The sequence below is a fragment of the Centroberyx gerrardi genome, chromosome 5 (assembly GCF_048128805.1).
Source record: "Centroberyx gerrardi isolate f3 chromosome 5, fCenGer3.hap1.cur.20231027, whole genome shotgun sequence".
NCBI lineage: Eukaryota > Metazoa > Chordata > Actinopteri > Beryciformes > Berycidae > Centroberyx > Centroberyx gerrardi.
The window spans coordinates 8,182,634-8,254,722 of NC_136001.1; the positions used below are offsets into that span (position 1 = coordinate 8,182,634).

General features: G+C 41.1%; 1 protein-coding gene across 1 annotated transcript; it reads right to left on the bottom strand.

Annotated features, from left to right (window-relative positions):
• Window positions 1–12,747: 12,747 nt before the first annotated feature.
• Window positions 12,748–34,496, bottom strand: fam83c (family with sequence similarity 83 member C). The gene is made up of 5 exons (XM_078283664.1): window positions 33,305–34,496; window positions 29,694–29,861; window positions 26,695–26,819; window positions 19,413–19,655; window positions 12,748–17,773 (listed from the first exon to the last, which is right to left on the bottom strand). Exons 1-5 carry the CDS (start codon window positions 33,812–33,814, stop codon window positions 16,954–16,956), a joined length of 1,866 nt encoding a protein of 621 aa, XP_078139790.1. The 5' UTR covers window positions 33,815–34,496; the 3' UTR covers window positions 12,748–16,953.
• Window positions 34,497–72,089: the final 37,593 nt, after the last annotated feature.

The following is a 72,089-nucleotide window of genomic DNA, read 5'->3' on the forward strand; positions in this document are numbered from 1 at the left end:
TGAAACATTAGTATTGTTATTGAGAACAAATAAGACCATCGCTGAGAAGACTGGCAGTCTCTACTGGCCTCCGCACTGCATTGTGGGCCACCGGTTCGGAGTTTGTGGGAAATGTGCTGGATTGCTTTATAGAACAAATAGGAAGCTGTTCTTTCAGCTTAAACAGAACTGAAGTTTTCAGAGTTTCATGCAATAGGGAGCTGAAGTGTAAGTGTAGGCCGAAGCCTTCCCGTGGTTGGCGAGTGGCTAAGTGGCTAACGGATTTTCCATTGACCTCAAAGTAGTCTGTCGTCTGCAACTAAACAAAGCGACAAATGGTGTTGAGATTCACCTCGTCAAACTAGCATAAGCTTTTAGACGATTTGCACATTTCTGTTATTTTAGGGTGTAGAAACTTACAGAAAAGGACTTTGTAAGGTATGTTTGTAGGTTTTCTCCTCTTGAGATACAATTTGGGACTTCACTAAAGTCTGAGTTCAGGCTCATGAGTTTTCTTCACTGTAGCCTGTGAAGCTGCAGCTAGCTAGCTACTGTAGCTTGTTCCCTTTGCAGCAGATGGAACATTCCAACTAACTAAAAGCCTGCTGGGTAGTGTAGTTCGGTAACTAATTTTGTCGCTCATGTAAATAATACTGAATGGATTTTTGTGAAATTAAGCCAAGTCAGATGTGTTGATGCATACATTGACAGAGGGTAAAGTCAACACTAGGACCCTACAGCAGATGGTGGAAGGAGTGAAAGACCAATAGAAAAAAACACTTCCAACAATTTAGTAAAGTGAAAGAGGAATCAATGTGGAGCGACGCTGGAGATAGGGGACGAGTCCTCTTTGGAAAAGGAAGCAATGAGGTTTATGGGAAATGTAGTCTTTTGAGAAACACTACTGGCACCAATTGACCTCATGGTCTCATTTGTTTACGGCAATTAAGGTATCACATTTGACAATATTGATGTTTAAAAAAATGCTAAACATAACACCTTAACGATGTAGAGCCTTACGATTTTGAATTTAGACTTATTCAACTGTCTCCTTAGACCAAGCCCCTGTATTTAACATTAATTGAAATCCTCACAATATGGCGAATGTCAGCCTTTCGCTGATGAGCTAGCCTTTCGCCTGACCTCCCTGTATTTGGTTGTGTGGAGAGGAGTGATGGGTTTCTGAAGTCGAACTACCCCTGATGCTTGTAATTGACATCAGCAGCATGGCCTCGTGGGTAGAGAAACTGTCATGCAATTGAAAGGTCTCAAGTTTGATAACAGTAAACACCAATGCGTGGGAGTTTTTCAACATGATCTCACACAAATACGTGAAATGAAGTTGAACTCTAAAACGGCGATTTCCGTGCTGTGAACACGTATTATGGGAAAATAATGTTTCTCCACCACGAACTGAATTACGTTCCCCCGCAACAAATTTAAATACGTCCCAAAGGTTGGTTAACGGTTACGTTTAGGCACGTAAAACAAGTTTGGTTAAGGTTAGGGTTAGCCTAAGTTTCGGCAAGTAAAACAACTTAGGTTTGGGTTAAGGTTATGGTTAGGCAACTAAAACAACTTGGTTGTGGTTAGGGAAATGGTTTGGTCATGGTTAAATAAGAAAAACATTTGTTAAAAATTAAAATGTGACTTACAGTTGAAATGTCCTTTGTAAACGCTGGGAATCGAACCCCGGTCGCCGCCATCCGCCCATCCACCATGCTACTTCAATGTGACACTACGTCCTGTTTATAGTCGTCTCTCCTTCATGTAGCCGTTTGGTGCTGGGGAAACGTAAATTTATCACTTTACGTCCTACCAACATGTAATTTGCTGTTAACATGTCGTGTTCATTTCACGTTTTTCTGTGAGATCAGTCTTTAGTTTTTCCGTTCTCATTGAGGGTCTAAAGGATGGAGGGTCTTGTTTTCATTTATTGTTTCATTGTTTTGTTTTTTTATTGTTTGGGCATTGTGCAGCCCTTTGAGACTATAACTGTGGAAGGCTACACAAAGAAAGTTGACTTGCCTTTGGCGCTTTGAAATAAAAATGGCAAATACGGTAACTCTTGCAAAACAGCGGTGACTCCTTGTAGGAAGAGCAACTGGAGAAGAAATTTTCACAGCCTCCTGAACTCCGAGCTGTTATTTATAATATACAGTATACTGTATGTATATTAAAAACATACATTTATCATTAAATCTGCATGCAAAGTTTATTGTTGAAGCTCCTCAGTGTGACACCATACTGCTGAGTGTGGCTTTAAGTGACAAGGAACTGAAATCACCATCAGTGAGTCATACACACATTATCGCTGATCAGGAAACACACACACACACACACACACACACAAGGAAAGAGAGAGACAGACTGATGGAGACCACAAAAACCACAAAGAGTAAGACAAGGACAAAGAAAAGGAGAACAGAAAGACAGATATAAACACAGACAGGCAGAAAGAGAAAGACAGACATAGAGATGCGAAGAGGAAGATGAAAAAAAAATACAGACAGAGATATGGGTGGACAGAGACAGCGAGAGACTGCATGTGTCATTGTTATTCACAGCTCTGTAGAACTAAATGTTGTGACATCATGAGTCATATGTTTTTAATGCATAATAATCTAATCTAAGGACACACACACACAACACACAGATGCGTGCAGACGTCCGCAAATTGCATGTTTGTATGCATTTCTCTCCACATGCGTGCAGGCGGTACACATGCTTGGTGAGTGACACATCCTTCGGCAATGTCGCGGTTTAAGACTCTGAAAAGGAGGGGGAGACGAAGAGAAGAAGAAAAGGATTGAAGCAGCAGGACCAGACAGAGGGAGAGAGGCGAACAGAGTTGGTTTTGTGCCGCTACTGAAAGGAGCTGGACTCCATCTGACTCTGTGGTTTGGCCATCTCCTACTTTCTGACAGTTTCAGACACTGAGCTTTATTCACAAATATTTCCCTTAAGTGTTCTTACTTTTACTCTTGAGAACAGTGCTGGTAGGATTCACGAAACATGCGCCAGGACTGGATTTTGTTCTTACTCCAGGTGCGTCCAACAATGAATGCCAGTCTAATTCTTACGCTGGATGTGCATGCCCGCTGTTTCCATAAAACTTGTATAGAAAAAAAGATACTGATGTACAAATGCCACCAAAGAAAGGGTTTAAACGAGTTTTCAATTTCACAAATAGAAGTTTTATTAAAGTTGTATAAATTAGGGATGACAGTATATAGAAATTCAATATATCGCAATACAAAAATGTGACAATACGTATCGTGGGACAGAAAAATTAATCACGATATTAGCTCCATTTTATTCTGTTGTAGTAATCACAAGCTCCCCTTCGAAATTATATTATTTGCATTTTGTAATGACATTTTCAAATTGTTGTTTACATTCTAGCAGCCAAAGCCACCACTAGAAAGATTTGTGGCTCTGAAATAAACATAATTCTGCACAGTCAGACTTTGTTGTTATTGAACTTTTATTTATTACATCGTATCGTGAACCCCATATCCTGTATCGAATCGTATTGTGAGATAAGCATATCGACCCGTCCCTTTACAAACAGGGGCTGCAGCGGAGAAGAGCGTCCCATCCCCATCCGCCTGGCGAAAGCTGAACTCACCAACAGTGTCTGATCCTCTTCACCACCTCCACTCTCACCAGCTACTGAGGGGAAGAAACTTACCTCCAAGGACAGCTTACTGACGTCACAACACATTATTTGTGGTTAACTTTTAAAAGTTAAAATTCAAACATCTATCTTCTGCTGTCACTAGTGCAGCTTTAACTGAGGCTACTGCAAAGAGAAGCACCAAGAAAAGAAGAGCATGGCAAGAAATTACAGACGTGTCACCTGAGCTCCGCACACTGGAAGAAACAAGACAGAAATGGTTTGACATTGGATTTGATTTGACCATTTAGACTCTCTTTCAAGTTGTTGCTTCATTGCAAAGATTCATGTTATTATTATTTCCTCTAGCTGGAAGTCTCACTGAGATCAAGATCTCTTTTTCAAGAGAGACCTGCCAACAACAGTACAGATATAAAAAGACATAGAAGTTGATTCACACGTTGCCACACAACAAACAATCAGTAAACAAAGACAAATGGAAGCAGTTACAGTCAACGCTAAGAAAATCACAATTTAGGAATTTGAACTTTTCTAAAGAAATAAGGAATTCTAATTTCAAAGACTTTTGCGAAACAGGAATGTAGTATCGAAAACCATTTTTGCCAAGCTCTGTATTTACATGTGGAATATCTAAAATTTTGTAATCCTGAGACCTGGTTCCATAGTTACTGGATTTAAATGTGATTAGAGAAGATAGATAATGGGGTAATTTCCCTAGCAGAGCCTTATAAATGAACAAAATACAATGCATGTCTCTTCTTATCCATTCTTATCCATCCAAGGGTGATCTGGATCACCCTTGGTAACCATGAGCCATTCATCACTCTCCATAAACACATGCGCTCTCTTTAAAAACCAAGATCAATCAACACTGTTATAATTACACATGTTCACAATTAGCATAATGTACATTCTGTTAGTAATTGTGTTCAGATAGCCTATACATTTTAACATTCATAATTATATCAATGGCAGTTGGTAATTTTAGGTTTTTAACCATACATAACTTTTTTTTATCTCCAGCATAAAGCCTACAATATGTATCTCGAGCGAGGTTGACCATAAGAATGTAAGAATGTACTTGTAACTTTTGTTTGTACCAAAGAAAAAAAGTCAAACGAGAAGAAAATGATGAAAGCTGAATTTTTTGTGTAATTGTTAGTAAACACAATTTAAGATGAAATCTGTATGTATAATTCACGAATGCGGGTTACTATCTCCCTCTCTGACTCATTGTGTTTCTCTGTTCTCTCTCATTTATGCCTCACTATTTCTCTCTCTCTCTCTCTCTCTCTCTCTCTCTCTCTCTCTCGCTCTCTCTCTCTTGGCCTCTTCTTCTGTTTCTCTCTCTCCTTCTCTCTCCCCATAACTGACTGACACACTCTCTATGTGTCCATTTCAAAACATGCATAGATCCCCCTGCTGCCACAACAGGTGTGTACAGATGATCCCCTGCATCAATAGTTCCAGTAAGACGCATAAAGGAAACCACTGTCTGGCGCACGCCGAATCAACCTCACCCAGTGGTATTTCACATTTCACATATCTGCCTAATCCAGGAATGAAACTCTACTTCTGCCCTGAGTGACACCCCAGGGATAAACCCTCGGTATGAAAGAATGTATTCTATAGGGCGAGAGAGGCAGTTTATCAGCTTTAATTCAAGACATTGTGATTGTACACCGTATGTTGACTGTAAATATATATGACACTGTAAACTACATTTATTTTACTATTTTGTTGTTAATTTATGATATTGCACCTTTAGTTTTCATTTTTCTGAGTCCACATTGCTTTGGCAACATTGTATCCTAACAGTCATGCCAATAAAACATATTTGAATTGATCTGAATTGTCAAGTCAAGTTGGTTTTTTTTGGGGTAGGAGGTTTCTGCAGGACACTGGTTTGTATTTGAAGCTCTTTGTATTTGTATCTTTTGTATCTATTATACGAAAGAGAGAGAGAATGTCATCAACACCAGTAAACACCTTTTGGCAGAAAACATTTCTGTCTGCGCCACATATGGCAACCTGCCATAACCAGTGGTGAGACAAGTTAACCACATCAAATCCAGAATATACTGATCAAGCACAGTTGAGAATTGCTATTTATAGTCGTCATTGTTATTACTGGTTTTGTTGCTGTTGCGTGTCTGCTTTGGCAGTGCATGAAAAAGCTCTTTGAATTAAAAATGGAAAAAAGAGAGAGAAAGATGTCACATGTCACTTCATGCATTTCTGTCACTACATCTCTTACTGTTTACGTCCTTTAAAATTGTCGGTAAACTCGGCTCACTTGTTCCTCATCTACATCCTGACAATCACGTTTTTGATAAGTGTGTTACATTTCTTGGTTGGATCCGAAATGTGAATTGGAGATGCATTGCGTTTACATTTTGTGGAAAAATGCGTGCAGAGGTGCTTTAGATGATCGAGTCTTCACTGCATTTTGTTTGCATTTACACCTGGATTTTCTGCATTCTGTGCTGTCCAGTTACAATCCGATCACCCGTGGCACATGCTAATGCCAAGTGTAAATGGGCTCATAGAGGCAGAAACAGTACCACAGAGAGTAAAAGACAAACAGAAAGGTTGTGATGATCTGTACCAGTAAAAGGAACTACTGTCATTAACCAGGCAGGTATGAGGAAAACCACAGTTGGCATCTGGCTTCAAGGAACCAGGGATTTACCAGTCATGTCTGCTGAGGACAAACACACTGTCTTTTCTTGTAGGACAGAGATTTTGTTAAGTGATTAATGGTTAAAAAAAATGCATTATCTACAGTGCTTAATTTGTGCCGGATCCTGCTGGAACAGGATCCGGCACCTCGCGGTTTTGGACTACCTGCATTCCGGTACCAATTTGCGTGGACCCGGCACCTGGTGGCATGAAAGGTTGTTTTTTTTTGTCTGCCATGTAATACCCACAATAGTTGACTCTTCTTTAATTTCCCCTCCCTTCCAAAAACCTAACTGTCTCATTTCCATATGAAGACAGGTGATTACTCTATTAGAAAGTAACAACAAGCGTTGTTGCTTTTCTCTATGTATAAATGTTGCATTTTTGTATTGGTGGATATTTGCCTTGTGATGATGAGGTGATACTGTAGTTTATTCGCCTTTTTATTTCCTGTGTTTACCGGTTTTGAGTCTGTCTCTGGTGGATTCCACACAAGCCAAACACATTCCAACCTTTCTTCATCTGCTCTAAGGTTTGCAAGCCAAAAAAAAAAGACTATCAGGTATTTCCTTAATAAAAATGACTAAAACCAAATATCCTGGAGAACTTCACTGTGCTTTTGCTGTGGAACGCATTATCTAAAACAAGTGTTTGTTAAACTACAGTTGTTCAATAACCAAACAGTATTGCTGTGTTGTATATTGCTGCTGTATTCTGTATTCCATTGTAAGAGGAAAGCTCTGATTAGCTCCGCTGGCCGACAAACACGCTGAGCGCCTGCAGCTAAATCCAGATTAGACCTTTTAAACCTGCACCACAATACTGGGAGGACAATACACCAGGTTTCCTGCTGTATACACACACACGCACATGCATACAGCGCGCACACACACACACACACACACACACACACATACAGTACAGACATACAGTAGAGTGCAAACACAGTAAACACACATATACAGACTGTACATACACACACACACATTCAAGGACTCGCATAGCACACACACACAAGCAAACAGACACTCAATGATATACACACACTTTCACATGCAGTTGCACATGCATGCATCCACACACTGCAAAAACGGACAACCGTAAGATATTTTATCTTGTATCCAGACTTATCAAGCTTATATTAGGATTTTTTTAGTGAGATCATTTTACTGCACTGACAGATCGTTTTACCGGTTTCAACATATTTGACTTTTTCCAGGATAATGTAACTTGTTTCAGGACTTTTACTTGGTAAAAGTGAAAGTGTCTTGTTTCAAGATTTTCTTCATTGTTGATGATTTCTTGAAAGAAGTCATATTATCTTAGGGTTAGGGTGAAATGTATTGAAACTCCGCCAAATGCGAGCACAACTCGGTCAAGAAAATCCTCCTTAGGTGCACGGCCAAAGATTAATACATGAAGAAAGAAAAGCCAGCACTCTTAATGTCCTTTTATCATATATTTGAATGGGCAGCTATAGAGCAGGAGTTATCCGTACTGAGTGGGGGAACCTGGTACGTTGATTTATCTTTGTTAGTGACTCTTTGATCAGGTATTTTTCACATTGATTGTATAATTAATTGAACTGTATGCATGTATGTATTTAAGTGTCACTTCCGCTTGGAGCAACACAACGCTGATGATGGCTTATTGCTGAAACGCGTCCGTCGTTTGTGCTCTATAGCTGCCCAGTCAAATATATGATATAAGGACATTAAGAGTGCTGGCTTTTCTTTCTTCATGAAATGTATTGAAACGAGCAAGATTATCTGCCAGTGCAGTGAGATAATTTGACTAAAAATATCATGAAATAAACTTGATAGGTCTGGAAACAAGTTATAATAACTGTACAGCTTGTCATTTTTTGCAGTACATTCAAGGACTCAAACAAGCACAGACACACTCAAGGTCTTGTACTGTATGTGCACACATACACACACACACACACACTCAGCAGAAAATAGCTATAAGAGAGAGGCAGGAAGAGCACTGCATCCTGAAGATAACATCAAGGTGAACAACAGTCAGATTCCCAGAGCGACGGCTGCAGGAAATGCTGGTGCATCGAAGGCAGAGGCTCGTAAACATTTTCATGCAGGGACAGAATATACATCACTTTAATATGAAATCCTTCAGTTCTCTCTCAGGGATGCAGAGTCATGGGAGCATGCTAGTCCTCTTGTCATTTACAGACCCAAAACAAATAGGCCTCTGACTCACTTTGGGTCCTGACCCAGAATTTAAGAAACAAACATCACTGGCAGAGTGAAACAGACCAAATCCTGAAATGTGTTTTAAACCCTCTTCTCCAGTAGGGAGATTACTTTGATTTCTCTTAATTAAAAATTAATAAATGTATCCTGATTACAACGGTGTAGTTGTTGTTTATCAATGATTAATTTATCTTTTTTTAAAAATTATAATTACATCATCATTAACTAACCCTAACCCTAACTAATCAAGGTGCCATGGTTATCAATTATGGCTGACAATTAATTGAAGGTTGTGTTATGTTTAAATACTACATACTGGAGAGGGTTGACATGAAATAAATGCCACTAAAAGAAGCTCATCAGACTGTGTGGATGGCGAAGGAATGAGAGTTCACCTCTTTCCAGCTGATTGTCAGAATAGCCAGTGACAGCGGTCAAGGCTGAAACATGAGCAGGGAGGCTCAGGTTACCTCGTCTGCCCTACAAACCACCTGCAGACACACACCTAACCACCGCCCACTAGGCTTCACGCTTTGTGTTTCACTGCGATATCGTTCCCAGTTCCCACCATGACTCAAGCACTCTGCTAGACCATCAGAGTAAGTGTTACATCTGCCTGGACAAACATATGAAGGGTTTCACACCAAAACCGAACAACATATCCACCATGTATTTGGGGAAAAAAATGTTATATAATATCAAAGATAAATTGGACAGGAGCTCTTGATGTAAACAATGAACAAGTTACAAACATACATAATAAGCCATACATTTATCACCGATGACTCCAAAATGAACCTACATGAAGCCCAGTGAGCAGAGCATTAAAACCTCTTTACCCTGCCGGTCCCATTGGTGGGTCCATCATTACTTACACATGTTTCGTGGCCCAGCTTTGTTCAAACCCACAGAACTTTATTTTAAATTCTACTCAAGATGCCAAGGTTTCCAAAGATACCAAGTATGTCAGGCTGAATTACAGGGAAATGTGTATCAGCCATAAAAAATGTTGTCTTGGGTTTGAAAATTTCACTCAATATAAGTGTGCTATAGCTTCAATGAAGCATTGGAACAGTATGGAGAATTATTTTTAGTCAGGTTGCGAGGGATTAATTTACGCTATATAGTGGATCATTTTATCCTCAGCACCTAACAGTAGCATGGGTGGCCCCTAACATCGGCAGCGTTAGAGCGCTGTTCTGCTTAGAGCTATGCAGTTTATGAGCAATGGTGCTAAAAACCTAACTGGGTCCAAACCTGTTTGAGCTGAGCTAAATCCACTGACTGTCAAACCTGATATTTGACAAAACAGTGTGGGCTGCAGTCTAGAGCAAAGTGGAATGCAGCACATACAGTACAGCCAGCCAACCTGCTAGGCCTCAGCCTTATAAACAACCAAGAGACAACCAGTAAATCTGTAACCATGACTACCAGACAAAAACAACAGGCCAAGCCGTAACTAAGGCTACTTTTCAAACAACGTGGGTGCCTGGCAAACCAGTAACCAGCTTTTACAGGAGCTCCTTGGCTTGTCATGGGAATGTTTTGGGAGATTCCCAGTCAGAGTAAACCTATTGGCTATACTCAGGTTAAGGTCTTATTCTGGTTTAAGCTGTTATGAATAAACCAGTTAACAGAATATTCTTGTCTACCTGAGGTGTCCTGCACACAGACGGCCTGAAAAAAAGTATGAAAATGTGCGGCCACCATCTGCTTTGACTAAGGAATAGTAGTTTACTTCTAATACAGAATGATGATTTTTTCCATAAATTAGAAGAGAATGCACAACCCAGAAAAATACTTTTCAATCGGTGTTGGTATGAAGGAAATCAACTTGAGGAAAAAAGGAAAAATGTATACCGCACACGATATAATGCTTGAATTGTCTTTAATTGAAATGTTTGACTAACTTGTTATCTTTGTATATACATATATTCTTGGAGCAGGAAGGAGATACCATGTGATGCAGATAACCTGTCTCCTATTGGAGGATATCATATGTGGATGGGCAAACACTCTGAAGCCTGTAGACCTGATGAAGCCTCCTGCGTGAGGCGGAACATTGTTTTTTCTGGTGTGGGATAATCAATAAAACACGATAGCTGCATTATATCGTGTGCGGTATACATTTTCCCTTTTTTCCTCAAAGAAATGATGATCCCAATAGAAATAGTAAGCACATTTTTGTTGCCGTCAAGATGTACCCATAATGCTGTGCAAGTTTGCGTTTGCGCAGACAGCGAGAACCAGAAATGAAAGGAGTAAGATGTTCCCAAGCCACAGTAACGAGTTTGGAAATGGGAGTAAACCAGGCATCTTAACTGGGTTTCGCCTAATTAGAGTACCAGGTTAACCGGGTTACTGTAACCGAGGTGTGATGTTTACATTCGTCGACCCAAAACTGGGTTGCTTGAGTAACTGGGTGAAGAACAGAATCCTCCATGATGTAAACGTAGCCAGTGATGGTCCAAGGTGATCATTTCAATTCATATATCTTCCAATTCGTGCCTGTTTCCTTAACATTTCAGAAATAGATCCATTGTCCCGGGGCTCGACGGGTCATGAATGATGAATTTCTTGCATGTGGTGACATCATTGTCTAGTCTTTTTATTGGTCCTAGGACAAATCCAGGAAATGCAAGGTTTTTGGACAGTTTGAACACTGTACTGTATTGCATTGTTCATGTGTCTCTCCTTGGAGTTTCTAGTGTTTTGCATTGTTCATGTTCCTGCCCTGCTTGCCCCTAATGTTTCTCAGTCTACAAATAGCTGCAACCCAGCCCCTGGGCTCAATTTCCTGACAGGAAAACATGCATGTGCTGGAGGGCCGGGGCTCAGCGGTGAAAGGTGATCCCACTCGCCCCACTGGCCCGCGCACGGCCCGCACTGACCCACTACTGACCACAGGCTGACAGACTCTGTCCTCTGCAAGACCACTGCTCTTATAGCCACAGAACCAAATTATTGGCATCTCCTTTTCATTTTTAATAAGGGGTACATCAGTTAGTCCTTAGGTCAATCAGGAAAGACTAGGTTTACGAATTCAAAAAGCTTTATTGAATCAGAACATAGAACAAAACTTTGGTGTAGACTCCATTTGACGCTATTGCCCAATAATGGGGATACTTTGGGTTTCTCGTAATGTTAGTGATCTAGAAAACCTATTCTACTGTGGCACTGTGTATGCCACTCTGAAGAAAAGTCAGCTGAATGCCTAAAACATAAATGTAAAATGAGACCAGCAGCCGGTTTCAGCTGAAGAACCTCTTCTGTTGAGGTTAGATCACAAAAAGCAAAATAAATGACAGTTGCAACTCATCAACGCCAGACTCTCCAGGGTTTCTCTTTCACGGTGTCAGGTTCATTGTCCGGGACACAAGCATAATGCCAAATAATCAAACCTTTTGCCTCTTCTTCCAAAGTCACATGACTTCCTAATCAACCCACAAGGTCTGCCGCTACCTGTGAGCTCTAGAGAAAGGAAAAGATATGGCTCGCTGGTTGGAGGAACTGCCTGCCAATCAAATCTCATGCTGGCTGCCAGTGGATTGCCTGCCGAGACTGAAAACTGAGTCTTTGTATTAGATTAGAAACTTATATGCACATGGCAATTACAATTCAATTAGAAATCTGTATAGAATTGGGGCAAATGAGCTTAGTCTGTATGTTATGTGTTGTTTTGTATGTATTTAGGGCTTGTTTATTGTGTAGAGTGAGTTTTATGTATTATGTGCTGTTTTGTACTGTGAACTAATTTGAGTGGTTATGATGGGTGTTAATTTTATTTTTTCTCTCCCTATTTTTTTTCTCTTTTCCTAGGTTATACTATTATTATTTTATGTAGATTCATTAAAACTGTGACATGTATTTTAACTGTGACATCAACCTGCCAAGGGACAACAGATGAAAATTAGCCCGGTGGCTAAATCTGGCATATTTACATCTGGTTTTAAAGGTTCATTAATATCCACTGCCCCTATTAATAAATAAATCATAATTCATAAATAAATAAGTCTTGCTTGGTTGAGTTATTCACAGGACAGGTTGTTAGAAATAAGAATAAATCAGTCCTAAAGATTTCAGGCTGTGTGTAAACATAGTAACAGTTGCAATTATATCCATTTGTGGATATAATTATTCTGCCCTTCATCATCACCATCATCACCATCGTCACTACACTCATTACCCACCATTATCATCATCATCATCATCATCATCATCATATCAAGCAGGTTCCCAATCAAAAAGCATCTTTATTGCATCATTGTGTAAAGTTTTGTAACACTGTTAACAATTCATAGTAGCCCTTGTAACAGTTACCGCTAGCTCACACACTTTCAACAATCAAACAAACAAACAAACAAACAAACAAACAAACAAAACAACAATAGGAATATCTATCTATTGTGTCTCATCTTGATATTTACAGTACGATGCCACAGATGGAGCATCGTAGAAGTCCCACGTTTCACTGTATGTGCTGCTTGCAACGGCAATATTGCTCTGCCACAGAGAGGAGTTGTTTGGAAAATGTCAAATTTGTTCTCTTTTCAGCAGTCAGAAGGCACAAACAATATCTTGTAAACCAGTTGACTGAGATGCATGCGTTACAAAAGGCCTTTTGAGTTCTACTTAAAAAATGAAGAAACCTTCTAGACTGTAGTGGCCTCTGCAGTACTACTCAAGGATAGATGGAGGATAGATAGATGGTGATATCTTTGTCCCAACTTTATATCCCTTTCACTCTGAAGGGATTTCAAGACCAAAAAACCTCTGATGGGTCCCATTATTACAAAAGATGTGATATATTCGCATGCTACAAGGCTCACACAGGGTCAGAAATTAACAAGTCTTGGGCCAAAAATTCCCTTGAAAATTCATAAAATGCCCATGCAATTAAAATGAGATGGCAAAAAATGCTCCCAATAATTCACCCTGTTCTTATTTTTTTTCTTTGAGTTGTCATATATTCATGGGTCAATGTGACTACTGTCCCCTGTGGGCCACCATAGGGAGCCAATGACCCGGTGATTCTTTCCGGTGCGTTCTGGGCGACAAAATAAATTACATTAATAAAGTGCTATCTTATCTTATCTTATCTTAAAAATGGAGCGGTTTGTGATCTGAAAACAACCAGGCTTGCAATCCTCAGTTGAAACTATTTGTTAATCTGTTTATGTGATGGTATAGAATTTAAAATATAACAAATGTTAGTGGTACAAATTAAGTGTTTATTTGCCAATATGCAAATGTATAATTTCGTAGTTTAATAAAATTGTCCCCGATAAGGATGAAAATGCCCCTAAAACTCAGATCAAAAGTCAGATCAAAGGCCATAAAATGCCTTGTGAAAAAAAGTTAATTTCTTACCCTGGTAAGACTAAAACTTGGTCACATTTAAGAAACCTTGCAGCAATGCATACTACTACAAATTAGTTTGAAAGATGGATTGGAATCAGGATTCGGGCCAATTCACTTTCAATTTAACCAAATTGATACATGAATTTTCTGGTGAAGGCAATAATGCCTGTCTCTGTTAATGTTACCTATCTATAACAACTCTAACATCAATTATTTGTTTTTAATAAATCCACGTATATTGTCACATAAGAGCTCATCTCACTGACTCAGACCAACTGGGACACAACGACATTTTCTAAAACAGTCTCAGTAGTTAAAGCTTAAGTTCACATTCTGCAGAAAATAACATCATGTAAAAATAAAATAAAATAAAAACAAATTAAGCAGTTCAATAGCCAAGCATTTCTTTAACAATGACCCAAATTCCTGACATTGAGTCCATGGTTGATGTATATACTATATACAATACATGTACATTACCCAGACAAACATAAAGTAGTGACTTGATGTCTGCAAATTGTCCAGTATCAGACAAACTGACTTAGTCTCTTTGTAAAACATTCATTATCATACGCTAAATCAACTAGTACTAATATAACAATGTCAACGAACCAAAATGATTCTGAAAGGAGTGGTAAACAAAACCACTCAAAAAACGCATATTCAAATAGTTGGTCATTTTCAACCATTATTGCATCAACAGTAAACATCTGTTCTGTATATGAAGATAAAGATTGTACTGGAGGACTAGAATTATTTAGAGTTAACTATGTACAGTGGCTAGAAAAGTATTCACCACCTTGACTTATTTCAAATTTTCTTTCTTCTGCTTCTTTCTTTATTTGGGATTTTTTTGGTCTGAGCTCTTTGCACAGCGCTCTGTTTGAAAACATCAAGGGTGTTCATCAATATGTTTTCTAGCCGAGTCAGACATTATGCAAATCCAACATTTTACATGCTTGCTGCACTGCTGCTCCATCCTGAGGAGGAACTGTTTGGAAAGTAGCACTAATGCAGAATGGATGGCAGGGTGGGAACTACAGCGGTTGCCACTGTTGGTCTACAGCAAGAATGTAATACCAAAGATTATGCAAATGAAAATAATATAATGTAAATAAAATAATTTTGGTCTATATAATACTATCTATTTTGCTTTATTCAGTACTGGAAGTCAGTTTGGTCTATATACAAATCTGTACAGCTGTTTCAAACTGTTTATTGTAAAATCTGGTACAGTATGAAGAAACCTTCCTCCAGAAATTAATTTAAAGGCCATGAACTTAGACAACTTGGGCAACATTTTGAGGCAATGCAGAATATAAATGCACAATTCAACCAACAGTACATTTTCAAAAGTCACTGCCGCGATCACAGTGATTGTCCACATTGATTTATCTCATCTGCAATCATCATTTCTGCTGAGGGCAACATTGCCCATTGCCTAGAAAACGCTGCCTGTGCAGCTTGGCCTTACGAAGCCCTTCAGTTTCTACATTTACAGTTAATTCATGAAAATGTTAATAAGCCGCAGCAGCAGGAAAATGGTAGCACTGGTTCTGCTACTGTACTGTCACTACTTACTACAAGGTTTGCTCACTGTAGTGACAGTGGTTTATAACATGAATGCACATCTTAATAAACACTTATTTTAAGTCACTGTGGATAAGGGAGTTTGTTTACGGACTAAAATGCGATCAAGGCACATGCTGTTTTATACTATAATGTAGGAGTGTTAAAAGAATATCCTAATGCTAGCTAAACGGGAAATAAATAAAAGCAGGTAAGTAGGGGGTAAAAACAACAGAGAAAGAAAGAAAGAAAGAAGGATGTATTGCACATCAATATACTCCTAATGCTCTATGTTGTTTTATTATTCTGAAGATGCTGCACATTGACTATGCAGTGTACTGGGGTCTGGGGAAAAGAAAGTTCTCTGACTTTATTCTAGATCACACTGTACGATCATTTCAAATAATGTGAAAAAATAAAACAATTAAAATTACATCTATCAAAAATCTATTTTAGCTTTTGATATATCTCAAACAATTGGAGAAAATCAATGTTAATTGCTGATTGTGACATCAAGATTATTTTTTAAATAAATTACAGCTTTGGCTTGGACTTGTTTCCACAAATACAATGTGTGTATAAAAATTGATTAATGAAGACCGTGGAGTGTAATGGCAGTGAAAAAATCTACCCACAGTGATGTATTTTCACTTCAGTTGAACGTATTTTCCAGAGTCATCTTAAAATAAGACAGATCACAATTTCTCTTTTTATTCCAGAGGTGAAGAAAGTGAAGAACCCTGGGTGTCAACAGTGCAGCAATGGACCTTATTCCCACAGCGGCCATTTTGAACAGCCATTTTTGTACTTGAATCATACTCAAAAATCAAACTCTATCTGGAAGAGCAAGTATCTCAGCTCTGTCCTACTGTTGTGCACCAATCGGACATTTATCATTTCACAGATTCCCCATTAAAAAATATATGAGAAACCAATGGATCTGAAAAATCCATTGGAATAGTTTGGCCCACTATAACTAGCTACTGGGATGTAGCCTAGGAGCTAACTAGCTAGTAAGATAGCTAACTTCCATAGTAAATTCAGGCAGTCATTGTGGTTGTTGTTCCTGAGATTGTTAGCTCATTTTGTAACCGTTAGATCTAGCTGAAGTCCTCACTTATGTAAGTGAGTAGAAGTAATGGTAGTTTTATATTTATAATCTTGAGCGTTGAGTAAGTTCAAAATGGCCGCATGTTAATAAGGTCAACTCAGGTTTGATTTTATTCAGGTATCACCGGAACTGCAAGGCAAGGGGGGATGCTGTGGATGATGTCAGCTGAGAAAGCAGATATATAATCTAGATTTGGTTTTAGGAAATCCAACCATAGTCCTTAAAGACTTTTCAGTGGTGGTTCGTTGGTATATCAATATGTATCAATAATGTAATAACAGAAACAATAGGAATAGTCACCTGCCCCTCAGATGCTGTTCTTGAGTTTGGATGAGCGAGTTTGCGTATATTTACTCCACAGCAGGTGCAAGCGGACCCAACTTGCTCGCTTCCTCGGTTTAATTAGTGTTCTTGAGCTCAAAGCGGCTGTACACCTGCTTGGATTTCATCTTGTTGTATTGGTTGACCAGGTCCAGCTTGCTGTGGCCCAGCGTCATTCGCTTCTGGTCCTGTCTGTTTATCAACTGGCCCGGAGAAGGGGGCGGCGGCGGGCTCTGCTGGCTCTCCGGCTCTGTCTGAGAGAGGTCTGGCCCGCCCCAGGGCGAGGTGCCGAGGGGAGAGGGCGAGTTTCTAAAGGCGTATGAGTCTTTCTCTTTGCTGGAGGGGGGCAGGAAGAAGTCCGTGAGCTTGTTGAGGAACGGGGTGGAGGGAGTCCTCTGCTTGGGGGTGAGTTTGTTGTCGGGGGCGGGGGAGGGGGACTGGGTCTTGGGGTTTAGGTTTGCGTTGGGCGTGCCGGGGGTGAGCCCGGCGCTGTGGAACATGTTCGGTTTGTGGTCGTACAACCCCAGCGCTTGGAACTTTGAGGTGGTGCCGGCCAGATTCGGCCGCAGGAAGTCCGCCGGGTTGGACTTGGTCCACTCGATGCCTATCGATTGGCCAAACGTCTGAACCGGGCTGTGATTGGTCGCTCCGTTGGGGATGACGCGGGTTCCCGGTGAGGTGTGATTCTGATGAGTGGGGGTTTGTCCTCCTCCTCTCTCTCTCTCTCCGCCTCCCCCTCTCCTCTCGGGGCTGAGGTGACTGTTGTTGTTTGGCTCCTTCTTGTCGTGGCTTTGGGTGACCTTGTAGACTGTGTTAGAGGTCATCCCAGGTGCGGCCTTCACGCTGGACATGCTGCTGCTTGATTGGCTGCTGGAGTTCTCCGAACACACCCTCTGCCTGCAGGAGAAGAGAGAGAAATACTGAATTAGCATACAATTTTTTTTTTTTTTAAATAAAGGTCAAGGTAATCTAAGTCCACATGCTGGGTAAGAAAATTGACATAAAATAAGGTTTCTCTGGTGCATCGATTTCAAATATGCTCAAAAAGATATCTTGATTGATTTATTTTACAAAAATTCAAATAAAAATTTGCAGCTTGGCATATTTTTTATTATTAAGATGTCTTTTTGCGAGTGCAGATTTCCCTTTCTTTGGTTCTTGAATCTTTGTTATGTCAAAAAATTGTGCAATCAGACATAAACAGAGTCACCCAAAAAGATAACACATACATACATTTATACAGAATACAAAGCATATAAATAGGAAGGGAAAACAGAACAGGATAAGTGTTTCTATAAAGTGCAAAGTGAATACATAAAAACACTATAGCTGATATAAAAATATTAAAAGCTGACTATTCAAGGCCACTCACAGAGAAATTAATGTTAATGTGCAAGAATGTGGATGCAAAACCATAACAGTCTTCAAATGCTGACATGCTGCTGCGAGTGTGGATGCTAATGCCTTTTGTTGCAAATGATTTCTGATAGGATAGACTGGTAGGAGTGTATGTGGGGTCCCGCTATGCCATCTCTGGACCAATTTCACAAAGACATGTCACGACCGAAAGCTTCAGGTGTCGTCCATGCTAGCGAAAAGCATAGTTACCTGTTGGAGTGAATCCTGTGACAGAGGGCCGAGCTATACTGATGGAGCCAAATCAAAAGCATGCTCTTGATTTGAACAAAGGAAAGTAATTCTACCAGAGGAGTGACTTAAACAGACTTCTCCAGCTGTGTTATGCCTGAACTACACAGCATGCGTAATATTTGCGTATCTGCACTTGTTGCAGCACTTGAGGCATTTTAAGCTGCTGCACCAGGTCCGTTCTTGTTCCTTGTTCCGGTGTTTCTGGTTGTGTTGTGCCTATCTACATTTTACCCATGGGTAAGTGAACTCAATTAGCGAGTTCTTTTCTTATTGTTCCATAAACAACTCAAGTTGTACCGTGAGGAACATTAATGTACCATATAGGAGTACTTATGCCACCTTATTTTTGAGAGTGTAAGCGTACTGTAGCCAAATAGAAGGCGCTGCAGCAGCTATCCATAGGTAAACTCATCTCCAACATTTATTTATTTGATGTACACTGCAAAAACTGACAAACTTTGAAATCATCTTACTGCACTGGCTGATTATTGGGATAATGTAGGATAATGGATAAAGGATAATGTAACTTGTTTCAGGACATTTACTTGGTTAAAGTGACATTATCTTGGAGAATGTTTCTTGTTTCAAGATTTTCTTGTTGTTTTATGATGATTTCTTGATATTGTCATGCATCAAGTGAAATGTATTGAAACCAGCAAGATTATCTGCCAGTGCAGTGAGATAATTTGACTAAAAATATCATGAAATAAGCTTGATAAGTCTGGAAACGAGGTAAAATCACTTGACAACTTGTATTTTGTTAACCCTAACCCTAACCCTACTGACATGGTGATGGAAGACTATAATAAGCAAAATCTTGCCATTTATACACATTTAGTATACGTCTCAAATATCTGTAATCAAGTATCTGATTCCAGTTCCTTACCTGTCAGAGAGTAAATCGAGCCCCAGGCCCGGGCCGAGCCCCATGCCCATGCCCATGCCGGGTGCCATCATGGCCGGGTACGACGGGTAGTAGGGCAGCCCCTCCTCCTCCGGGTTGTAGAAGCAGTCGATGATCTGGGAGTCGGCGTACAGACAGCGGAACTCCCGGTCGAAGCTGTCGGTGATGCGGCCCGAGAAATGCATCACCATGTTGCTGTGTACCTGAGCCGACAGCCAGGTGAAACTAGAGGAGAGGCGGGAGATGGGGGAAAGCAAGGAAAAGACATATTTAAGTGTTAAGTTGGTGAGCTACGCACATGTCATTCAGTGGTGAGCCAAGGTGAAAACACAGGTAACACATTTAATACAGTGAGGTTCATGTTGATGCTCCTGGGGATATTTATTTGCTTTGTTTCTTTGCCAGGTCAAATATTTTAGCTGTCCTACTTCATTAATTCTAATAATATTCAAGTGTGCAACATACATTTTAGGCATTTAACTGACATTCATACTCCAGAGCGACTTACAATAAGCGCGAACGGAATACGCTTAAATTAATAAGTTACCATCTTTACAAGCAACAAATAATAAGGTGTTCAATGGTCAGAGCCATAATGTTCCGCCCACATTTCTGTGAGAGAAATGCTTAGAAAATATATAAAAATAAAGGCTAATGTTCTAGTTATGTTCTTAAAATTCCCACATGATACCCATCTTGAGCATTCAAATTCGTTAATTAGGTACAACTAAATAGGAAACTGACAGGCAGAAAATGAAACAACAGGAAATGACATCAGTAATACTGGGGAAGGTGGTCGTCCTGGAACAATGCTGAAGTGTGCAAATACACATATAGAAATAATGTGTGTCACATGTTTCAGAAGTGTGCTGGCAGTTATGACTATCAAATTTCCACACTGTGCCGTCATGTGAATGCAAATGTGTAAACAAAGGAGACCGAAACACACAAAATGTGACTTGATACCTATTAGCTGCCGTTGTGTAAATATGATAAGGTGATCAGATTGCAAATCATCCTGGATTTAGTGTTAACAACTTCCTGGTCAAACACAGTCACTGAGCTGACTCATCAGCTGACTCATCAGCTTATCTGCCAGGAGCGACGAAAGGTGCAGTCATGACAGCTGGGGACACTTTAGAGATCAGGCCGAGCAGCAGAACTGGGCTTGGAGGAGGGAGACTGCAAAGTTGAGTTGTACTGAATGCAACATATTACCCAGCAGGCCTGGGACACATGAGCCGAAAATGGAGTCACCCATGGAATGAACCAAACATCTCATAATTAGACAAATATTTAAGCGTACAAGGTGTCAGAGAGAGTTACTTTGCTGCATCAAGACTCCCTGAAAATCGGTTCCACATAGAGAGACTGATTTGAATTGAATAAATAGCTTTTAACGTGGCCGTATTATGAGAATTCAAATTTTCCTCTATTTATACATTTCTAATCAAAGATGATGAATAAAGACCTTATTCAAGGCTAACTCCAGGAAATTGCATCACAACTGGACTTGGTCCTGATTGGCTCCCTCACTGAAGAGTTACTCAATCCATCCAATTAGAACAGTTTGTTTGCAGCATTTGAACTGGAAAGCGTCCACTCAGCAGGTTCACCTCATTTGAATTAAATGAGCTGCAGTTGTCGGCCAATCAGGGTCGTACAAATTGAGTTGTTGATGGAAACTACATTATTCTTATCCTCAGCCATCGTTTATTTGAAAACAAAATCCCGAAAACTGAATATTATGGGGGCTTTGATAATCTCAACAGAGAACATACCACAGACAATCAGGCAATTTTTTAAAAACCATTTTGAGAAACCTGCAGGACAACTTTCCTCACTGCTAAAGAAAGATCCATTGGAGCACACCTTGATTACATAAACCATAAATCATGAAGTTGGTCTTAGTTTTTGTCATAAGGGCAGGTCTGAGTGTTGTTACAAGGCAAGGTAATAGCTTAAAGGCCTGCAATAAGGTTGACAGTCAAAACCACCTTCGCTTTACCGCGGAAGTCATGTAACACTGAGCCAGACCAGCACTGTTATGTAAATGGGTCGCCTTTTCTATAGGAGGCCAAGCCTGTTTTCTGAAAGATAAGCTGAGCAGACTGATGTTAAAGTGGGTGGAAGATTTGGAGTAATAGCCAATATCCAGTGCAGGACCTTGAATTTGAGATGTAACTGCTACTTATTTGGATAATGGAAGACATTTGTGGATTGTGCAAAAAGAGCAACAGGGTTCAAGTTAATCTGAGTCGAGTCAGTAACAATCACAACACAGTTAAGATTTTATTACGTTTTTTTGAAAAGGTACATCTTATACATCTTATATATCACCTATCAGCTTATTACTTGTTACTCATATATTTTATATCTTCTATTTTCTCAGCTGCAATGACTATATCTATTTGAGCAAGCCCACTATCTCTGTGATTTATTATCTCTGTAAATAATTAAGGTATTTCATTTAATTGGATTTCCAGATAAAAGATAACAGATCTATTAAACAGCAACACAGAGATAAAAAAATATTATTTTCAGATAAACTAAGCACGGATTAAGCACGGATTTCAAATTTACTGGAACAGGCGCTTCCCAGTTATCGGTGTATAAACCTAGTATATCACATTTTTGGGGGTTTCAATTTTAGCTTTACAAGGAGTTTTTCACGATAACATACAAGGGAGTTAGAGCCGCGGTGATAAGACAGCTGCAGTAACATTTGGCTGGACGGAGCGGCCTGGCAGCGCGACAGAAACCTCGCCCATGCATTCCACAGTTCGCATGGTTCGACCTGTCAGCTCGACCTGCATACCTGTCCCAACCCATTAAATTGCCACACACCGATACCGCCGCACGTAATCCACAAATAGAAACGCTCCGCCACTACCATCGCTGACATGTTTCAGATGCTTCCGAGTGATAAGGTAAAGAGGAAAAGGAACGAAGAGAAGTTAAGTGAAGCCCATCGCATCGCGGATCAAAGCTGCGCCGAAAACATCTCGACTGTCATCAATCATCATTACTTTTGATACAAAGTCACTTGTTCAGTAAGAAGTCACGACAATCAGCTTAAAGGCAATGTGTAGAAACACGGCACACTGAAACCACGCCCCCTCCACAGTCACAGAACGCTGACGTCACTGATGTCCTGGAAAAACCTCATATTTTCAACTTCATGACACTGGAAACATGATATGTGAGTGTCAGTTAGAAAGATCAACCACTTCTTATCTCAGTTCCTGACAAGCTGATATTTGGGATATACAGTGAAAGGTCACTATAAGACAATAAGAGGATGAATTGCTATACAGTAACACACACAGCATAGTAGGGCTGAAAGATATTGACAACAAATCTAACTGTATTCATATCATCACAAGTTCTTCTTGAAAATTGTTCAAAGAAAAGTGATTTTGTTAAAATCACTTTTAGATAGTGTAATAATAATAGATGTCAGTGTGCAGGATTCACTGAGTTTGAGTATGATGAAAGGTTTTGATTCATGGACCAATGATTACCTGCAGCTCTAAAACACCTTGTTCAGAAATCCAGTTTGGACGCTCCTCTCTCTCTTAGGCAATTAATTGCAGCCTCTGCGACTTGGAAATTGCAGAAGATCATATTGCAATTTCAATTTTTTTCTGATTAATGTTCAGCTCTACAGCATAGATACACATGAAGAGGCAGGACCAAGCGCTACGCAGGAACAACAATAGGCTGCACTCGCAGAATCCCATTCAATCCACATATTCAGTTGTGAACCATACAGTTTCTAAACATTGGTTTCGTATGTTTACTAGACTTTCATGATGTTAGTGACGTCAACTTTTAGATATGTCTGTCTCCAATGTCAAAATAATGTGAGAGATTGGCACAAAGCAAGCATTTTGATGCTGAATAGATGTTGATCCGACGGCCTGCACCACCTTTAAAAAACTAGAATCTAGTGGTAAAATGAAAGTTGAGACGATGTCCGTAGTCGTCCGTAGTTTAGTGAAATCAGGACCTAAATATCTTTCTGATATCAATCCAAGACAATGTTTCCAAAGCTGTTTTAATATGATTCTTTACCATGTGATAATAGCATATTGTGAAAATGTTGTGTTTGTTTGGGTTGACGTGCTTGCTGGGCCAGTTAGATGTACCCAGCAAGCATCTGGATGGGCTGTGTGTGTCTCCAGCATGCAGAAGGTTACAGGACACAATGACCAACCGAAGAGTCGGCCTTAAAATGTCAAATAGTAAATGGGATTTATGTGGTGCACAAAAAGCTACAGATTCCCCTTTAAATGAGAATGGCTTATGGTTTTGGCTAACTCTCTCTCTCTCTGTTATTTGTCACTTTTTCCCTCCTTTCCTTTCCCCCTCTTTCTCCCTCTTTCCATCTCTCTGTTTTTCTGCTTTCCTACCTCCTCTCTTTCTCTCGCAGCCAGTCTCTCTTTCTATACATCTTCCTCTCTCTCTCTCTCTCCCTTTCTGTGACACTAAGCTGTTAAAATCCCTAGAGTTCCACAACACTATTTGTCTAGCAGTTGCACTATTAACTATTCCACTTGCACACACACACACACACACACACACACACACACACACACACTGACACATGCACACTGGCACACATGCATACATGCACATAAACATAAGCGTACATGTGCACACTAGCGCACACACACACATGCATATTACCCACAATCACACACATGCATGCACACACACTTCTCCCTGTGGGAATGAAATGCAAACACAGCGACACAAAATGGAGGGAGGAAGAGTCGAAGCTAAGTGTGAAGCTGAAGTTGAGCTAACAACAGAGACAGGAATAGTTGCCATAAATTTTCTATTTCAAATTTCACACTTTCCTCAGATCTTTACAATATAATACAGTATAGTACTGTATGTATAGTACAAGAGATATCCTGTTACAATGGAAGCAGTATCGGGATGCAACGTTTTCTTCCAGTACTTTTACAGACTTTTTTTTTTATCTAATCCCAAAATTTTTCAGGACTTTTCTGGGAATCACCACATTCATTTTCCATAGTTCTCCAGACCTACAAAGGAGCCTCCCATGAACAAAACATGCAGAGAGAGAGAAGGGGAACTGAATGTTACTGCAAGCCTTATTCTTTCAGTCAGGATTCTTACTAACAAAGTCCCCAAAAAATCTGTTTTCTGCCTTTTCTATAGATGATCATTGTGGGAAGATATATACACAGAAATATTTGTTGCGTCTGCAAAATGTCAGGTGGTGTTGCTTTGACCCTTGCACTCCTTACTACTGGCTGCTTGTAATGTTAGTGATGTAGGAATTTAAGCGTATAATTATTGCTGCACTTATTGTGATTTGCTCTCAATAAGACTGGTGGCTAAATAGTGAAAATGAAATTGTGAAGGAGTATGATCAAGATATCTTCCTCAAAGCTGGACTCCCCTCCCTCGTGCTTTCCCAAAGTTAGGCGCCTTGGCATGTCAATGTGAATTTCTATTACAGTGTAGGGGTTTGGCAAAGGTGGAAGTAACTGATTACAGTATTGTACTTAGCTACATTTTAAATCACATCCATTACAGAGTTCAGATTTTGTGGCTCTCCATAGGCATCAGAAACTGGGCCGACGCAATCTGAAAAACTGTGGATCCATTTGCAGTGAACAGTCAGTCAGCAGAGAAGAGAAGAGTCATCTGGCTTTACTTTCTTTGTGCACTTTATTTTGTAATTTCAACATTTTTCAATTAAAAGAATGTAGTTTGAACTCTCGTCCTTTTAGATTCACTTGGAAAAGATCACAGCTAACAACTTTCTCTTTTCTAAAAAGTAACTCAGTAACTTTTACTTTTTTAGCTACTTTTTACTTTTACTTATGTAGATTTTTACACTAGTCCTTTTACTTCTACTTAAGCAAAATATCAGCAAAGTAACAATACTTCTACTTGGACATTTTAGTACTGTTTCCACCACTGGTGTTTGGCACTGTTGCATCATGAGTTGTCAGTCCATTGTGTTTACATTCAGTTCACTGTTGCTCTATAGTTATGTGGTTATAAAGTGTTGTTTTTTTCTCTTCATCTGTACTGAAATCAAATTGCAGCTGCCTGGCAATGTGGCAAGAAAAAGGAACTTGAACAACAGTCGCACGCACAAAAAAAAAACAAAAAAACACTAAAATCCTGAAATAAGAAAAACATGAAAAATCACATTGGTGACGTCCTTCCTTTTATGTTTCATTATTGCGTTCACTGAGCATGCTTTTGCACTTGTCCACTTATTGAGCGTGTCGCTGTAATTACAGGTGCTGCTCAGGTATTCTCTTAACAGCTTCAAATAACCCCAACAGCTCCTAGCTAACAGTAGCGCAGTCAGCCAGCTGCACAAGACAAGCATTGTACCGAGCATTGTACAGAGAAATTTGCAAACTTATTATGGCTCCAAGGCTTAGCTGGCGCCATGGCTTCTTCCTTATCCACTGTGTGTCGTGTTAGTCCTGCTTATCAGGAAGGAAGCATGCAAACTAAATGTCAAGCTGTTAAATGACATGAGTTCACTGACTCTTTTGTTATTAGACACCTAAGCTTGTTATGTTTGATATATTTGATGTTGTATTGACTGTGTGTGTGTGTGTTTCTGTAGCTTCTCCTTCCTCTACCTAGTCTCCACCACTGTTACAGTCCTACTATTCTCTCTCTTTCTCTCTCTCCTTTCTTTTACGGAGAAAATCCTCCCTCAGATCCTCCTACACTGTTAGATATCAGCAATCTGTGAGGTTCACTGCGTTCCAGGAGTTATTTTGTGATGGAGTGTTGTAATTTACTTTTTTTTTGTGAACCCAATTTCCCTCGACCTGCCTTGTCTGCTTCTACTTCAGTTAGAGATTTCTTAAGTTTCCCCAAATGACTTTCAACAACCTGCTACTAAATGAAAAAACAACCCAAGTTGTTTTCTGCTATCAAACTCCATTGTAGCTGCACTGGACTTATCTCGACGTGACATCACATTGTCTGTGTTTGGTCAGTTATCCTCAGGAAAAACAAAAGTACACCACCAAACAACAAAGTGGGCCCAGAAATGCAAGTTTTTAGGTTGGCTTTTCCTTTAAAATCCATTTCAATGAATGAATGAGTGAAAGACAAATGTCAGCAATGAGCGAAAGACAGAGAAGTGAGTGAGAATGTGTGTGCATGGTTGTTAGTGTGTGTGTGTGTGTATGTGTGTGTGTGTGTGTGTGTGTGTGTGAGTGTGTGTGTGTGTGTGTTGCTTCCTCACCTGTATGACCCAGCGATGACCTCTTCACAGTCGATGATCATAAACTTCTCCTGGACCTGACCAGTGAACTTCTTGCCGCTCTTGGTGCAGTATGTGTCCCCACACACACTGCGGATACGCATGTTCTGCATAGAGACACACACACACACACACCACAGTTAGACACACACACACGCACATATGTGTACACACAGCAGAAGTAGAAAGTATGAGGAAGATGGAAAATACACTTTTAGATATTTTGCAGCCTAATTCTGATACATACGCTGACAGACACACCACACACACACACAGTCACACACACAACACTGAACAAGGAGCACCAAAAACAATATTTCATCATCTACACCATCAACAGCCTCACCACCACAACACCATCAACAACAGCAGTAACAAACACATCAACAAAACAGCACCAGCATCAACTAGAAAAACATCAATGAATACAACTATTTTGCTTATTTCTTCTTTTTTTTTCTTTTTTTATGCACTGTTTTATGTACTTTTTCTATACTGCTTCTATACTACTTTGTTTACATACTACCTCAAAAAGAGACCTATTCCCTACATTTCTACTTTAATTCTTAACAGTAATAATTTTGTGTTGCTTAATATTTAATGTGGCCTATAGAAGCCACCGGCAAGTTATATTCCCTATATGTGCAAACTTACTTGGCTAATAAAATGAATTCTTAAACTACCAAGCATTTGCAGTCCATGTGTTTGTACATATAAAAATGATAAAACATAGAAAGAGAAGAGAAACACTAACAGACTGAGCAGGCGATATAAAAAACACGGTGAAGAATATTGGTGTGATTTAATTCGTCAAACCATGTGTGACACAAAGAGCCATCCAGCTCGAGTGACGTCCTTCACAGCGAGGTCTGGCAGTGAGGGATTTGGTTTATCATTTTCCCTCATCCATCATATTCTGCTCAAAGCTTGAGCTGTTCTGGCTAATCGGATGGTGAACCACTTGAATGCAAGAGAGGCAGGTGCTGTTCCGCTCATCAGGGGGACTGACACAGGCGAACGAGGTCAACAAACATGACTGCTTGACGCAAAATTGGATCGCTCCATCAGAACAGTTGCCGCCTACATTAAAGCAACTTCATCCACTGTTTTCTAAGAGAGTCTGGCTATGCATAGAAAACACAGGCAAATACGTGTTCACAGCAGCCTGGTCTCACAAAATTGTTTTAAATAAGCACGATGTCAAGGATTATGTGGAGGAGACACGACTAGAAACAGGGAGGAGTTTGACATTGAAATAGTGCGGTGGAAAGTAAGTGTGGATGTCGGGGGGCGGATGGAGGGGCGGAGACATTTACCTTCAACCCCTGTGACAACAGTTTGAGAAGTTTTCTACTGTGAGTGAAGTTTTCATTTTCATCGAACGTTTTTCTTATTTAACCATGACCAAAACCTTTCCCCAACCCTAACCAAGTTGTTTTATGTTTTAATTGCCAAACCTTAACCAAATATTTAGTAGCCTTAACCTAACCTGAACCTAAGTTGTTTTACTTGCCAGAACTTACTGTTAGCTCACCGTTTCACGTGAAAAAAAAAAGGAAATGTCGTGTCTAATTTGTGCTGTTGTCACATAATCCTTTCATGGCAGAGAAAGGTGATGTTCACATAATTCATGTCCATAACAAATAATCTGTGTTTCATAGTTTGTGCTCATTTCACAAGATTTTGTGAGACTGTGTTGATTCAAAGACAAAATCCAATCATTTTGTCAGGACACATTACATAATCTGTCAACCTCTGTCCCTCCTTTTTTCCATCCCTCCCTTCTTTCTTCCATCATTTTATTTACAGCCTGTCATGCCCGTCCAACATCTCGCCATTTCGTGACCAGCCTGTGCTTGCACACATAGACACAAACACTGTCTGTCTCTCACGTACATACACACACACACACACACTTTCACACATACACTCAACTGCTATGTACCCACGCTTTCAACAATCTCACACCCTATATCCTGCATTCTACCCACAATCCCACACACCACACACACATATACAAAGACACCAAGACACGTCCTCTCCTCCAGCACACACACACACACACGCACACACACACCTATATAAAGACACCAAGACACCAGCTAACTCTCCATATCATGAGAGTGAAGTAGATAAGGTCCTCTCCTCCAGCACACACACACACACACACACACACACACACACATATACACACACACACGCACACACACACACACACACCCACACACATATAAACTCCAAAGCTACCCGAAACGCATACACATAAACCAACACACTCCTAAAATCCCTACAGGCTAAACCCTCAATTCCTTCTCTCTTACACTCTAGTGTGAGTTCTGGAAGTTGAGCATATGTCGCTGAGATAGCAAAATCCCCCCCGCACACACACACACACACACACACACACACACACACACTGAGTTAAACCTCAGTGGGCGGAGACAAAGAACCACAGTTTTCCAGAGTGCAAGTTAGCTAACTGCTAAACTTGAAGAGCAAAGAAGGAATTCTGGTCAAAATATAAATACAAATATAAAGGGCAATGACTTCTGTTTTTTTCATTCATTCATTCATGGCATTCATGATGTTGAAGGTCAGCAGCTAGCTAACTAGCTTACCTAGATAGCTATAGGCTAGTATTGCAAAAAAAAATCTGAATTTCCCCTAGGGGATCAATAAAGTGCATCTTATCTTAATTTGAACTTGCAAGGTCAGCTAGGCTAACTAGCTAACCCAATTAACTTAGAATGGTTGAACTGCATTTTTTCAGTTAGTAGCAGAGCGCTAGGTTTCATAATATTAGCTTCCTCCAATCTTATCTCTTGTCTTTTTTCACTGGGCTTCAGCCTAATGTTACTTAGTCAGAAAAACTGTGGTTCTTTGGCTCCGCCCACTGAGGTTTAACTCAACCAATGAGATGATTTCTGCCTCCAGAGCAGACATGTTTGTATAACTGAAAGCCTAATCTGCCCTCTGCTTACACTGAGGTGTGAGCTCTGGATGTCGAGTGCGGAGCACATGTCGGTGAAGTAGCTGAGGTGCTTCTCATCCAGCAGGATGTAGACGGGGACTCTGCGCTTGTTGGACGCCTCCATCAGATCACACAGCAGGTCCACGTCTGTGAACACGTCCATCACCAGCGCTATCACCTGGAGCGGGGAGGAGGACAGAGAGACGTGAGCATGCAGGACTTCATGAAGATTTCATGAGTGTGGTCCTATGTACCCCTTCATGCAGAGAGCACAGCACTGACACTGTCAGGGTCAGGGGGTTTCATTCCCACTGGGGCCACAAGGGACAGTGAGAATCTTAAAATTCATACAATGCTTGGTACAATTATGAAGGGGTAAAAAATGCCCCTAATATATTGGACTGCCCTTTTTTCCATTTCACCCTGTTTCCATTTTCACCCTGTTTTTTCATTGCATTGTCATGTATTCATGTGTGAATGCAACTACTGTCCCCTGTGGGCCACCATAGTTGATTTGTGGGAGCCGATGACCAGGTGACTCTTTACAGTGCGTTATGAGTGTATGAGTGAGAAACATGAAGCGCTTTTTGATCAGTAAAAAACCGAGCACTGCAGCCTGAGGCTTTGGTTGTTACTCCATTTTCATGATGGTATATTATGATTTAAATTCAAATAAAACAGATCTTTGTGGTACAAATTGAGTGTTTATTTGCCAATATGCAATGCAAATGCGTTATTTCATAGTTCAATAAAATTGCCCCCAAAAGGACCAAAATGCCCCAAAACATGAGACCAAGGGGGCAAAAAGCACCCTCTAAAAAAAGCTAATTTCTTAGCCACCCATGCTAAAATAATAAAGAAGGGGTTTCAGATTCAGATTCAGATTCAGAAACTTCATTGTCTATCACAGAGCATGACAGAAAATTGTGTTTGACGTGGCTCATAAAAGAGGAAGGAAAAAAAAGACATAAAAAGACATACCGCATAAAAACAAATAAACAGACATAAGGGTTAAAAACATACATCAGATTGGAGGTAAAAGTGAGTAAAAGTGCATGTGTCAATGTGCAAATGATGACTGTGTTTATGTGTTTCATTGTTTGTTTAAAATACTGATGGCTGTTGGGATGAAAGTGTAGATTCATACCAAAATGCTTCATGCCCACTTTGTAAAACTTCTGCTACCTGGAATTTATGAGTCAATATTTCAAAAGCACAAGATGATTCTAACTTCAAAAATGTAACTGGTTTGTAAGCGAAGGACTTACAATATCTCCTATGTTTGATAGTAACCTGTAATGTTCTTTACTTTCATGCCAGCAATCATTTTGTAAGAGTGTTTGTCAGTTTTATTCAAATGGTGGAGATCTCATTCTAAAAATAAACTCTTCACATGCAGCATGGTGGTGTGAGCATCTTTGGAGAAAACAGTATATATACCAAATGGTATATGTTATGTCACATTCATAAACACACAAGAATGTATGCTGCATCCGCACACAGACACACACACACACACACTCAAAAGGGATGAAAGTATTGTCGCAAAATGCACAAAGTTCAATCAGCAAATGTCCAGTTATGTGTTTAGTGTTTAAGTGTTTATCAGCATGAATCCACTAATTGATGAGCTGCATTCCAGTGTCAGCTGTTCTTCAGTAAGGAGGTTTTTACTGTCAGTTGTTCATGTGTCAAAAAATAATGATACTGAATGCTGAGAGGTAAGCAGCTGACTCAGCATAAATGTGAGCGCAAGGATGGCTACTCCACCTTACAGTATTTCTAAATTTTGAAGCATATTGAGCGCATCATGTCATCATTATTTTCATTTTGCATCAGAAATAGATTCACCTAACATGCATACATAACTAAGTCTCTATCCTTTCACTTTACTGCAAGAAGAAAGAAACAAGGAGAAGAAAAGTTAACTCGAACACAATGTGTGCCGGGGAGTCTGCTAATAAACTGACAATGTTTCATATAAAATTGTTATATGATCGGTTTACTGAATGCTCATAATCAACTCATAATTTGAAGTCACAAGTCATGAACTCATGATTGGAAGTTATGGCGCTGATAACGAGCACTTGTAAGCTGAAATGGACAAACACATCTGTTTACACTGAGTTAATGATTAAAAAGATGAGTTGAACTGCGCTGAGTTTTTACAGCGTGCAGCACTGCCACAAAGTTGCAGTCATACCTGCCATATAAACTTAGCTATCGTACTTTAAAGCCAGCGATCGGAAAAAGCCTCTCAAAACTTTCCGTGAATTGAGGTCAGTTACTAAATGACTGGCGGACCGGTCTGTCTGCCTGCGGAGTCGCAGAGAGATAAGAGCTGATCAAACATGACAGCAGGCAGGAGGACGGGCCGGCGCACGCCTGCTGCTGCTGCTGCATTTGTTTGTAAGCAAATGAAGCGAAAACCACTTGAGGGAGAAATTAATGCGCTCAGGTGGGAAGGAAAAAACACAAAAACACCCAATTGACAGTTGACATACATACGCACACACACACACACACACTGGAAGGCCTAATGATTTGCAGAGAGCACCTCTGTTGTCTTGCTGTTTGTCAGGACACCATCATGACATTATCGATTTTTTGTTTTAGACTGCTGATGTTTTGTTCTTCTTATCCTCACCCAATAGTCTCATGGGATTGGTAAACAGCACTGGAAAGACTATTTTGCTACCTGAATGTGGGTTAAAAATATTTTTTTTCAGAGGAGTAATATAGAAACAACTTTGCCACAATTTTACGTTAAGGATTCTCCTCATAGATACACATTAGACCACAAACTGACAATTGACAAGATTTCCTCCCATGGACACTTAGATATGCCTTCATACATAATTACATAACTATCTATACTGTAGGTGCAGGAAACAGTAGGTGAGTGAAACCTGATAAAAGAGCCACCCTTATGTATTCCCTAACTGTGCTGACCTCTAGTGAGTGATATCACAGTGAAATTAAACTATGCCTCATTTTGCTGAGGGACCCCCTGGAACCATCTCAGGACTCCTGGAGGTCCCTGGACTCACCTTTGGGAGCCAGGGACCAGAGCCTGTCTGAGACTCCTCCATGTGAGAAGATCTTTGTTGTTATATAATTTTGTACAGAATTGGACAACTAGTTTATACTTTAGGTGGGGAGATAAGTGTGACGCCTCTGATCACAACAGTCTTTAGCTTAACACCCTCACTCTCCTATCAGTGATTGATTGATTAGGGCTTATTTAGGCTATGTGCCATGTCCATATGAACTTAGGCTATAAGACAGTATTAATCATATCAGCCTATGATGAAAGATCAAACGGAAAATTAACAATAGGCTATATAGTCTACAGGTTATTTATTGGAGCTCCTGTTTCTCTCATTTTAATAAATAAAAACATACATTTCGTTTACTTTGCCATCTTTTGTGAACAAAACAAATTATTTCTTATTTCCAGGCTTTATACACACCCTAAGTAGTGCTACTGCTTTTGAGAACATCAGATCAAGGCAGCTCAATGAAATGACATTGAAATCTATCTAGCCTACTTCTCATTTTCCTGGGGGACCCCCCTGCAGGGCCCGGGACCCCAGTTTGGGAACCACTGTGCCACCTTACCTTTTTGGCTTTGTTTATCAGGGACCTGATGAGGTCTTTGACGTTGTGGGACTTGTCCCTCTGGAAGTAGATCTGCGTCTCCGACGGTCCGTATCTCGCCGGGGAGTCCGGCCAGCCGAGCTCCAGCATAGGCGGCTCCTCGTCGGACATCATGGGGAAGTAAGTCCCGGAGGTGAGCTCCGACACGGCGTCTCCGTCCCCGATGTCCCGGTCGTTGCCGTTGGGCCCGCCGTTGCTCTCCTCGCAGGTCTTGGCCGCATGCTGGGTGATGTAGCGGATCTCCAGCGGGGAGAGGAAGTTGAGCTCCCTCTCCTCGGTCAGCACCCTGCGGTACTCCTTCTCGCCCTGCTCCAGCAGCGCGTCCGTCGCCAGCCGGGCCGCCTCGTTGTGGCTCAGCTCCAGCGTGGAGACCTGCCGCCACGGGTTCTTCACCTCCTCCAGCCGGGAGGCGAGCTTGCCCAGCGGCTTCCTGCCGTTGGTGGCCGGCCGCAGGCCCTCCGAGCTGATCATGGTGCTCTTGTCGTCAGCACAAGGATTTTATAGTCGCTCAAGTCCCCAATACAAGTCTCTCCTGGTCTTACGAAAAAAGAACTATAGCCTAGTAATCCTATTAAAAGTTTTGGGAGGACACTATAGAAATATCACAGCAAACCTAGAAGAAACTATAAGGATGTTGCAGGGACATTATAAAATGGGAGATGAAAGAAAATTACCATTAAGCGCGATAAGGTTTCTATGAACTCACCATTGAGTACAACACAAACACTGCAAGTCCCTATAGGAATATAATAAGAATGCGAGGCCCATAGGCATATTATAGGCTAGTGATACTATAGGAGATCAAAAATATACCATACGGTCACTAAACTCACTACCACACACACAGTAGGCTATACGTCCCTATGTAGGTATTATAGGAATATCCTAGTGTTACTATAAGAGATTAAATAAATTAAGCACAATAAGGTCACAGTTAACTCACCATTGAGCCTCACTGCTATTATAGGAATATGACAGTGTTTTTTTCCGCCAGGGTTACAAGCGCGCAATAATCCAATAAGCAGGAGAATAAAGAGTAGTTTCCCCTCCGACACGGTGAAAGCTGAAATGGTCCTCGCTTCTCTAATTCCCTGTCGTGTCAGACAGGATCTGTATTCCCGGGGGCCGTTCGGCACAGTTGCTCTCTCTACGTCTCTCTTGTCTCCCTCTCTCTCTCTCTCTGTTTCTGCTCACCTGTTGCTACCTGTCCTGTCCTGGTCTCCAACGTGTACTGGCTCCTCCTCTTCCTCTTTCTCCTCCTCCTCCTCCTCCTCCTCCTCCTCCTCCTCCTCCTCCTCCTTCTCACACCATTGTCAAACCGGCCAGAATTAAAAATAAAAGTACTTCTGGTTAAAAATTTCACAATAAAACCCATGTGCATCAGTTGGCTATAGCAATGTACTACAGTATGCATTTGCCATATCTTACACCTAAGTGCGTCCAAAATTCATCTCATAGTTTTTATCGTAATAGAAACTTATTTGGAAGCCATATGTGATAAAATAAAGCATCAGGGGAGCATTCAGGACCGATGATCCCTCTTTGTCTAATAATTTATCACATAGAATAGAATAGAATAGAATACATTAATCAAGCAATAATATCTTGTTAGTCATCACTTATTGCTCCGCTTGGTCCCCAGAAAATTAGTCGATATAAGCAGATTTCAAAGTTTGGGTGGCAAATGACATCAGATGCAGGAACTTTGCCTCAGCTTAGGGTTTACTGAACTTTAATGGATGGTACTTGCCATATCTTAGCTTAAATGAGTACAAATTGCAGTTTTCTAATAATTAATAATAACTAATAATTTATCATGTTGAGCAATAGAAAATGTATTGGATAGAAGGTTTGATGGCAAATGATATTAGATGCAGGTACTTTGCCATAGCTTTGGGTTTGGTGAATTGACGCAGCTGAAAAAACTTAATAGATGATTTAGTCAAGTAAATTTACCTAGGTTCTCTTTCATCAGGACTACCATGCACCATAATAAAATCTAATCGTTTTAGTATTCATTGTATTCATTTTATGGATAGAGTTTCGCCCTGATTACTAAGTGAGGGTTAGTAATTGATTAGATTTTTGTTGTTCTGTGAACAGTTTTTTGCAAGTGACAAATGTTATGCTTTTATTTTGAAGGCTGAATCGCCTCACTTCTGGTCTTATTCTGTCTGCCTCTGTCTGCTTTGACACAGCTCTATTTCTCCCTCTCTCTCACACCCAAACAAAATACCCTCTCTCTTTCTCTCTCTCTGCTATGTGGAAAGAAAGATGGCCAGAGTCAAATAAGTACAAATAACCTTTTCCTTCCCTCCCTGCAATCTTTTTCAGAATGTTTTTTTATAGAAAATTGTGTTCACTCTGAAAGTGTTAAAAATCAAGGACCAGTGTCCAATCAACACTTATTAACACTCAAAATAGCCATCATAGATATTAATTACAATAAATATAAAATTGACATGAGCAAAAACAAATTTAGACATGCATACAATATTTATAGATATGCTTTAACAGAATAAAATGAATCAAAATAATCACAGACGAAAACAATAAAACAATATCACAATCTCACAAAAAAATTTTCAGCTGTATTCTGTATGACTGGTCAGTATTGATCTTTGTTAGCCAAGGAATTGAGACTTGAATATACAAAATTTGCAGCAATATCAATTGTATTGCTCTCATTACTAAATACAACCTTTCATCTTTTCTTTACCTGTTAGGACTCAGAAAACCCTTGATTTAATCTCATTGGGAAACACTCTCATAGGGAAATATTTAGGTTCTCTCTCTCTCCTCTCTCTCTCTCTCTCTCTCTCTCTCTCTCTGTCTTTCTGTCTGTATGTCTCTCTCTCTCTCTCTCTCTCTCTCTCTGTCTCTCTCTTCTCTTTCTCTCTCCATGTGTGAAATGGAGAAGCCTCCCTGTCGTCTCCTGAGACCGACTCTCTCTCTCTCCATGGTAGCGTGTTACATGTAGGCTACAACCCCAATTCACCTAAAAGCTACACACACCACGCACCTCACTCTGTTACCTCACACACAATAATGATAAAGAAGTAGAATAAAAAATATTAATAATGAAGAATAGTGATAAAGAGCTTGTATTCATTGTTTTTACTCAAAGGCACTTCAGCAGGGCGGATGCTGTCTGACACATGGGGGTTTGAATCTGGTTCCTCCCTACTCACCACATGGTTCTATCTCACACACACACACGCACGCACGCACGCACGCACGCACGCACGCACACACACACACGTCTCCATCTGCCAACTGGGGATCAAGTAATTGTAAGGCGACAAAGGGGATTACTGCCTCTAGTCTTTTTGTTGCTCAATAACAGCAAAAGGACTCATCAGACTTAACCCTAGAATGCATGAAGCAGGTCAAAATGTCCCGGTGTGATGCAATAATGAAAACTTTTTATAACTTGATATTCCTAGCCTGATATTCAGACTGAATGCCATTTCGTTACCACTCCATTATTGAGCCTGAGAGTCTGAGAGCCTCCTTGTTGTGTGTGTGTGTGTGTGCGTGCGTGTGTGTGTGTGTGGGGGGGGGTTGATTTTCCCTGAACCGATCACTAGTGACTGACATATCCGGCCTCTCTGACGTTATTTTTAGTGACACTGATGCTGGGAGTATTTACTAACTTCACTAAGAATGTTGGTTGTTTTTGACAAAAATATAATCTTTGCAAAGACAATATGTTGGTTAAGGAGGTGATGTCAACAAATATTATTCTGCTGAAACGCCAATGAAAAACCGTTACATGAATGGTTCAAACTTTAGTCATGCATGTATGTAAAAACTGTCAAAATGAACATTGTAGGAATGGAAAAGGTAAAAAAACAAACAAAAGAAAAACAAGAGCAAAAACTCATGCTGGAATTGTCCTTTAAATTGCTCCATGTGTTCCCAGAACCCATTATTTTCTGAGGTAAAAATATGGGGAAAATGACCTTCTAAGAAATCCAGCATGTGAGATTCTTATATACTATACCTTCATTTAGAGGGAAACCGAAATTAAAAACACCTATTTTTCAAAGCCGTTCTCTGCCCTCTATATAAAGACATCTTCAAATCTGGATCTGGAATTTGATGACCATTGCATTTCAGTAGAAGAATATCCCCATATGTTTCTATATAAAATATTAATTAACTTGCAATTGTCCCAACACATGAGCACCTGTGGAGGCCTGACAACTCAACTGTCCATTTATCATTGCTTTGTGCGACATTTCCTTTTTTATTTTACAATTTTACATCATTCACACCCAGTCTCTTTGAGAGATAAAGCCTGGTGAACTAAGCTGGCTGAGATGTATTAAGTACGGTATAAAAACTGTAATTTGTCTGCTTTTGTTTGTTGTTTTTACTACTTCCTCGTATGCTTCCTATGTATTTGTTAGACATCCTGGTTCCTTTCTACAGATGAATTCCCCAGTGTGCTTTACAAGACAATACTGTACACACTGAAGAGGGAAAGGAAAGACAGAAGGGAGGGATGACATGCAGCGAAGGTCATCAGCTGGACAACAACCCACAACATTATGAAGACATACAGCTCCACCTTTCCCCACTGAGGCACCAGAATGCCTCTCCAAAGATATCAAATGTTTTGGGTGTGGATGCATCTTCTTCTTGCAATGAATCTTGTGGCTTCCCATTTATTTTCCCGGCCAAATCACCGTCCGATGCATTTCTGATATTTGCAGCTGGTGAGTTAGAATTCAGGAACGTTTTCCGTTCTCCTTCCTCGCCGTTCTCTTGTTTTGGTATCATACTCCGGTCGTTACATATCATATCAAAGGCATCATGGGAGGGCACAAGAAGGTATAAGGACACATACTGATAAACAGTTACTGTAATCTGACGCAGATATTCATATTCAAGGAATTTCCTCAGCTTTAGAAAGGCTCAGCTGGTAAAGTCAGGAGCAGAATGGATTCAAAGAGAGATGTAGGCACAGCAGTAGGTTTCACTAGAGACAGAAGGTACGAGTCCCATCCACTTTTGTAAATTTGCAAATTTGACATCTTCACTTTTCAAACCTGAGCTTTTTACCAGAGTGACCAATAAGATCGGAACAACAGAATATATATAAAGCCAATGATGCATTTTCCCAAAGCGTCACAGCTTTTCATTGTTTCCCAAGCAACAGTACGCTATTGCACTCAAACAGGAGACAAATTTGTCTCTTAACAGACAGACTGAGAACTCAAAATGTTTAAATGTAAATGTGAAGCATAGCAGTGGAAATGAATTTAAGTAGATTTTACAGTGGTACTCCATGCAACTGAATTGACAGCAGGTGCATTATATGATTAAAATGAAAAAGTAAAACAGCCTTAATATTAAAAGCTAGAGTGCAGGATAGGAGAAAGTAAAGAAAGAAGTAAAGCTGAAATAGTCATACTGTAACTCCTCAGTGACATGAAAAGAGCCATGAGACGAAAGAGCTTCAAAGTGAAGTGTCAGCTGGTGTGAAGTGCAGGTCATGTTTTCATCATTACTCAGATAACATCACAGTAAAAGCAAACGGAACAGAGGTGATAGGGGCCGACTGTAAGCACCTGCTGAGCCAGTTAAAGAATCAACAAGCATTTAAGAACAACCAAGAGGCATCACTAAGTTTTTATAAGCACAGTGGTAACCCGCCATTATATTAAACTATGTGTTTTATAATTAATCTTCTGATTTGTGGTATATTCAAGCCATTTTTCAGTGCTATGAATCAAGAAATGTATACTGTAAATATATACTACACTGTGTACTGTAAATATGTATTTTTACAATAATAAACTTTAATTTTTATCTTGCCAATATTACAAGCAACCAGCCATACCTCCTAGACAACAGATATAACAAAAATGTACAGGTAAAGAAATATAAACATTGTGAATTTGCTGTAGTGATGTCAGAGAAAGAGAGGGCATTTGAAGGAGGAATGGGAAAAAGAAAGTAACAAAGAAGAATTCATCATCTGCTCTGTCTCTGCTCCCCAGAGCAACATGACAAAGTTAATAGACGAGTGGAACATGCATTCGATCTTGTCTGTCCTGAATTATTCTCTAGGTTAATAATAATGAGTGCAAGGGTCAAAGGATCACAGCGTCTTGACAATATATGTAACAAATCTCCCTGTGTCCCTGGAGTAATTCTGTACGATAGAAAACTGCTGGATAACAGAATAAGAGTCAAGCAGAAAAAACACAAGCTTTTCTTTTGTTTTTGTAAGATCAGGTGCAAGTAGGAGGAAGGCACCTGATATCCTTAATGGCTGTAAACATCCGTGAGGATTGCTAGTTAAAGCATGACTAAATATTTACCTAGCAGGGTGAGGTGCAGCTACTCAGATCCAAAGCTAAAACTGCTGTTTGACATCATCACCCTGCTGTATTTGAATGGTAAATAGTCTTTGTGAGGCACGAAGGCTGCCATTTATTGAATCAGAATCAGAATCAGAAATACTTTATTGATCCCCGAGGGGAAATTGGGTTACATTGCAGTTGCTCACATTCTAGAAGAGAAATATATATAAGCATAGAGAAATTATAAGAAAAATAGAAATAAGAAAATAAGAAATATGTAAAATATGTGCATCATACTATAATATATACAACAGTGTAAATAAGTAAATAATTATTGCACAGTTGAATTATTGCACAAAATTGTTACCAGAATCAGTATTGCACAGTTTAAAATATAAATTATAAATTATGGGGTTATAAAGCTGCTGACAGGGGTGAAATAAGTCCGAGAGCCAGTCTATTGACTCAGAGTGTCTGACACACACAAAAGTTTGATGGCCACAGGCAGGAATGACTTCCTGTGGCGCTCTGTGGTGCATCTCGGTGGAATGAGTCTTGCACTGAATGTACTCCTGTGCTTGACCAGCACGTCATGGAGTGGGTGTAATTGTAATAGGATTTCATTTATATTTCCAAGTCATGAGGAGGGTGGAAAAAAAAAAAAGCAGACACACTCGATTGGCAGGTCCTCCTGAACTTAACGAGGCATATCTACCTACAATAAGGCATCGTCATACGCAGCGAGCCAAGCCTTTAGTTGGTGTTGTGCCTTCTCAGAAATGCTGGCCAGGGTTGCATTCATGTGACGTGGAAGGAGAGCTTATGACAAAAAAGATGCACTGCTTAGGTGAAGACTTTAAGAATGTATATCCTTTGTCTTGTAAACTCCCCCAAATGAAACATATCATAGAAAAACAAGGCAATTTTCTTCCCTGAATTTCCTACAATTCTAATTCTAATTCCCTACCACAGAAAATGTGCCATGATCAAGACACTGAACCCCTACCTGCTCACTCACTGTCAGTTAAAGAGGTGATTCTTGTTTATTTATTTATTATTTATACTTTTTTCTGGCAACATCTTTGTTACTCAGCGCTCATTGCTGTGGTGTTTCTGCACTGCGCTTCACAGAGATCACCCATTTTCTGTTGATGCAGTTTGAGTTTCTCTTTTCTTTGTCTGTTCAGCCATGCTGGCTATCGCTGCTCATGCTAACTACCCAGTTCTTCTTCTTCTGTTTATTCCAAACAAACCGCTATTGCTGCTGCTGGAAACACAAAACGCATCACTTCCTGTGAGACAAAGGATTTTTCCCGGGAAAGACCTACCAGACACCAGGTGTTTACATTTGTTTCAGAAAATGTAAAAGCTTTCATGAACTGGATATAGGTTGAATTACAATTGTGTTATATAAATTGTCGATAGAGAGTAGCAAAACACAAATGTATTTATATGAAAATGTCACAAATTATTACTTTAATTTCCTTAAATGAACATAAATGTGACGATTCATCTCCATGATTTTGAACAGTGGCAATGTGCTGTAAGTCTCCAGTCAATGTTGTATTTCATGGGGTCCAATGCACTTTCCCTTGATTCAGCCTCTTTAATGTCTGTATCATTACCCAAAATTGTACTATGCTCAGTTTAAAAAAAACAAAGTAAATTAAATAAAAAAATGTTCCTGTTATTCATTTCTTCCTGTGTGCAGGTGTAAAGGTCACATGTCTGAGGTGAGTCAGCCTCTTCACTTCAGTCACTAAGTGCTCGCCATTATGGAAACTTCCGGTCTGATATGCATACCCTGATGACTGGCTGGCTGAAACTCATGAGTCACTGCTGCACAGGTCATGTGGGGAGTATCAGGGGCGGAGCTTACCGTTCATGCATCATTCGCTGTCAACCCAACCATGTTATAGGTGTAATAGGTCCAAAATAACTTTTCAGCATGAAATTACAGTTAAAATTCACAACTATTATGCTTCAGAAAATGCAGAGCTGTTTCCCAGTGAGCTGTCAAAACAACATGAGTGTTTAGCCAAAATTTGGAGTATTTTTTTTTTTTACCAATTCACATTAAGTAAAGAAGGAGCCTCAATATCACAGCAACAACATCAACAATTTTTTTCAAGTCTGCCAAATTGCATGCACCAACTCTACAAATTGATTTTTCTTGATGTCATCTTTGCAAATTTGTCAATGCCTGTGTTGATAAAGGTTATAAGAGTGAATTGGCAACGGAAAATAGTCGATGACTTTATGAGTAATTTTTTTACCAATATTATTTACTACATTACAAGGGATTCTCCATATTGTTGGCCATGAGTCACCCATGCAGCACCCAGAGGCACCCATTCAAATTCTGCTTCTGGTGAGTAAGTGGGAAATCGCCAACATGAGGGGGAAAAGGGTGAAAGAGAGAGAGAGAGAGAGAGAGGGGGGGGGGGGGGGGGGGCAGAAACAGAGAAAGAGATGTAAATAATCAGTGAAAGAAATACTGAGATAAAAACAGGCAGAAAAAAACAGAAATACTGGGATGCAAGTGACAGATACTATAGACAGAGAAAAAGAAAGAGTGAGAGAGGATGAGTTGACGTTAATGGCAGTAATAAAGATGACAGCAGCAGAAGTGGAAGGACTGGTTTCAAACTTCCCAACCAGTGAGGCCTGTTAGTCTGTTGTGAAGACTATATCCAAACATCTTGCATTACCATGAGTGCATACATGTTTCAGTGAGGGAGGTCCCAGTGGAAATCCAACCCCTAATCCTGGCAGTATTAGTGCCATGTTTATACCCATTATGCTAGTCAATGTTTACTCCCTGCCTTGACACATGGTGGAACCAATAGTGCTACTAGTAGGCTGAACAGCCAAAGTAAACACCTGAAGAAACTAGATACAAAGTTCACTTGAAAGCATCCATTCTCAAGTCATGACTAAAACCAGATGAAGCTTTATGTTTATTTATTTTATTTATTTAGTAATTTATTTGATAGGGACAGTACAGTTAACATAATTACACTTCACAATTGAAATAAAAGATGTGTGCACATGGAGTTTGTGGCTACTGCTAATTTCCAACCCTAGTCGGGCTTTTAAATAGACTACAACTATCTAAAATGTCTTGCCTAAGTTAATAGCAAGTACAGCCTACATAGCCTACATTATACATCATCACAAATACACAACATCGCACAACGTACACACATAACACCACACAACATAAGAAACGAGAGATTCAAAAGCGCACAATCCAACCAACTGGTTGTTTTACGCCATATATATTCTTTATTGAGTTTACTAACACAACTGAGGTTATGTTACAGCCAGGTTACAGCTAAATGTTGCAATTACTTATAAATTATCATGCAAAGACACACTGCAGCACCTTGTCATACCCTATAGACACTTTGACCTTTTTTCAAATCCACATTAACTTGTATTTAGGTAGACTAAGGCAGAAGAACAGAGATAAGATGGAGATAATACGTGAGAGAAATACTAAGATGAAAACAGGCAGAAAAAAAGAGAGAAATAACGGGGTGCTAGCGTCAGATACTTATGCCCATGGCAGCCATTTTTAATTCATATCACACAACTCTACCCAAAGAAGCATTTACAGCCCAACTATGTTGGGAATGGCACAAATATTCATAATTTTACAGATTCCCCACTGAAAAACATATTAAAAATGATGCAAGGTAGCTAGTTTACTAGTTAACTAGCTAGTGTCCTTTGTAGTTGTTCCTGAGACTGCTAGCTAATCTGATAACTGTTAAGTCTATCTGAAGTCCTCACCTGCGTGTGACTAAATTTACATATATGTCGTCTTCCGAGTAGCGTTTTTGGCCACCGTGGGATCAGTGAGAAAGACGGTGCGAGTTGATGTTAATGTAGGGTGACCAGCGTCCCCGTTTTCCAGGGACAGCACCTGGATTTGGTGCTTTGTCCCCGGCTGGCACTGTCCCTGGAAATGTCCCCAGATTTCCCTCTCTCGAAGGTCTGCTGATCGTCATTTTTACCTCAGAACCACAGGGATTTTATCCTGTCTGGCTGTCTGGATGAGATTAGTATTACAGGACAACATTGGTAATGTAATCTTGTACATTATGATTTTAATGCAATCTGGACGATTACTTTACTTCTCTGAGAAATTACTAAGGGGCCGTATCATTTCTGTCTTTGTATTTGTAATTAAAACTAGAATTGATGAGGCAGTTCGCTGAAAAACAGTAGATTATTAACATTGATCACACAGGATTGAAATCGCTAATTCACTCCAGTTACCAGACGACCTAGTAGCCTAATATTGTCAGTGATTTTCTCCGGCTATCCTGGTAACATTTCTTTCTGAAATTATCTACCCACTGTATTGTATGAGCAAACTCACACAATTACCGACTTGTTCACTGGCATCTGTATTACGTCAACCACACTCCCCAAAATTGTCCCCAAATTGTCTCAAAAATCTGGTCACTTTATGTTAATGGTAGTAATAAAGATAAGGATGCTTATTTTCTTTCAATAAATTATCTTTCTATTAGTCGTTACAAAGGCTAAGTAATTATGTCGTTTCCTCTATATTGGAAATTACTTGTGTATAATCAAAAGAACAGCGCTCCTTATCCAAAAGAAGAGCTAACATGACAAGGCAACACAAAATGACTCATTCTCTCCAATGTTTTCTGTTTTCACTTGCTTAATGGAATTTAAAAAATATAGTCTTCAATAAAAAACAGGTCTTAACAGTTCTTTACTCTGCCACAAAGGCATTTTTCATGGACCAAGTTTGCATTTGCAACCTTGTTTTTAAATAGTTACAGGGCTGTGGTTCCTAAATTAGGTCAACTATTAGAAGGTGGAGTCAAGTGTTTGAGCAACTTAATAGCTGAATAGTTTGGCATCGGACCACTATTCTTGTAAGAAAGATCGATTAACATGTCAGCCTTTCTCTTTGTCTTGCTACATTGTTGTTTGAACACATTTCGGCTGCTCAAAGAATTCGGTTAACATGTTTTACAGTGACCTCGTTCCAGTGTATTAACCTGTTTGCGTAAAGGTAAGCACACAATGGCATTGTGTAAGTACTTAGACTTACACAATACTATCTACTATAGATCCAGTGCAATGTCTTTAATTCAGTCAGAAAAAGCTTGTTATGGATTTGTAATGCGAGCAGTGGCATTGTTTCTGTTTTTCATGGTCCATGTAGTTTGTTGTAACAGCTTTAGTGTCCCTTTCTCTATGCCACTGGTTCTCAATCAGGAAAATAATCAAATCAGGGACTAATTTACGGGTGGAGTGCCAGGTGAATACATTTAACTACCTGGTAGGATAGAAAACCAGCAGTTCTTCAGGCCCCAAGGACCAGGATAGCGAACCACAGCTCTTTGCTCTGCCAGCTCTCAGTAGGTTGAGGGGCGTGGCCTTGTCGGCTGGCATAGCACCGCCCAATATATTGGAACATCATCAAATACTTTAAATGCCAACCGTCCAACTCCATGCCAAACAGAAAAGCCAAGGATTATCATCACAGAGGTCTCGCTCCCTTCTTCCTTTTGTCTCTGCCTTATTCACATACCCAAACACACAGATCTGATCCCTCCCGCCAAAAATAACAATCTGGGTGTTTCTCATCGTTGACACCGGGAAGTAGACTGGATTTCTAAAAATGTGTGACTCTGCTGACCGGAGGGAACCAGAGGGATAGTTTCTCAAACAGTCAAATTTCCACAACGCTGACTGACATATTTTGAGTAATTTTACATGCACTTTGTTAAACAATACTATGAGACTAGGAAATATGACTCTCATTGCACTGGACCTTTAATGAAAAAATCTGCCTAATATGTAATGCAAGTTTATAGTTAATATATAATGTAAGTTTTAACATAAGTATTAACAATTACGTCTCTACACTTTGTACTTACATTATGCTCTTACATCCTTGTAAGTGCAGCTATATGAAGTAGGGGGATTTTTATTTGGTACTTCCATAATATTATTCTGGAGTTATAATACTTTTTCATTGGTTAATACACTGTAGCCGCACTTGTGGCTTTATTTACATTGTGAGATATTTGTTTTAAGTAATTTATTTTCACTCTGAAACATATTGTCTGGGCTTTTCATACAAAAGCTGTACATAAAATGAGTTTTAAATATATTTTGAGACTAGAAAATGTTTTTCATCTGTATTGATTGTAAACACAATAAAAAAAACATATGTGAACACTAATGTGGCATCATCCATTCAAACAAGCACCGTCACATATTGAAATAGGATGGTTTTGGGTGTATGTGATTATATACAAAATGTGAATGTAAATGATGTAAATGACTGAATATATATTTAATGTTTTCCCTTTCAAACATTTTCAAAGTAGCTCAGATCTTTTCTTCCTCCGGGGCTCATGTCACGCCGTGTTAAACTCACTCCAAAGCTGCTGCATCAGCACATTTCCTCCTGCTGTACAGTACAAGTAGCTACAGGTAAACCAGTTAGAGATGTTTCCCAGTCGCTCAGCCCACTTAATGTTAACGCTTTTATAGCTTCCCTGAGTGTATGTGAGTGTGTGTGTATGTGTGTGTGTATGTGTGTTTGTGTGTGTCAGAGAGAGAGAGAGAGTGAGAGAGAGAGAGAGAGAGAGAGAGAGAGAGAGATAATATACAGTATATGTGTGTAAAGAAGAGAAACAGAGAATACGATGTACTGTAAAATAGAGAGAAGAGAGAAATAATGTGTATGTGTAAGACAGAGAAACGTGTGTGTTCTTGTATTGCTATACTTATGAGGACCAAGTGTCCTCACAAGGATAGAAACATGGGGAAAATCCTGCAAAGTGAGGACATTTTGCCGCTCATCACTTCTTAAAAGGGCAAATTTTGGATTAGGATTTTGGTTTGGGGTTGAGATTAGAATTAGGATTAGGGTTAGATTAGGCACGTAGTGGAAAGGGTTAACGGTTAGGGGTTAGGGAATGAATGTTGTCAGTGAAGGTCCTCGCATGTATAGTAATAAAAACCTGTGCTTGTGTGACACTGCAGGTGGAGCAGCATCCTCCTTTGCTAACTGACAGATCAGGTTAAACCTGCCACCGTTGACCTCTCTCTCTCTCTCTCTCTCTCTCTCTCTCTCTCTCTCTCTCTCTCTCTCTCTCTCTCTCTCACACAGAGACACACACACACACACATGTCTCTCTCTGTCTCCCTTTGTCTCTCCCCCCTCCCTCCTTCCCTCTTCCTCTCCCTCTCTCTCTTTGGGAAGTAGCTGTGCAATGTAACTCTATTCTCCTGCTAAATGGGTACATTGTAGTGTGTGTGTGTGTGTGTGTGTGTTTGTAAAAGACACAGAAGCGTTTGCACAAGAGTGTGTGCGTGTGAGTTTGTGCCTGTGTACAGGTATTTGGGACCTGTGCTCACACCCTAGCTCAACAACATCCACAAAGACGTCATGGTGAAGTCAATAGCCGTTATGTAATGAACATCAATCCAGTGAGATTCTGTGATGGAAGTGGTATCAGGCTTTAAGTGTTGGGAACATGAGAGGCTGGCCTGTGCGCTGAATGGCTGCATTTCATAAAGGAAACACTGATCTCTGTCCTTTGTTGGCTGGAAACAGGAAACAATTACGGCCTGTGAACGCAGTGGAGAGATATTTGAAATCTCTTTGTTGGAAATAAAGAGGGTCACCTTTTCAAATGAGGATGATACAGTTTGTAACAACCGCTCAGTTTAAAGGAAATGGGACAATGAGCGTCACTTAATCTAGTATTAAGTCTTATAATCTCATTTTATCTTAAAACAAGGGAAAATCTGCCAGTAAGATGAGGTAGTTACACTTGTTTCTATGACTTTTCAATGACTTTTCTTGAGTCAAATGTAATTTTCTTGATACTAGAGGAGTGATCTGCCGTATTCTGCTTTGTTTCAAGGTATTGACACTTAAAGATATTGGCACTTAAAAAATCCTGAAACTACTGAAACTGCACTGGAAACAAGTGGAATTATTTCACCTCACTGGCAGAATGTTTCACTTGTTTTAATACTGTTTTAAGCCTGAATATGACACTAAAAGACTTGCTAAAATAGACATTTTTTGCAGTGTAGGTAATATTGCCTTCAGCGATGGCTTACCAAAACAGAATTACTGTAATAGCAAATTAACAATACATTGCATTGCAATCTTTACAGTAAAATGTAAAGAATTACAATATCCACATTGCCCTGTAATAATAATATCATTTGGATGAGGCTTTGATTAGCAAAATTTTAAATTTTTTTTTAAAAATGTTCATGTACCAAGGTGCAAAAACCTGTAAGTACTAATGTAAGAACTACGTCCAGCTTTTTTGTATATAACTGTCACAATAAAAAGGTCATTCATGACCATAACAGTGCAGCATCTTATTCAAGTTTTGGTCTTTTGCAGAAACCTTGAATCAGCAAAAACACACATGTATTCTTGACTTTTTACACTGCGTTATCAATAGTTTAGCTTAAGGCCTCTGGGTTGTAAAACATTACAAATGTGTGGGAGGCAATGATATATGACAGTTATGGATAAAAGAGTAAAAAAAAATGGGCATTCATGGTTTCTGGAAACAACAGCATACTGTCTGGCCGACCCGTTTGTCTTTTTTGAGACAATAGAGAAAATGAAAGCAAAAAGAGACGTAAGAAGGAGAGCCCGTGTGGGATTTCATCTGGGGCATTCAGCCCTCTGGTTCCCAGACTGAGGGTCACGGCTCCGTCTCTCTGGGGAAATGTCACTCCTGAAGCCAAACATTAGATCTGTCTCGGATAAATCAAAGACAACTTACTGATGGAGGAGCTGAGACTTTATATACATCTTAACTCCTATTGTGGAGCACTGAAAGTATTCAGAGGGTATTGGACAGTTCTTGACATGTTTTATCCCTTATGTTTAACCAGCGATGTTGACTGAGAGCACAGTCACAGTGACAGTAACGGCCTGGGGGAGCGGTTACAGGGGGGGAGGGTCTCACACTCACACACTCACACTTGGGAACTGACATTTTCACTGACACCGTGTGTTCACACTGCGAGTGAATCGGTTGATCGGTCAATCGCTCTACTCTGATCGACTGTGAGCGGTGCGAAAGGCTCTGATTACATCTATGTATAGGTATCATGCAGCTACAAAGTTTTGAACAGGTAAATCACGTATTTTCCGCAGCTTTGCCTTTCACAATGTTGCATCGTTTTAATGACTTAACATAGCTACCTAATTAGTTAAGTGTTAATTAGGTAGCTTTAATGGAAAATAAACAGAAAAGAAATCTATAAAATTACTTCAGGGCTTAACATCCACCCCAAATAATGGATGCAGCCATTTTCCAAGCATCTGTTTGAGATGTTTTATTCCTGTAGTCTTTCAAATAAAAGTTGTAGAGAACTGGGAAGCTTTAAATGGCTGGAACCAACTTCTTGTCCACTTGCCAGGCGGAACTATCGTTCATGAAACAAAACCACATCGGTAGGGAAACAAGGAAGTGTGGAAATCATATTGGCTGTTGCAGATGACTGCGAAAAGTTCAGCCATGGCCAACTTTTCTCGGCTGAAAGCTTGTTGACATCGGCCAAGTTTCCCTGTTCGATCTGCTCCATAGGAAATGAATGGACTTCTGGTGGCTTGTTGATCATGTTGCTAGCAGTCTTAACGCACCGACAGTCTATTACTGTTGGTTATTGAGCAGCTGCTTTGAACTGTTGAGCCTCCAGTCATAAGGTGCTTTTCTAACCTTCAGGCTGTTGCCACCACTAATAGCCTCTCTGCATACTTCATTTTGATAATAATGCTCCAACTGATAATTCTGTTTGGGTTCAGGGTTCAGGACTGATTCAACCTTCCTGGTTGTCACGCATTGAGTGCATTTATTCCAATATTTGATATAATAGAATATAGAGTTGGCACCTATTAACACCAGTTTCTGTTTACGATAGCTAGGATAAACTCATATCCTGACTATTGCAATTATCTGAGATCTGAATATTTATGTTATATGCCAACACTATGCAGGATACTAAGGCATATAAAAAGCGATCTTCAGGCAAAAAAGGCATTTTATTTGAACGCAGCAATTGTAATCCTCATGCTGGGTGAACATGAATGAGTAAGGTAATATATCAAAATGTCATAACTATTGTTCTGCTATTTGCTTTCAACACTTTCCTCACCCACAGGCGCGACAGAGTGGCATTGATGAAGTGCCACTGGTTTCCAGTCAAAGGGCGCAGCTCATCCCACCGAGTGTGACTCTCAAGTATTGTCAAAAGGCAATCTGTTCTCAGTGACAAAAGAAAAGGCAAAAGAAAGGTTGAAATTAAAATAAACCTCATAATAGATCCGTTGTCAGGACAGCAGGAACAGAACAGTGGACTTCTGATTTTTGAATAAATCCGACAATGTGGCTACTGTAACACCCACAGGAAATGTGGGAGTGACTCAAGAGATTGACACAGCAAAGCTTCTCAGAGTTGCTCATTACTGTAAATACATTAGCATAAAAAAATAATTAGCATACAGAGAGAAATGTAATTCTCCTACTGCTATGTTGGAAGTGGAGACAGATGTAGAGAAATAGAGATACACAGAAAGAGAGAGACAGAGAGAGACAAAGAAAAAATCAGACAAATAACTGACAGGCAGAATGAAGAAGTGGCAGCAGCAGCAATTCCTCTAACGTCCACTAGAGGCCGGCTCCAAAAAGACTCCAAACCTTCAAACTCTATGCAAGTCAATGAGACCACAGCCCAACTTCTGCTAAAAATATAAAATCAATAGTTTTTTTCGACAAGAGGTTATGGTCTCAGTAGCTAATTTAACTTCTTCTAATGTGCGATTTTCAAAATAATGGTGTCATATAACGGTTATAAAAGAGTTGTTTTCCTAGTGATTGACAGGTCGCCTGTCCAATGATCGACAGGTTGCTGATTATGGGCCAATAGCAGGCGGCGCTGTGGCTCTGCAGACAACATGGCGTCGACTGTAAACACAACCTCCAGGTTTCCAAACGGCTCTTCAGAAGCCAATGGGTGATGTCACACTCACTACGTCCATCTTTTTTTACAGTCTGTGGTTGTCCCCCACAAATGATGTAGTCCCTGATATGTCACCTTGTCCTGACCTGTAATTGTAGCGCCCCCCATGCGCCAATCGGTGTCATTTTGAAAACGCCACAACCTAAGATGCATAATTTCCCTAAGTTTCATTAACATCTGATAAGTAGTGTCTGAGATATCACTTTTGACGGTATGTATTGATAGACAAACAAACAAATAAATGAATGGAAGGAGACCGATCCATAGTCCTCCTCTTGATTTCATCGCAGAGGACAACAACGAGACAGATATATAGAAAGAAAGAGAGAGAGCGAGACCAAGAGTGAGAGAGAGACAGACAGAGTGTCAGGGAGTCAGGCAGAGAGATAAAGCGTGTGAGAAAGACAGGGAGAAAGAGAGCAGAACAAAATAAAGAAAGAGAGAGAAGATCAAGGCCTCATTTTCACAAGCTGAACAGAGAACATGTGAACTGAGCGCTGTGGAAATAATTATGACGCATCGACTGAATGAGTCACGCTTTATGAATACACTGTGCATGAAAATGTCCCAGCAGTGGAAATATGACCGTTATTACACTGTAAACAAACACTGCTTGCCAGACAGCAGCTGTCATGTCAAATGAAGCCTACATTATGCACATAATCAAACGATATTCTATAATGTCATTTGGCAGATGAAGTGAACCTGAAATAACTTACCTTAAATGTTTCTCATATGTGGAACATTAAAGGGACACATCAAGTTTTTGTGACATTGTTGGTCAGCTTACCTGTTAGGTGATGAGAACATGGACACCAAAATCATCCATGTGTCCCTGATAGATCATTCACTCTGGTTTTCCATGCTAACACTTTAGCATACACTATGCTGAGTGACAGGAGGCGACTAGCATCATCTCAAAGAAGGAAGAATCATCTTTTTGTGGTAAAAGTTGTTACTTGTTTCGTTATATGGCTTGTGTTTCTCAATTTGCATTCTTGTGTCCTCCATGACACGTTTGACATAATATCCAACGGCCAGAAAATGATTCCAAAACAAAACAACACAAGTACAGAGGACAGATAAAACAGCTAATAGATCATGCGATGTCAAGCACAAGTCCTTGATTTTGATATTCACCTACAGTCTCCCATCACCCACCACCATGTTCACTGCCTATGTAAACAGCTAAAATGGCGACTCCCACATCTCCTCCATGCAAAAACTCCCTCTAAGGATGTAGACGATTACCGCTGCTGTCAGGAAAACGTTCTCCATTGTGCTCCATTGTGTTTTTATCTTGTTCCTTATTGGATGACAAAAGTTGATGGACCAAACGAAGACACGCGTGGAATCGCTGTAGGATTAGCCTATCACCAAGCGGCACTGGCTCGCAGCGCTCAATTCAAACAGCCTCCCGAATACAGAGTGTATCAGACGTCCAGTCGAAGCTAGTATTCTCATGAGACTTGACATCGGGCTACGTGAGATTATAACCCCATGGCCCCAAGTTTTTCTCCATTCCTGCAACACTGAGCTGTTTCAGATGCATGTTTTTTATAGGACACCGAGTTGTTGCTGGGCTTTGCTCTCTGCACGGTGCAGTGATATAACGTGTTATAATGCGTAAATGAACACATGCACAGATTTGTGATGTGATGGCAGGTGAAGGGCCATGCCAAAAGATTTAGTGCAGTCATCGGACGAAAACCTCGTACCCACAAAAGAACATTTTTTTCAGGGATGAAGGAAAGAACAGGGAGGGAGGTTTATAATGTAATATATATCAGACAGGTGTAAAGGAGTTGGCAGGTGAGAAGCCCAGCAGCCAGGCAGGCAAAGGCCTGCAGGGAGGGCAAGGAGCCATAAATACCTGTTGGAGAGGGAGAGAGGGAGAGAGAGAGAGAGAGAGAGAGAGAGAGAGAGAGAGAGAGAGAGAGAGAGAGAGAGAGAGAGGAGTGATATGGAGTGACAAAATCAGGAGAATGAGAAAAAGAATGAGAACTACATAAGATTGAAAGTGCCAGAAAAGGAGGAATATGAAGAGTGAAAGAGAGAGGGAGAAAGTAAGAATGGCAGAAAAAAAAATTGAGAAAAAGTAACAATCCAATACAAGAACACCCATCCTGTGTGAACTGTAAAGTGAGAGAAGAGACTGTGAGCAAGAGAGAGGAAGAAAACGGGGGATGTGAGGAGAAAGCAATGACAAAAAGAGAAAGACGGGAAACGAGGAATATGGAGTGAGAAAAAGCAAGTTCAGAGAGATAAAGAAGCAAAAAAGGAGAGATTGGGGAGGAAATAATGTGAGAGAAAAGACAGAAAGAGATGGGGAGAGAGAGAGAGAGAGAGAGAGAGAGAGAGAGAGAGAGAGAGAGGGAGGGAGGTTATGTCACCTACAAGATGCTTGTCTCAGCAGGCTCGGTGCACATAGCTGGAAGTCAAGCTATTCCCACATTAACTAAAGAGGACCAACGGTTTTCCACTTTCCCAGAGAATGGCTTCCTTTATGCATGTGGTGTGTGTGTGTGTGTGTGTGTGTGTGTGATATGAGGTGCCCTTAGGGACATTATTCAGAATCACCATGCACATACACATATGAAACCAAACTCATTCACATACTATACTGAAAACCACACACACATACAAGTGAAATGCTTTTACATACACAACTGAAACACTCTCACACAATCAACTGAAAAATTATACGCTCACATACACAACTGAAAAGCTCTCATGACACACTTGTATGTGTGTGTGGTTTTCAGTATAGTATGTGATTGAGTTTGGTTTCATATGTGTATGTGAGAGGAAAAATACATGTATATGCATGGTAATTCTGAATAATGTCCCTAAGGGCACCTCATTATGTGAAGCTTCTGTTGTCAACACTTGTGTTCTTACCTGGAGCAGAAACTTAACTTAATACACACTGTAAAAAACAAAGAGTTGAGAGCGACTAGTGTGTGATTATTCAGACAAGATGTTCTGTATGGAAGGAGATTAGTGCCAGTAGTGATTGTATTTGAATTGCATAAATGTGAATTTAGTATGCTCATATTGAACTGTTGAATTTCAAAAATGAATTTGTTGAATGAATAAATTCAAAAATTGAACTGATAAGGCACAAATTGACAGTGAATGCAATGGCTTTTGCAAGATTTGCCAAAAAAAATAAAAAATCACATTCAAGCCATTGCATTCAATTACAAATTATGCCTTGCACATTAAATTTTTGAATGAATATATTCAACACATATTTTTTTTATTCAATGGTTCAATATGAGCATGACAGATTCAAATGTATGTGATTCAAATGAAATCCCCGCTAGCACTTCTCTCTTTCCACAGTTCTGGTTGTTGACTGGTGTTGGTTTAATTGATGCAGGGATTTTTAATGCTTTCAGACAGATGTCAGAAATGTGTGCTCTCTCTGTGGGGACGTTTACATGCTCACAATACTCCAGTTTCTCCATAGTCAGATTGAGGTGATAGCTCCATTAAAACGCTTACATTTTTCCAAGTAATGCAGTGTGACAGCTGGGTTAGTGTACTCAGGAAAGGGCGTGACGCAGTGAAATCCAGCCTGCAGTCAATTCAATATCATGCGAATATTTTGTCAGATCGTGTTGATGCACTTACAGAAAGCCATGATGCAAGCGGTATTATTCTCAGTGTTAGAAAGCAGAGAAAGAGACGCTGTACTGTACTCATGCAGGTTGCCAAGTTGTCATTTGTGTAAACAAACACACCGCTATTGTATCCAACTTAACTCTGTGGCTTTTTTTTTTTTTTAAAACTGAATGAAATCCAACTAAGATGTTTACAAATTGAAAGATTGACACAAATCGGTTGACACAAACCTTGGTGTGTCAACCGGTTCATACTTACACTGACTGACATTATTGTGATATTATGTTTTTGTGTTTTTTGTTTTGGAACCAGACAACAGTGTGACTCATCATCAAAGAATTACAAAAACCAAGACAAAAGGGAGAAAGCCTGGTGTAACGTTGGGATGATTGTAGGGTTTCCAGCTCAGTTTCTGATTTAGTTTATACTGTAGAGTCTGTTTCTTATTTTTTCTAAGAAGAAGCTTATGAGCAAAGCCTTCTTGGTATGTTTTCTCTGTACTGTTCTTCTGCCTCGCTCACGATGTTGACGCTCCAAAACAAACCAACAGACAGAAATGTATCTGTCAATAATTCTGTTTTCTGATGGATCAGTTTGACCGCTCCCTAATGTGCTTACATGACAATTGTTATAGTCAGCATATCGCCTTAATCAGTTTAAAATCATATTATTAATTTGCATGTAAATTTACCCACTCTGGGATCCAAGTCATGAAGGCACAGAAACGATGTTAAGAACTGATGCTCTGACCTTGTGCAAAAGTGAAAATCCTGCTTACTGACCTTGTGCAAGAGGTTGTTAAACTTTTTCAGTGACCTAGATGTCAGGAATTGACTCGTCACCCTGGGATCCAGCGCTAATGAAATCACTCGCTGCTCTCGTCATGTGGGGACTCACAGGAAACAGGCTGGTGACCCACTTGGGGTCCTGACACACAGCGTGTATCGAGCCAAGATGTAGAGAGAGCAAAACACTCCTGCAGGGAAACCTGGGTGCTCCAGGTTTTGAGACTGTTAAGGTTCGAGCCAGCAGCCACAGTACAGTATGCATGGATACAGGAAGTACATTTGAGTTGTTGATGGTCCAAATATGTAAAACTGAGTGAATTTCCTCTTTCCGTTGGACCCGGCTCATTAAGACACAGCACACATGGTTTCTCTCATTGTTGCCAGCCAAAGAACAGCTTTCTGCGCTTTTTACACCAAGTGATTCTTAAACATTTTCAACCGAGTCTCCAGTTTCCAGCAGTCTTGTCAGAAACAGGCTCAAGACCCGTTCTGGGTCCCGACTGATAGTTTAACAAGTGCTGCCATAGAATAGAGCAGAACAGGGACAAGATGTTTAAGGATTCAGCAGCACTTGTTTGCATGTCTAGACATTACACCCTCTGAGGTATTTTTCTATTCATGTGCGATGCATAAGATGTTAATTTCATGCATAAAAAGTAGGTCACATAAGACACGCAGGGTGTGTACTACTGTAATGGGTGTCATTTCTTAATGTGTGTCATTTCTTAAAGGCGATACCACTAAAAATCTGCATTCAAATTGTGTGATTTTACTTTATACCGCAACTCTAATCGTGGTGAATTCTTGCAACTGCAATGTTGGTGTTTTTTTCTATGCTGAGTCTACTGCATGACCCTTGACCACTTGTAAAAACCCTGATGTATTTCAAAAATCGATGGCTGTCAGTGAGAAAACAGGCACTCTTTTCTTCATTCCTGAACATTTTAATTTACAGATACACTCTAGCATATGAGAGTTGAAGAAGTAGGTTAAACTTGCTCCTCTGGTACTGTCTGCTTTGTGTGAAGTGTCTCGCATGGGAGCGCAGCTGTCAATCATGCTAGATGGTACAGGACTCGTGTGTTAGAGAAAACCCCAGTGACCATAAATCACACCCCAATAATCTCTCCCTAGCTTTTATATTTGATCTCTTTATAATCTTACTGTTTCTATATAATCTTACTCACAGTCGCTTGTTTTGTTGATCTAGGAATTGGAGCTTCTTCTACTGCTGCACCCATTGTAAATCACTGTGGGCAAGGCTGTGGGCTAAATGCTGTGTGACACAGTTCAGTTTGTAATGGTAAATGTTTACTACTGTTCCCTATGGCTGGAAAGAAAAGTTGTTGTTGTTTTTTTACTGCCCCTTCATACACTGCTTCAAAGATAATGACTAGAAAAACAAGGAAATGCAGACTCCAACAAGACCAAGATGTGTTCTTTATTGCTCTTTCATGTTTAGGGACATTTATGCCCTTTGTTGCACTGCAAAGCACTTTGTGACAAACCTGTTTTACTAAAAGCATGGTACGAATAAATTTGGCATGATAATTATAATAAAAGAAAACCAATAAGGTTGGCCTATAGACTCTGTGTTGTCATCCATTTGAATTTATTTTCAGATTCTCTTATTTTTGAGCTTTTAATGAATGGAATTTAGTTTCCTAAAACTAAATTGGCTCCTAAGTAATATTAACCTAAAACTCTGCATCCTGGCTGGAACTGTATTTGTCGTTCTGTAGTGATTTGAGTAGCATATCTGTTTTTGGATAAAGTATAATATTATAAATATAATAATAATAATAATAGAATAAAGTATATCAAAGGAACTGAGATGATTTTAGAAATAAATCCATGTAACAGTGTGAAGTTTAACTAATGTCAGTGTATGCGTGTGTGTGTGTGTGTGTGTGTGTGTGTGTGTGTGTGTGTTCATTTGCAAGAATATTTGTGTGTGTGCATATTCCCATGGGATTCAACCTGATCTAGGAGGGCTGGGATCCTCAGGCAGGTCAGGAGCAGAGGAGGAGCTGGGAAGACTGGGAAGGCTATCAGATCAAAACTCATGTTCTACATTTGATATCAGATACCGGCATCTGGGACATACATGGACCTATAGACACACACACACATACACACACACACACACAAGGGAGATGCACACATATTGCGTGTGCACACACACATACACACACACACACACATACACAAAGAGAGAATAAGGTTTGTAACTACAATGTAAGGGAGGAAGAACAGGTTTCTTTATGAATAGATACAATAGTGGGGAGGTTAACCCACTAACTATCACAACACTTCATACACTGTACATCCAAAATCCAAAGTTACTTAGAGTTGGGAGTTGGAATCCTGCATAAATGTTCCCGAGAAATGGATCCTTCACTGAACTTGTGCGGCAACGTCTACAGCATGCATCAATATTTTGCCAACAAAATTCAGTCCTGGCAGGGTAGAAAGGCCTTGAAAAAAGCATTTCGACCATCTGACTCTAAAACTGAAACCAATACTAATGAAATGTGGGGCTTATCCTGGCTCTCCTGTAGCAGGGGAACCACTGCCACGTGGTACTGCATCTCAAAAAGTTCAAAACTTTGCAAAGAGGGTGTGGGAAAGAAAGGAAAAAGGCAGAAATGTCTGTAAACAATAATAGCAGTGTTTTTGATGTTTGATGTTTTTGATGTGGGCGTTCTTGGCTCGATGGCTTTCTGCTTCACTGCAGACTTCCACTGCTTCTGAAAACGTACCTTCAACCCCTTGGAAAGAATGGACAAAAAAACAGTTTGACATACTTACTCATTCGTACACTAAACTGCTTCAAATGTTTCATAGCTATAGCAGCTATGCAAAAATAAGTGTCTTAGTGACTTAGTGATAGCGCTGCTGTGTTGCAGTGCAGGTCTTTCACAGTGGCTCAGTCCAGGCCAGATCATCAAGCCCAAGCTGATTTGGGCTCAAAGTGTTTCGCCTGGCTTGTATATAATTCATAAATGATGGACAAAATTTGTCCAGGAGGCATTAAGTGTGGGCACATGCAGCTTTTACATTTCCTGGACTTCTAAGAGTTGTTGAATTACTCTTTGAAAAGGTTAAAGACCCCATGAAATGATTATTACTTTTTGCCGATGTTGCTGGACTTAGTGTTCACCTATTCACCAATACAGGCAAAAAAAATGACAAAAATCGCAGAAATTGTATATAAAAATAAACAGACTGTCTCTTTCCGGTAAACGGCACATTTCTGTTGATGACTCAACCTGCAAAAATTTAATCCAATGAAAGTTCGATAACCGTTGGAATTATTACCCCCCTCCCCTTGCTATTTTTTTCCGGCATGCAGCTCAGTTCAACTGCAACATGGACAAAGGAGTGTTTATGGCTGCACTTTACCTAAAACTCTTTTCCCAGATGGAATATTCCTCCACAACTGAGTGCAGACTGCTGTCCATGTTTGAAGGGGAAATGTAGAAACCTTTTTTCCCCAATCTGACAAGCACCTGATGAAGAGAACTAACCTGCTGAAACTGAAAATGTCAAGTTTTTCATTAATGCTTATGCAGTGCAATATTATTGATAGACAGGAGCCGTCACAGAACTGGAATGGATAGAACGGTCCTTCCACTGCTTGCTATGGTAATTTGGCTGGTACACCATAAAATGGCAACTATGGCATGTTAAGGGTTAGTTGCTATGGTGACAACACAAGTCCGGGCATTCAGATTTTTTTACAATTAGTTACAAGCATTTCTCAATACTGATTTCACTTTTTCAAAGCTCTTCATACAACTCTCTGCAGCAACATGGAGCTTGGCACAACAGTTAATGTCCAAAATGCACCAAAACCACCAAAACACTGGGAATGGGGATGGGAATCAGCTGCGGTTGGTCTCATTTACATAAATTCAATAAACCATTATATCTACTTTTTTTTTTTTTTTTAGGATTTTTAATATATTTCATATATTTCAATATAATATTTGTGAATTAGCAAATTGCTATCCACTTGAATTTTGCATGTTAGGTGTTGATTGAACAATTGACACTATGTCCTGAAGCCCTTCACAGTGGGATGCCCTCTGCCAGGGAGGCAGGGAGGTTGTCCCATAAAAAACGTTCAGGGACAGAGGCTAAATAAATGGTTATAGCTCACTGGGCAACACCTGTACTTCACTCACTGCATTGTCAAAAAATAAATCCCCAGGTTGATTTTGGCTTCATCCAACTAAACACACTGTTTTAGCTGAAAGGTTTTTTTTTTGTTTTTTTTTAATTTCTCAGTCAATTTGACATTCCCACACAACAGTGATGCATAATTGTGACAGTTTATGGTAAAAGCAAGAAAGCTGAGGTTCTCCTGTGACCTCACAATGAGCTGCTATGACCAGGAATACACAGGCGCTCATCTGCATAGGCAGACACCAGAGGTGAGCCTTATGAGTGAAGTCACAGTGGCACAGGTAATGAACATTCCATGGATTTGCCAATAAATACCAGCGTTGAGGCTTCAGACAGCCACACGGCTTTTCTGAACCTTTCAGTGAACCTCAACACAGCGGAAATCGAAACCTCAGGACTTTTTTCTACACAACCTACAAGCAATTGGAAGTTGATGACCGTAAGTAGAGACTTTAACTTTCTCAAATTAATATTAGGAAATATTATCTATGTAAAATATTAGAAATGTGGAGAAATGTGGGGAAGTGCACCTGTTGTCTAGCTCTCTAATAAATGAATTGAATTGGAGAAAATGGAATGGAAAATGGAAATTAGTATAATTATCTGTCCAAAGTAACCCAGACTGTTCAGGGTGATTTAGTGTACAAGTGCATGCTTGGTACCCATTTTAAGTACGTGTTGGTCCAGTATTGGTTATCCAATCTTTAAGCCACCTAGATTCTCAGGTTTAACTGTACTACATGTCCCATGATGCACGTGAGTCACAGCGTTGTTAGCACAGAACTTGAGTAGATATACTGTAGTTTAAGTAACAAGCACAGATTCACGGCGCGTGTTAAATACCACAAGATGACGTCACCTACCGTTAAAGTTTGCAGGGCAGCGAAGACGAGTTACTGTCTGCAAATCCCCCGTTACTGTTTTGAAAATGCTATGCCTATGTCTTATTTTCAACCCAATGTGAGTAATAAAACAATGTGTTTAAGTGAATTTAACTTGTTTCTGTGAAGCAGCACCGTTATGAGCAAAGCTCGGCTGCTGTATTTCTGCCATCAATCCGTCAATAATTCTGTCCGTTTTCAGATGGATCAGTGTGGCTGCAGCTAGTGCAATTTAACACACGTGCTGTGGGCCCGTACAGGATCTGTACTTGTTAAGCACTGTCATTGGCCTAAAAGTCCAAACACCGCCCAGCTGGCAAACTTCAGTGCATAACGTTGGTCAAGTGCAGGCGGGTATTGAACTAACTGTAGTGCTGTAACATTGTTGTTTGTGTGTGTAGGCCTATTTAAGCACCAGCTAATGGTAATTAAATTAAATAGGTTGCCAACTACCAAATAAAAAGATGGTTTAATCTAGGATATTGCCCTGAATTGGTAAATATTAAATTATTATTTTTAAAATTTTGGTAACAATTTTTGCCCCTCTTCCTCGAGATTTAGGGGCATTCTGAGATTTCTTGGGACATTTTTGCCCCAAGACCCTGTATATTTCCGACACTGCACACACACACACACACACACACACACGCACACACACACACATACACACACACACACACGCACACACACACAAACACACACACACACACACACACTGATAGATTTACTTTTCACTGGTCATTTTTAGCTGGGTATTCACAAAATCTGCATAGGCTAATGTGGGTTATTGGTGTATACTTGCTTTTACACTTGACCAGTAATATACTATCACATACAGTAATATAACATTGTAATAGATACATGGTTTTATGAACAGTATTTCCTGTACTGTAGGTTGTGTTTGTGAGACATGGAGATTAAATGAAATGACAATTATCCATTACTCTATTTCTCTTCTTCTCTTCTTCCAGACGCTTATACTGAGCAAGGACTCCGTCAGGAGGGTCCTCAAGGGGGCCCTCTCACAGGACAATGACCACCAATACAGCTGCCGAGAAGAACGCAGGCTAGTCTGGAGTCGGCTGATCAATTTGATCAACAAGGTCAAGGTCACCAATCCAGACCTGTCCTTCACGGACAACCCAAAAGAGGCCACACTGCATCTCAATGTTGAGAATGCACTCTGGATGTTGTCCACTAACTACATGACAGTAAGGGATATGCTGGAATACGCAAATCCATCCAACTCCGGATCGGCACTTTGGGATAGATTGTTCGTTGCTGTACCTTCCGGTGCTCCCCAGCAATCCCGTACCTCCCGGGCCTCCCGGGCCCCCCAGGCCTCCCGTGCCCCCCAGGCCTCCGGTACCACCCAGGTTTCGCATACCACCCAGGCCCCGCGTACCCCAAAGGCCTCCGGTACCACCCAGGCCCTGCGTACAACCCAGGCCCCGCATACCACCCAGGCCTCTGGTGCCACCCAGGCCTCTGGTACCACCCAGGTCTCCCGTACCTCTCAGGCCACCGGTACCCCCCAGGCCTCCGGTACCACCCAGGCCTCTGGTACCCCCCAGGCCTCCGGTACCACCCAGGTCTCCCGTACCTCAGAGGCCTCCCGTGCCCCGCAGGCCTCCCGTACCCCCCAGGTCTCCAGTACCACTCAGGACTCCCGTACCCCCCAGGTCTCCCATACCTCTCAGGCCACCCGTACCCCCCAGGCCTCCGGTACCACCCAGACCTCCAGTACCACCCAGGTCTCCGGTACCACCCAGGCCTCAGGTACCACTCAGGTCTCCGGCACCACCCAGGCCTCCGGTACCACCCAGGCCTCCAGTACCACCCAGGTCTCCCGTACCTCAGAGGCCTCCCGTGCCCCGCAGGCCTCCGGTACCACCCAGGCCTCCGATACCACCCAGGCCTCCGATACCACCCAGGCCTCCCGTACCTCAGAGGCCCCCCATGCCCCGCAGGCCTCCGGTACCACCCAGGTCTCCGGTAACACCCAGGCCTCCGATATCTCAGAGGACTCCCGTGCCCCCCAGGTCTCCCGTACCTCTTTGGCCACCGGTACCCCCCAGGCCTCCGGTACCACCCAGGCCTCCGGTACCCCCCAGGCCTCCAGTATCACCCAGGTCTCCGGTACCACCCAGGCCTCCGGTACCACCCTGGTCTCCGGTACCACCCAGGCCTCCAGTACCACCCAGGTCTCCCGTACCTCAGAGGCCTCCCGTGCCCCGCAGGCCTCCGGTACCACCCAGGCCTCCGATACCACCCAGGCCTCCGGTACCACCCAGGTCTCCCGTACCTCAGAGGCCTCCCGTGCCCCGCAGGCCTCCAGTACCACCCAGGCCTCCGATACCACCCAGGCCTCCTGTACCTCAGAGGCCTCCTGTGCCCCGCAGGCCTCCAGTACCACCCAGGTCTCCGGTACCACCCAGGCCTCCGGTACCACCCAGGTCTCCCGTACCTCAGAGGCCTCCCATGCCCTGCAGGCCTCCGGTACCACCCAGGCCTCCGATACCACCCAGGCCTCCTGTGCCCCACAGGCCTCCAGTACCACCCAGGCCTCCAGTACCACCCAGGTCTCCGGGACTACCCAGGCCTCCGGTACCACCCAGGTCTCCGGTAACACCCAGGCCTCTGGTACCACCCAGGTCTCCCGTACCTCAGAGGCCTCCTGTGCCCCGCAGGCCTCCGGTACCACCCAGGCCTCCGATACCACCCAGGCCTCCGGTACCACCCAGGTCTCCCATACCTCAGAGGCCTCCCGTGCCCTGCAGGCCTCCGGTACCACCCAGGCCTCCGATACCACCCAGGCCTCCGGTACCACCCAGGTATCCGGTACCACCCAGGTCTCCCGTACCTCAGAGGCCTCCCATGCCCCGCAGGCCTCCGGTACCTCCCAGGCCTCCCAGATCTCTGTCCAAAGGAACATGAGTGCCACGGTACTGCCCCGTCGTCAGAACGTCGAAACAGCCCTGGCTGAAAATGTGGAGGCTCCTTCTCCACATGGAGGTGACTTGGCTCTGTCTGCGGCTGTGGCACAGGAGACTACTATGGAGCTCAGTGTGAAATCCACCTGTGTCCCGGCTCCAGCTGACCCGACCACTGAATGTGCAGCTTCTGCTTTGCAGGCTGACGTTGTTGTGGTTGAAGATGACTTGACCCCAAAGGTGGAAGGCCACTCTGCACCTCCAAAAACAACCATTAATAACAACATTATGGATAAGGAACTTGTTGAGTTGGCAAACAAACTCAGGGCTGTCATTGAAAGAGCCGAGTCAGTTATGGCTTTGGACAACTTGGCTCCAAATGATGAGGCGGCAGATGCCACTGTGGACTGCAGCGTGTCTGATACCCCTGACCTTCCTCCAAGCAACTTGGCCACAAACTGCCTGGGCAAAACCAACAGCAAGGCAGTTGAGTCGGACGACAGCCAAGTGAAGAAGCCCAGGGCAAAACAAGAGAGGGGGAGCAGAAGATTTTCTGGAGGACTCTGGAAAACCCACAGCAAGAGGGGGAAAAAGAAGACTTGCATCGAACAGGAGGAAGATGATGTTTCAGACTCCTGCGATGAAGCCCATGGCAAGAGGGCAAAAAAGAAGGGTATCAGGGGATTTTTCAGAGGCCTCTGGAAATCTCTGACCTGGACACCTGACATCGAACAGGAAGACGATGAGGAAGTTTACTATGCTGCAGACTTCGCTTGGAACGTCCATGTTCAAGCCCCCAGCAGGAGGGCAAAAGCAAAAATGTGCATCGAACAGCAAGATGCCGATGCTTCTGCCTTCAATGATCGAGCCCACAGCAAGTGGGCAAAAAAGAAGGATAACAGAAGATTTTCTGGTGGACATTGGAAAACCCACAGCAAGTGGGCGAACAAGAAGACCTGCATCGCACAGGAAGATGACAATGCTTCGGCCTTCAGTGATGAAACCAAGAGGGCGAAGAAGAAGAAGGGTGTCAGCAGATTTTTCAGGAAATTTCTGTGCTGCATGCCTGACCCTGAACAGTAAGACCACTAAGTCACTGTTCAAGCTCCCAGCCAGAGGGAGAAAACAAAGACCTGCATCGCACAGGAAGAAGCCGATGCTTCGGCCTTCAGCGATGAAACCCACAGCCAGAGAAATTAAAGAACAAACGCTATCAGAAGATTTTCAGAGGACTCTGGAAACTTCTGTCCTGCACATCTGGCATAGAAGAGGATGATAACACCTACAGTGGAGATTAACATCATAGAACCACATCTAGCTCCGTCTGTTTTCCTCTTCAAAATAAAAAAAATAAATCTACATATTACTTTGTTGGTTATTTTTTAAAAAAAATATATATTCATTGCTTTTTAATATGCTGAATTTACAACCTAGTGCACTATGATGGATCAATGAGACATCATCTCTAAAAAGTGATAATACAGCATTGACCTTTACTAAATATAATATAATATAATACAATTCAATATAATATAATATAATACAATATAATATAGTGTTGAGTGTTTCAAAAGTATATATACATGTATTATTTCACATGTATTCTATATGTATTATTTATTCTGTTGTTATTATATCTGTTATCACGCAGCTAATTATTACATTTAATGGGGACTATTTAACTTTTTCCATTACTGCACACTGGTGGCAGTGACAAGGCAGAATCAGAGTGGTGTAGCAGAAGGAAAACCACTCTCAGATTGGCCTTTAGTTTAGACGTTTAGTTTCGCTGTTCTTTCTTTTCCTGCTGCTTTCCTCCATTGTTGTCCTTGCTACGGCTTCCCTGCTCTGTGGCTGACAGCCTCACCTTGATAGCCACAACCACGTCACCACTGGCTACGCCCACAGCCACTTTCAGGCAAATTTCAGAGAGTTTAGGGCAAGAACACACAGGATCACAGACACACACATACTGATAATGTATGATAAATCCCATTTATTTATTGGTATTTTAATGTAAAAAAAATGGCATATTGCAGCTTTAACTCTCTACTATCTGCAGAGCGTCTGGAAAAGTAGCCGATGGTGATGAAAGAACCGTCGGTCCCAGTGGGCAATAGGTGTCAATAGGAAACTCCTGTCTATGATTGTCAAATGTCTTGTGGTGACCTCTGTCTCTGTGTGACCTCTGCGTGTGTGTGTGTGTGTGTGTCATGCCCTTTTCAAAAGCACCAACGGCATATCTAATCACCCATTAGAAACAGACATGACAATGAGAGAGTGAGAGAGAGAGAAAGAGAGAGAGAGAGAGAGAGAGAGCGAGAGAGTGAGAGAGAGAGAGATAGGGGAGGAACAGGAGAGATAGCGGGGGAAAAAGGAAAATGATGGATGGAATGGGACGGGAGGATAGATGGCAAGATAGCGGGAGTAGACAGGCTGTCCGAGAGAGGTGGGGTGTGGCACTGAATGCACACACACACACACACACACACACACACACCCTCCTCTATATTCATTACTGTGTGTGTGTGTGTAATCATGCTGTTCGGTTGTGTATGTTAGAGCTACAGTAGGGCTGTACTGAGGGTCTGGGTTGCTTCCCTGAGCTTTTTCAGGCCTATGTGACCTAAACACATGTGCGTACACACACACACACACACACACACACAGAGACACACACACACACACATACACACACACACACACACACACACAGACAGACTTTAGAATTTGTGAATATTACATAATTTCTCTTCTCTACAACCTCATTCATATCCACTCATTTCCGCTTTTACAGTTTTTTTACAATTGATCACTGTCACAGCCCAGGCTCAATGGACTTGACAAAAAGGGACACCACACGTTTCAAAGTAATACAACAAATGATTTATTGTAAACTAAATAACTAAATTATCCTAAAAAGAAAAAAACAAGAAGTGGGTAAGTCTGTAAAATCAGTAGTGAATGCATTGCAGGGATGAGTGCAAAGTGTGATGTGAGAATGTTGTATGGTGGGGAAAAGAGAACAAACCAAACCACCCAGAGGGGTGGAGAGGAGAGAGAGGGTGCGTTCCATTTGATAACGATTTCTCCTCGCCTCCTGTCTCCTCCTTGACTCCTCGGTCAAAGGTCATGGGGAAACGAGGAGAAGTATAGTATATCTTCAGTGTGCTTTATATTTGCCCTTTTTTTTTAACACAGTCATTACAAAATACACAAAAGGAAAAGTAATGGAAACAAGTGATGTAGTTGATAGCTGGGTAATAGTATCAAGTACCTGATGAAGAAAAACAAGCACAGATCCTGTACTAATGTCACTTAGATACCACAGGTAATAACGTTACCTAACGTTAAAGTTTATTGGGCAACGGAAGACGTGGATGTATGTAAATTAACAGAAGAGAGTGGGGCTCGGTGCAAACTAGTGACAACCGAATTTATGAATGAGAGTGAATTTGCATATGTATGGTACACACTGGAGCAGAGCGGAGTAAAATTACTACACTGTGTATGTACAGGTAACAGGAGTCACTCCACTCCTCCGATCTCACAATGGCTGTAAATAATGTCTGTAACCATAGTAACATTTACTTCAGACCAATATGGCGGCCAGACCATTGCCTGTATTTCACTTGTGTATTTTCGGTTTACTTGACACCAGTAGCACCAGTAACCAGAGGCGTCAATGTATCCATAAGATCTTAATAAACCGCCACTCTCTTCTCTTTTTCCACCGCATGAACTTGATACTTTTAACCACAACATTTGGGCCCAAGACCGCAGAACAGGTAGGAACCACCGCAATGTTGAGGAAACAGACTGGATAGACTAACCAATCAGTAGTCAATACCTGATTTTCAGGTAGTGAGTTCAGTTGTAGAATCCAGTTCTCTCCTTAATAACCGAACTGTGTGAACTTAATAGGATTAAGCTCCAATGTGGAGTGACAATTGTAATTAGTTGCAGTGTAGTGGCATTTAGCCCATAGGCTTAGTCAGAGATGCCCTCTAGAGGCCATCTCACGAAGCGACATCTCACTAAGCGTTGACTGACTGACTGACTGCCTGCCTGACTGACCGCCTAACTGACTGACTGACCGCCTAACTGACTGACTGACTGCCTGACTGCCTGACTGACGGACCGCCTAACTGACTGACTGAGAGCCTAACTGACTGACTGACCGCCTAACTGACTGACTGACTGACTGACTGCCTGACCGACTGCCTGACTGACGGACCGCCTAACTGACTGACTGACCGCCTAACTGACTGACTGACTGACTGACTGCCTGACCGACTGCCTGACTGACTGACCGCCTAACTGACTGACTGACCGCCTAACTGACTGACTGCCTGACCGACTGCCTGACTGACTGCCTGACTGACTGACCGCCTAACTGACTGACTGCCTGACCGACTGCCTGACTGACTGACCGCCTAACTGACTGACTGACCGCCTAACTGACTGACTGCCTGACTGACTGACTGACTGACCGCTTAACTGACTGACTGACTGCCTGACTAACTGACTGACCGCTTAACTGACTGACTGACTGACCGCCTAACTGACTGACTGCCTGACTGACTGACTGACTGACCGCTTAACTGACTGACTGACTGCCTGACTAACTGACTGACTGACTGCCTGCCTGACCTGAATTTGGCTCATGATGCCCTTGGCTGCCCCGTGGGAAAAACCTGCTGAAACTCAAAATGTCAAGTTTTTCATTAATACTAATGCAGTGCAATATTATTGACAGGAGCGGTCTATTAAAGTTTAATGGGCTCACGGTGTTGTATTATGATTTGATTTACAATCATGGGCAGTCTCACAGGCTGCAGGCAGACAGGTACAGGACACATATGGTGTATCAGTACTCCTGTTCTGTTCTTATTACTACACACACACACTTATTATTACACACACACATACACACACACACACACACACACACACACACACACACACGGATATCCTCAACTCCAGCAAACCATTTCAAGTTACATGTCACATTAGTAGTTTAACCTTTAACCTTTAAAAGTCACTTACACGTAGCTCGTTTATTGGACAGTTTTGGTAACCTGTCATCCTGCCAGGTTAATAATAATAATTATAACAATAACAATAAACTTTATTTATATAGCACTTTTCAAAACCGAGTTACAAAGTGCTTTACAACAACAAAAATAGTTTAAAAAGTCAATAAAACATCATATGAGATAAAGGACTTAAAAATAGAAAAGAACACCATCTAAAAGAAGGAATACCATGAAATGGAATACAATAAATGATAAAAAGAAAAAAAAAAAATTATAATGCAATAAAATAAGTTAAGAGAGAAGGCCAGGTTAGAGTTTTTGGTGGCTGTGGAGAGTCAATACAAATCTGATTCCACTCCAAGCATGATGGTCTTGTCTGTCTCTTCTTCGCTGGTGTTCATACCAGGTAAGAACACATGGAGAAACATCAGTCCTGACTTCGGTTTGCTCTCAGTTCATTTTTTTACGCAAAGGCTTTCCAAGCATGAGGAACTGCTGGCTATCAGATGTCAACATCCGTCTCCTTCTACCCATAAACCCTTGTGCTTTGGGGTCGTTTCCTGTCGTCGGTTTGGATCATGTTCCCTGGATTCTGTTCTTCTGGATTCTGTTTATGTTCTCCCTCTTAATGAACCGCACCTCAGTTCTCTTGGAAGAGGACTGAGACCCGCAGAGTTCGAATAAAGGAGAATGAAAGGAGGTGAAAGTAACGGAAAGGACAAGAAAGGATGAGAGACGTTAAGGGGAAAGAGTAGAAAACAACAGAGCATGAGAGGAGGAGAAGAAATTCAACATGTATTTTACTGAACACCAATATACAGAAGTTCCTCTCTGTCAACACATGACTAATTCTGACCGTTTCCCCATTCAGCTCCCTGGCTGTTTGGACTCTGCTGTTATAAATAGCTGACAGAGTCGTGCTTGTAATGTCCTGAGACACCGATGAAGGCCAGTGGGTTTTTCCAATGCCTGGGAAAAACACTGAGGCAGGGAGAGAGAGAGAGAAATATGAAAAGAGGAAGCCAAAGTCAATCATTCTCTTGTTTCCCTGCGTCATTTTCACATGTTCGGCCCCAAGACCTCGGGAAACATTTCCATGAGCCACGGCGCACAAACCATTAAGTTTGGGCAGCAGAAGCTTCAAAGTTATGCATGGATTATGAATTTTCTGAAAAGCCGTGCGCATGCTCAGCAAATCTTCCCTGGTTCCAAAAAAATGATAAAAAAAATTATAAATAAACGTTACACAACTGACACAAAGAGCCAGGCAGCTGTCAAACAGGAGTTACAGTAGCAGACATCATAAGTTCACTTGGCAGCTATAAAAGATAATACAGAACTGCCACATAATAGATTGCTTCATCATGTGACTGCTGCTGGCTGCTATTGTGTGTGTGTGTGTGTGTGTGTGTGTGTGTCAAAGATTCAGGTCATGGCATGGATATGCAAACAACAGGTGGCAAACCTGAATGATCATTTCACTCACAAGGACAAGATAAGACAGACAAGATAAGACAGACCGTGTGTGTGTGTGTGTGTGACCTGTGCGCTGGTCATATGGCAAACTTGTGTTTTTCTGCATGCCAGTTTTAAAGCTGTGCCAGGCAAGATTTTTATGGAAAAATACACCTGTGTTATCAGCCTAAATAGAACTTCTTAACAAACATGGCTGACATCTGCATGGTATAGATCTGTTAGGAAGCCAACTTCCTGTCTCCTCCGACTGTCTGTAATCACTTATGTTGTGTTTCAACACAGTGTATAACACAATACAGCTGTTGGCACTGACATATCTTTCTGTTTCTGTTGTCAGACGACTGCTCCACTATAAATAAGTGATTTGATCGAGGGTCACAAAATGGCATCTGTTAGCATTTTGTGACCCTCGATCCATCAAGAAAGAGACCTTTTTCACAAACATACATATCTTTCTATTACAAGTTGAGGCTGCAACAGAGAGCGTCCCATCCTCATTTAGATTTGCCCAAATTAATTTTGCTCGTTGGGTCTGGTCTGTGGCAGGAAATCTTCTTGGTGACGGATTGAGACTCGAGTGAAATACAAAACTTTGCCCTAAACAGCAGCGAGTGAGTTTCTATTAGGGTTGAATTTAAGTTTGGGGTTTAACTTTGAGTTGGATTAAAGAAATAGTTCAGTTTTTAGGATCCCATAGACTTCCAACAATTGAGCTCACTGTTCCCATTCTTTAAAACTGCATGAATAAAAATGGCATCCATGATTTCATCTGACTAGCTAAGTAGGAAAAGAATATATAAATACATAGATAAATACTGAACTATGCCTTTAAGTGTTCAGGTTAGGCATGCAGGACTAAAGAGACTAAAACTAAAACAAGGAGTATAGTATAGTACTTTAATTCACATTATCATATGGTTATCACATGGTGTGTCTTTGTCTGAGTGTGTGTGTGTGTGTGTGGTTCAGACAATGCTCAGATGATCCTTTCATTCAAAAGACAATTCAAACTTACATCAGCACTGTTTATTGTTTCACTGATGCTATAACTACACACACACACACACACACACGCACACACAGTATTACTGTACTTGTGACTTTATACCACCACTTTTACCAACACACACACACACACACATACTTGAGGTCATGTTGAGGCAGGTTCGTATAATTATTGTGTGGTTTATGTGTCTTACTTGTTGTTCCTTCTCACTCAATCAGATATAATACAAAAACATCAGACTAAACGGTCCCATCACTCGTTACTACGGCAACGTCTCCCTGCACCCACTTAGACTAACAGCTTGTTATTCAAAAAGGAACAGGAAGGGCAGTGCAGGCTATTAACGGCATGGCTTTTACTGCAGTTAAGGTGTGTGTGTGTGTGTGTGGGCTGAAGTCGGCATGTTAAAAATAATCTCAAGATGTTGCAGATGTTGCATCAAGATTAGCCGGCTGCTTTCATTTAAACAGTGGAGAGCAGCGCCCTCTGCTGGCCTGATGCAGATGTATCTCACCAGTAAACGATGAATAGGAGGAATCAGAGCTGTCAAATTCACCTGTCAAATTCCACCCTAAAACTAAATTCACATGGTTTTAGTTCAGTTTGGTGTTCATGTTCACAAAACAAGACTTAAGTGTCCAAGGTGATCTGAATAACATAAGAATTCGGTCATTCACTGAAAAACATACTTTCTCTCTCTCTCTCTCTCTCTCTCTCACACACACACACACACTTACTTAAGGGCTTGCTAAAGGAGTTCTGTCCAGCTCAATCACACATATCTCATATATATCCTCACATACATACACACACACACACACAAATTTAGGGGGGGAATCTATAGAGATTTTTTCTAGGTGTGGGCTTTTTATTTACTGTCACTTTCTCTCTCTCTCTCTCTCTCTTTCTCACACACACACACACACACACACTCAACCACAACATTGTGAAGTGTCTAACTGGGGTCTGTCCATCATCCTCTCTCTCTCACACACACACACTTACGGGGTCAATCTATAGAGATTTTTCCTAGGTGGGGGCCTTTTATTTACTGTCACTTGCTCTCTCTCTCTCACACATACTCAAACACAACATTGTGAAGTTTCTAACAGGGATCTGTCCATCATCCTATCTCTCTCTCTCTCACACACACACATACACACACCTTTGGCCCTTCTATCCGGCTCACAGAGGAACGTGAGATCATACTGCTGTGTTTGACACTTCCTCAAACACTCCTTTCACACACACTCTCTCTTCAAACGGTGCCGCACATGCCACACACACACACACCCCGCTTTGTCCCCGTTATCGGGGTCACACAGATAGACCAGATAAGACTGCTGTGGGTCTGTCATTCACTGTGTAACCCGACACCCTTGTCACCATGGTAACTCTACAGCCTCCATTCATTCTCTAAC

Excerpts from the sequence above, each read along its gene's own strand:
- fam83c (XM_078283664.1), bottom strand. The coding sequence starts at position 33,814 with ATGATCAGCTCGGAGGGCCTGCGGCCGGCCACCAACGGCAGGAAGCCG. Across the intron at positions 26,820-29,693 it reads TCCAGAGCTCACACCTCAGT|AACATGCGTATCCGCAGTGT; the intron begins GTAAGCAGAGGG and ends GTCTCTATGCAG. Across the intron at positions 17,774-19,412 it reads CTCGATTTACTCTCTGACAG|GCAGAGGGTGTGTTCGGAGA; the intron begins GTAAGGAACTGG and ends CTTCTCCTGCAG.